Source organism: Triticum urartu, chromosome 5A (assembly GCF_056163025.1).
Source record: "Triticum urartu cultivar PI428250 chromosome 5A, HENAU_Tu73, whole genome shotgun sequence".
NCBI lineage: Eukaryota > Viridiplantae > Streptophyta > Magnoliopsida > Poales > Poaceae > Triticum > Triticum urartu.
This window is the reverse complement of record NC_141877.1, coordinates 63500912-63572321: the sequence shown is the minus strand read 5'-3', so window position 1 is coordinate 63572321 and position 71410 is coordinate 63500912. Positions and strand designations below refer to the sequence as shown.

The 71410-nt window shown below is 46.4% G+C and overlaps 3 protein-coding genes, 1 long non-coding RNA gene and 1 pseudogene across 12 annotated transcripts; 3 read left to right on the top strand and 2 right to left on the bottom strand.

Annotated features, from left to right (window-relative positions):
- The first annotated feature begins 4776 nt into the window (after positions 1-4776).
- Positions 4777-6475, top strand: LOC125529238 (putative protein phosphatase 2C 30; annotated as a pseudogene).
- Positions 6476-8272: 1797 nt separating this feature from the next.
- LOC125529236 (zealexin A1 synthase-like) lies at positions 8273-10649 on the bottom strand. Its single transcript, XM_087525515.1, has 2 exons — positions 9710-10649; positions 8273-9071 (listed from the first exon to the last, which is right to left on the bottom strand). The coding sequence occupies exons 1-2, from the start codon at positions 10598-10600 to the stop codon at positions 8445-8447; spliced, it is 1518 nt and encodes a 505-aa protein (XP_087381641.1). The 5' UTR covers positions 10601-10649; the 3' UTR covers positions 8273-8444.
- A 3369-nt stretch (positions 10650-14018) lies between these two features.
- On the bottom strand, positions 14019-19103 carry LOC125529237 (NAD(P)-linked oxidoreductase superfamily protein). Its single transcript, XM_087525514.1, has 5 exons — positions 18823-19103; positions 18516-18744; positions 18115-18414; positions 15204-15332; positions 14019-14451 (listed from the first exon to the last, which is right to left on the bottom strand). The coding sequence occupies exons 1-5, from the start codon at positions 18981-18983 to the stop codon at positions 14320-14322; spliced, it is 951 nt and encodes a 316-aa protein (XP_087381640.1). The 5' UTR covers positions 18984-19103; the 3' UTR covers positions 14019-14319.
- Positions 19104-49029: 29926 nt separating this feature from the next.
- Positions 49030-53750, top strand: LOC147968056 (protein NRT1/ PTR FAMILY 4.5-like). 2 transcript variants are annotated; one of them, XM_087525512.1, is made up of 7 exons: positions 49030-49602; positions 49706-50210; positions 50288-50722; positions 50853-51070; positions 51887-52327; positions 52402-52526; positions 52644-53750. In XM_087525512.1, exons 3-7 carry the CDS (start codon positions 50635-50637, stop codon positions 53455-53457), a joined length of 1686 nt encoding a protein of 561 aa, XP_087381638.1. In that variant the 5' UTR covers positions 49030-49602; positions 49706-50210; positions 50288-50634; the 3' UTR covers positions 53458-53750. The 2 variants fall into 2 exon arrangements, with proteins under 2 accessions (XP_087381638.1, XP_087381639.1); XM_087525513.1 differs by having other exon boundaries at positions 49030-49521; positions 49706-50722.
- A 2955-nt stretch (positions 53751-56705) lies between these two features.
- LOC147968055 (uncharacterized) lies at positions 56706-65679 on the top strand. 8 transcript variants are annotated; one of them, XR_015603988.1, is made up of 10 exons: positions 56706-57246; positions 57620-57665; positions 57747-57820; positions 58276-58350; positions 58542-58591; positions 58763-58818; positions 58892-58954; positions 64271-64404; positions 64625-64684; positions 65192-65679. It is a non-coding gene; the product is annotated as an uncharacterized LOC147968055 (long non-coding RNA). The 8 variants fall into 8 exon arrangements; XR_015603984.1 differs by having other exon boundaries at positions 56711-57078; positions 57165-57246; positions 64271-64630; XR_015603983.1 differs by having other exon boundaries at positions 56711-57246; positions 64545-64630.
- The last annotated feature ends 5731 nt before the right edge of the window (positions 65680-71410 follow it).

Here is a 71410-nt window from a genome sequence, read left to right as displayed (position 1 = left end):
GAACATATGTTCGTCAAAAAGAGTAATGCAATAATAGACGGAAGCTATGCATTGTTTATTTTAAAAAGCTGCGATCAAAACAGAACGATACAAATAGTGCAATAAGCAAAAGATGGGACTATTTAACATGTCCTTTCCAGGGGCGAGCTGCGGAATGTTATGTGAAACAGGTATACTGCTCGTTATAGAGACCACCTTAGAGTTTCATAGTGCGGCGTAGCTTTCTGCTTCCCTGGTTGTATCGTTTGTGCGGCAATTGTACTGCCGGACAAGCCTTCCGAAGAATGGAGTCCTGAAAATAAGAGAAAATTAAGAAATCGGCAGCCCCTAGTGCGGTTTAAGCCGTGTTTCGGGCGTGCCATGATGGTGCCCCTCCCCCTGTGCCCATGGTATTTCCAGAGTGTAGTTATGTACGCGCAACACTGGTTTCGCAAGTTCGCGAGGGCTGGGGTTGGGGCCGCATTGCTACGCTTGCTCGGAACGTGCCAGGCGGTCTTGTTGTAGGTTACTCCGGGCGCGCTTGACGGTGTCCAGACGTTTAATGGCAGGACTGGAGAATTGTCTTGAGAGGCTGCTTTGTACTTCCGCTGCGATAGTCGCCGTATGCTCCTCTGTTCGGAGAGAGCGTTCGGTGTTTCCATTGACCGTGATGACTCCTCGAGGGCCTGGCATCTTGAGCTTGAGGTATGCGTAGTGCGGCACCGCATTGAACTTGGCAAATGCGGTTCGCCCGAGCAGTGCGTGATAGCCACTGTGGAACGGGACTATGTCGAAGATTAACTCCTCGCTTCGAAAATTATCCGGAGATCCGAAGACCACTTCAAGTGTAACTAAGCCTGTACAGTTGGCCTCTACACCTGGTATGACGCCTTTAAAGGTCGTTTTAGTGGGTTTAATCCTCGAGGGATCGATGCCCATTTTCCGCACTGTATCCTGGTAAAGCAGGTTCAGGCTGCTGCTGCCGTCCATAAGGACTCTAGTAAGGTGAAATCCGTCAATAATTGGGTCTAGAACCAATGCGGCGAATCCGCCATGACGGATGCTAGTGGGGTGGTCCCTTCGATCAAAAGTGATCAGGCAGGAAGACCATGGGTTGAACTTTGGGGCGACTGGCTCCATCGCGTATACGTCCCTTAGCGCACGCTTCCGCTCCCTCTTGGGGACGTGGGTTGCGTATATCATGTTCACCGCCCGCACTTGTGGGGGAAAACCTTTCTATCCATTGTTGTTCGACGGCCGGGGCTCCTCCTCGTCATCGCTATGCAGCCCCTTGTTTTTGCTTTCGGCATTTAACTTGCCTGCCTGCTTGAACACCCAACAATCCCTGTTGGTGTGATTGGCTGGTTTTTTGGGGGTGCCATGTATCTGGCATGAGCGGTCGAGTATTCGGTCCAAACTGGACGGGCCCGGAGTATTTCTTTTGAATGGCTTTTTCCGCTGACCGGGTTTAGAGCCTCTGAATCCGGCATTAACTGTCGTATCCTCAGCATTGTCACCGTTAACGCAGCGCTTTTGCTTGTTGCAACGCGACCTGCCACTGCTGTCCTTGGTATCCGAATTACCAGGGCTCTTGGTCATGTTATTGTTGCGAGCTAGCCAGCTGTCTTCTCCCATGCAAAAGCGTGACATAAGTGTCGTGAGGGCTGCCATAGATTTTGGCTTTTCCTGTCCTAGGTGCCGTGCAAGCCACTCGTCGCGGATGTTATGCTTGAAGGCTGCTAGGGCCTCTGCGTCCGGACAGTCGACGATTTGATTTTTCTTGGTTAGGAACTGTGTCCAGAATTGTCTGGCCGATTCCTCTGGCTGCTGAATTAAGTGGCTAAGGTCATCGGCGTCTGGTGGTCGCACATAAGTGCCCTGGAAATTGTTGAGGAATGCGGTTTCCAGGTCCTCCCAACAACCAATTGATTCTGCTGGCAAGCTGTTAAGCCAATGCCGAGCTGGTCCTTTAAGCTTGAGTGGGAGGTATTTGATGGCGTGTAGGTCATCACCGCGGGCCATGTGGATATGAAGGAGATGGTCCTCGATCCATACCACAGGATCTATTGTGCCATCGTATGATTCGATGTTCACGGGTTTGAAACCCTCGGGGATTTGATGATCCATTACTTCATCTTTGAAGCATAGTGGGTGTGCGGCGCCTCTGTATTGGGCTATATCACGACGCAGCTCAAACAAGCTTTGTCTACTGTGTTCGGCCCGGCCGGATTTACTGTATCCGGAGTGACGATTACCGTCTCGTGCCGTGGGGCGCCCACGCGATCCATAGATCGATCTTGTTTGCCTTGCCTTGTCCTCCAATATATCTCACAGGTCTGGCGCATTTTCCCGTGCCTTGGTATTTTTTGAGCGGCGCCGGGGTGCGGCTTGAGTGAAGGGCCAGGAGGCCTCTCTGCCGCGGCCACGGGGTGACCGGTCGGCCGCATCATGCGCTGGTGATGTAGGTTTAGGTGCTTCCTCCTCTAATCGGGATAGCAACCTGCGCTTTGGGTAGCTCTTGGAGGGGCGTTCGAGTTCATACTCTTCGGCCGCAAGGACTTCAGTCCATCTGTCGGCTAGCAAATCTTGATCAGCTCTAAGCTGTTGCTGTTTTTTCTTGAGGCTGCTCGCCGTGGCCATAAGCCTGCGTTTGAAACGCTCTTGTTCGACGGGATCCTCCGGCACAAAAAATTCGTCGTCGTCGAGGCTTACCTCGTCTTCGGAGGGAGGCATATAATTATCGTCCTCGACCTCTCTGTCTGCCGCTCTCTCATGAGGGCTGGCTTCTCCATCCTCCTGTGCTGAATCTTACTGGAGGTGGTTGTCTTCGGCATTGTCCGGGGTGTTATTATCTCCCGTGCCGGAATCACCATTTTTGCTTTGGCGGGATTTAGAGCGGCGCTGCTGACGCTGGCGCTTAGGCTGCTTCTTGGAGGGGTCATCCTTTGCCGTTCCATCGCCATTGTCTTATTTTGGGGTGTCCACCATGTATATATCATATGACGAGGTGGCTTTCCAGTGCCCTATAGGCGCTGGTTCTTGATCGTCTCCTGCATCGGCGTCCATACCGTCGATGTCTTCGGAGTCGAAGTCGAGCATGTCGGTTAAATCAGCAACAGTGGCTACGAAGTGGGTGGTGGGTGGGCTTTGAATTTCTTCATCATCTGCATCCCAACCTTGCTGACCATAGTCCGGGCAGGGCTCTCCTGATAAAGAGAGAGACTTTAATGAATTCAGAATATCGCCGAAGGGCGAGTGCTGAAAGATGTCCGCGGCGGTGAACTCCATGATCGGCGCCCAATCGGGTTCGATCGGTAGGGGCGCGGAGGGCTCGGAGTCTGGAGAGGGGTCCGGCTCCTTGGAGTCACGGGCTTCGCAGAGAATGGGGCTGGTGTTCGGCTCGATCGCCGTAGAGATTGCAGCCCCCGAGGCGGTGTCCAACCACCCATCCTCGATTGGCACAGTTGGCTCCGAATTAAGGGTCGGAGCTGATGTGGGTGCGGCCTCCAGGGCACTATTCGGCGGTAGAGCTAGATCATGCACATCGTGACAGTGCGGCGCGCTCGGCTGCGGCTCGAATCCGTCGAAGATCAAGTCTCCGCGGAGGTCGGCCGTGTAGCTCAAACTTCCAAATCTGACCTGATGGCCAGGGGCGTAGCTTTCGATCTGCTCCAAATGGCCAAGCGAATTGGCCCGCGGTGCAAAGCCGCCAAATACGAAGATCTGTCCAGTGAGAAAAGTCTCACCCTAGATCGCATTGTCGTTGATGATTGGAGGAGCCATCGGGCCTAAAAATGACGACACAGAGGAACTCTCAATGAAAGCACCAATGTCGGTCAAAACCGACGGATCTCAGGTAGGGGGTCCCGAACTGTGCGTCTAGGTGGATGGTAACAGGAGGCAGGGGACACAATATTTTACCCAGGTTCGGGCCCTCTTGATGGAGGTAAAACCCTACGTCCTGCTTGGTTAATATTGATGATATGGATAGTACAAGAATAGATCTACGACGAGATCAGAGAGACTAAACCCTAGAAGCTAGCCTATGGTATGATTGTATGTTCCGTCCTACGGACTAAAACCCTCCGGTTTATATAGACATCGGAGAGGGTTAGGGTTACACAGAGTCGGTTACAATGGTAGGAGATCTACATATCCGTATCGCCAAGCTTGCCTTCCATGCCAAGGAAAGTCCCTTCCGGACACGGGACGAAGTCTTCAATCTTGTATTTTCATAGTTCAGGAGTCCGGCCGAAGGTATAGTCCGGCTATCCGGACACCCCTAATCCAGGACTCCCTCAGGGAGGATTGGGAAAGCGGCGAGCGAGCTAGTGCGAGCGAGTGGGAGGGCAAAATAGGAAAATGAAAAAAAATATAACATGATGAAATTTACACTCGAGTTGCCCAACGATAATTATTTCGGAACAGAGGGAGTAGCAATCAATGGATGAGGGAAAAGCGGCACGGCAGCGCACACACATGGCTTGGTTGGGTATACGTGGCAGCAGGGCAGGAGCAGGTTTACCACGTGCTGGGTATTGCGTACGGAGAAAACGCGTGCAACAACGTGGACGTGTATGCCCGTGCGGAACGCGGCCGACATCAAGGGATGTTAATTGGTGAGGTAAAAGCATCCCAAATACCCGAACTTGTATAGAATGTGATGATTTAGTCTCAAATTTGTAAAATACAAGTTCATCATACCCCAACTTGCACTAGATGTGATGATTTAGTTCCTGGCTTATCACAGCTCGACAAGTGGCAGCCAGGTGACTTGACCGGTCTTAGTCCGCAATTTTGCAGGAAACACCCTGCCGTCGTCTCTAATTAACCCATAGATGGCAAAACTGGCTGTACTCACCACAACCCAGCCCTTGAGTGCTTATTGAGCTGACCAAATTCACACCAATTTGCATGTACACCCGGCCGCTGACTCGGGCGGTGCTTATGCTGCCACATTGCTGCTCGATCCAAGCTTCCTATCGATGGGCAGGGCGATGCATTCATCCACTCCCATGTCTTCAAATGACACAGCAAGTTGGGCCAATTGCTGAGTTTAAGGTCTTCCTCCACGCACTACGTCGCCAGCTCCGGCAGCAGCTCCACCAGCTGCTGCACCGCACCAATGCTGACAATTATACTCCTCGCCGGCCTGTGCACGACGCAGATGTAATTGAGCAGCTCTAGCCCAACGGCCACACCGTCCTGGTGCCGCTTGTCCCGGACCAGGCGCATGGAGCCGGCCAAGAGGCTCAGGCTCGCCACCGTCTCCGGCCGGCAGCCTTTCTCTTCCATGACAGGCCGGGGACTAAGACAGTTAGATAGTGCGTGGAGGATGGAGAACTGGAGATACGGCGGAGGGGAAGGGCGCCGAGTCCCACGTCGGCAGCCGGGCGGCGCGGCGCCGGAGGATGGAGATACGACGGCATAGACTGGTGGCCGAGCGTGGTGCGGAGGAGGTGTCCAGGAAGAGGCGGAAGCTGGAGGAGGAATCCTCCTCGACGGACGAGGAGGAGATTGAGCCGGCCAAGTACGGCGTGATGTCGGTGTGCGGCCGCCGGAGGGATATGGAGGACGCGGTGTCCGTCCGCCCCGAGTTCCTCCCCGGCCACCACTTCTTCGGGGTCTTCGACGGCCATGGGCCATAGCTGCTCGCATGTGAGTGCCTATATATCCCAGCTTCAAATAATCTATCCTTTTGATCTAGTAGCATATGTCTACGCTGAAAGGAGAGCGCGCATGTGCAGCTCGCACTTTGTTTTGACTCGTGAGTATTTATCGATTGGATTGCATGTGCGTGTAGGTTGCAACGTCGTGCGGGGAGCGGATGCACGAGATCGTGGTCGAGGAGGTCGGCAGCGCCCGCTCGTCGGGGTCGGACGATGCGGAGCGGTGGATGGGTGTCATGGAGCGGAGCTTCGCGCGAATGGACGCCGAGGCCATGAGCTCAAAGGTCAAGGGCCAGTGGAGCGCCCACCTGCCGGTGCGAGCTGCAGCTGCCCAAGTGCGACCACGTCGGCTCCACGGCCGTTGTTGCCGTGGTCGGCCCTCCGCCTCGCCACCTCGTCGTCGCCAACTGCGGTGACAGCCGTGCGGACATCGGCTGCGGGAGCGCCGCCATCCCACTCTCATCCAACCACAAGGTATGCGCTCAGAACCAACCAAGTTCTTATAAGCTCTGCTGATAAAGATTTAATTGCGGGTTGTTCTAACCATAGTTTGATTCATTTTGATCAGCCGGATCGGCCCGACGAGCTGTAGCGGATCCAAGAGGCCGGAGGGTGCGCCATCTTCTGGGACGGCGCCCGCGTCTTCGACGTGCTAGCCATGTCTCGGGCCATCGGAGACAGCTACCTGAAGCCATTTGTGATACCCCGCAGGGCAGAAATTTTAGTCCTGTAACTTTGAAAACAGCATGTCCCCGGCCTATACTCCTTTTTGAGGTAGAAGCACCTGGCTGGGTTAATTAGAGAAGACGGCAGGGTGTTTCCTGCAAAAGTGCGGACGAAGACGGGTCAAGCCACCTGACTGCCACTTGTCGAGCTGTGATAGGCTGCGGACTAAATCATCACATCTAGAGCAAGTTGGGGTATGATGAAGTTGCATTTTACAAATTTGGAACTAAATCATCACATTTCGTGCAAGTTGGGGTACTTGGGGTGCTTTTACCTCTTAATTGATAGGGGTGTCGCATTGCATGCAACAAATATTGGGATTTTCTTCTGATGGAGATCTAGCGTGGCGGCAAATATTATGAGGAAGCTCAAAACGAGATTGATCAAGTAGATGTTTTTACACCTTAACTAATCTAAACCAGCACTAACTCTAGGATGAATGCAACTAAAAACTCAACAAAGCAAATACTAGATGCAAATTGCTAAAGACTAAAAAGATATGTGCAGCGGATGAACTAATCATTTTTTGGCTTTTTGGTGGGTTATTATGGGACTAAAAACAATCTAATCCAATAAAATTGTAAATCTCTCACCGATGATTCTGAAAACTAATAACACTTGATGTGAACTGGGGTCCCGATCTTTTGATGAAAGGCGATAACTATAATTTTTGTAGGGACTTGACCCTCACGATCTGGCTACCAATCGTACATGAAGAACCGTACATGACTAATATCCATGGCGATCGTTGAACCAATTTCACGGTGTTATCGACCGAGTCAACGGCGTGATCGGCCTATCCATGAAGGATATGCAAATTGAAGAACAGGCAAGAAATAAATAGCCAAGCAATTTAAAATTGTGGAGATGCTAGTTGAAATAAAATCTTACGAGACGAAATAATTGGGTTTCGATAAGATGTCTTGACGGTGGCATTAGTCGTTACGAGGGAATGACAAATAAAAGTAGCAATCTTGTCTAAACAGACGCAGGACTCGTACATAAGTAGGATACGCAACGTCTCAGAAAGACCCGACGTTTGATTTGGTTGTTGACAAGATGTGGCCCAACGTGATTTAGGGGCACACTAATTGGTCCTTGTGTCGCTGGCTCCGCCGTATCATGGGCTCGTCTATACGCTTGTGTGATTGACGCAAACAGGTTTGCCTCCTTCCTATTGCATGGCTGTAGGTCCTTGACTGATAGTACGTATCCCGACATGCATGGTACGATACCAATGAAGGGACGCGTGCAGTGGTGGAGCTATGCCAGATTTCCAGGGAGCGAAACACAAAATGTGAACAACTGAGAGGGCAAACAATATTTTTTTTTCTTTCAACTAAGCCCTCCATTAAAAAAATCTTCAATGAATTGTGCATGGCTGCCCGCCCCCGCCCAACACTACATTAAGCTCGTCGACGTGTGCAGTTGCATGGCTTATGTAATCTTCAACATAATCTCTCGTCTATCATATCAATTCTGCAAAATGTGTCATGTAATATTTATAGACGTATATATGATGTCTATGTCCACATCAAGGGAGGTAAGATGATCCAACTCCAAAGAACTGTGAAAGGAAAGTGCATAATTGGAACTAAACGATATGGGCACATTCATTTGAATACATGCACATTCACATAATATATTCTTCCATGACTATTGCTAAAGTAGTTACCGCATATCTACGCTATAAATCATCAACAACAAGATGGAAACTTATGTGGCCAAGAAGCTTTGTAGCTGATGAATACTGTTGCGCGTATGACATAGGGCTTCACGTGCACCCGAACACACGCCCCTCCATCATTGTGCATTTCATAGCAACCTAATTGAATGAAATCGTGGACATTTGGCATCTATCTCGAGTTCACCATAGATGCAATCAAAACTCTTGGACAAAGAAATAAATAAGACATACATATGCAACAGCAACTGAGATTCGGACAGGGTATTCAACTGTACAAGGACGATGATGACACCTTGCAGCTACGCGGATGTATTGGCCAGAAAATACATATAATTCCAAATTAAGGCGCCATCCCTACATGCATTGAGCCATTAACAAACAAATCAATTTCCACATGGGACGTGGGATTTTGCGTGCACCGAGAGCTTGAACTTCCTTCTCGCTGTGATACCGAAAGTCTCTGTCATGTCCATATCTTCGGGCCTCATGCCACAGGGCAGCTCCCAATCAAAGTGGAAAAGGAGACTAGCTAGCGACAACTCCATGTTGGCCATCGCGAGCGACATGCCGGGGCACATCCTCCGGCCAGCTCCGAATGGGAGGAACTCGAAGTCGGCTCCCTTGAAGTCGATGGTGCTGTTTTCGAATCTCTCTGGCCTGAATGCCTCCGCGTCACCCCAGTACATGTGGTCCCTCCCCATCGCCCACACGTTCACAACCACCTTGGTGCCCTTGGGCACGTCGTAGCCCATCACCCGACATGCCTCGCGACACTCCCGTGGGAGCAGGAGCGGCCCCGGCGGGTGCAGCCTTAGAGCCTCCTTGATCACTAGGTGGAGATAGCCCAGCCTCACCTTGACGATGTCTTCCTCGGTGAGCTTATCTTTTCCCTTGAAGGCATCTCTCACCTCCGACTGCACCTTATGTAGCACCCGTGGGTTTCTCATAAGCTCCGACATGGCCCACTCTAAGGTCGTCGACGATGTCTCGCTCCCAGCAGAAAAAATGTCCTGCAGTTGCTTATCATTTGATGTTACACACAAATGGGCGTTGTCAAACTTAATTAAAAAATTACCTCCTCCGTTCCTAAAGAATAAAAGTTATAGGTTGGTCTTAGGTCAAAGTTGCTTGAGATTGACCATCTATATTGAAAATTGTGCTAAGATCTACAACACTAAATACATATCTTATGGAAATATATTTCATAAAACATCTCAATAGACTAATTTGGTGTTGTAGATGTTAATATATTTTTCAAACTTAAACTAGTTTCAAATGAAACTCCGTCTATGTTGTCTCAACATAGCCGGTCCCAAGACCGGGCAAAGGAGGAGGGTTGTGATAGGCTTGGCGAAAAAAACCCAGTCACTCTTATGGAGATGAAATCCAAAAGATTTTCATTGGGGAGTAACCCCCTCATCGACGCGCCACATCGGAAGAGATAGTCACGAGATCCTATGGGTTTCACCTCTAGCCTACCTCAACTTGTTTGGGACTAAAGGCTTTGTTGTTGTTGTTGTTGTTGTTGTTGTAAACTAATTTGAAATGGGACAAATCAAGGACTTTAATTAACACACTGATCATCAGCTGATGTAGTACAGAACCGTGCTAATAAAGGATGGTTGAGGAATGATCATAATATCTTTACCACAATGACGGCTGTGATGATCTCGGTGGTGAGTTCAAACTGCAGGCCGCCGTCCTTCTGCAGCTTGAGGAGGACGCCGAGCAGGTCCTCATCTCTCTCTGGCTCCGGCGCGCCGGCTCGTTCTTTTATGATGCTCTGCACGATGCGGTAGATGTTCCTCTGGCACTTGACCATGTCCCGCGCGGCGACGCTGAGCCGGCGCACGAGCCGCGACGAGGGGTACAGGTCGGCGAGGTTGATGCCGCCGGTGAGCCGCACGGCCACGTCGAGCTCGTGAAGGAACTCGTCGCGGTGGTCGCACCTCTCGCCTATGGCCGCGCGCACCACGGAGTCGGTGGTCATGCGGCACATCTTCTCGCCGAGGTTGACGGCACGGCCGCCGCGGCACCCGTCGGAGACGGCACGCAGGAGGCGCGCGACCTCGTCCTCCCGGGCGGGGCGGAAGGAGAGCACGCGGCGCTGGCTGAAGAGCTCCTGCACGCAGACCCTGCGGAGCTCGCGCCAGCGGTCGTCGTAGGGGGAGAAGAGGACGCCCTTGCCGCCGCAGGTGATGATGTCGAGCGTGGCGCTGAGGTGGCGGCTGGCGAAGGCGGCGTCGTGGGTCCTCATCACCTCCCTGGCGGCCTCGGCGGAGGAGACGACGAGCGTGGGCACGGCGCCGAGGCGGAGGAGCATGAGCGGGCCGTGGGCGCGGGCGAGGTCGCGCATGGCCCGGTGCGGCAGGCCCCCGGAGCGCGACAGCAGGAGGTGGTGCAGGCTGCCGATGAGCGGCAGCTGCCATGGGCCCGGGGGCAGCCGCTGCCCGCGGGTGGGCGATGCGTAGCGGCCGGTGACCAGCTTGAGGATGAGGAGGACGAAGAAGAGGGAGACCAGCGCCGTGAAGTCTATCATTGTGGTCGAGAGAGCTGCAGCTGAGGAAGAAGGCAAGGAGGCCCCATCTAGCACATAAATATAGCAAAAAATTACAGTACACAGTTACTGGTAGAGTGAAGAGATCTTAGCTGAAAAAGTTGCTTTTTTTTTTACCCCGAAAGGTTGCTGTACGCGAATTGGTGGACAGAGCACGTGGCGGATCGTGTACATACAGATGGGCATGGATAGAGTGGAGCTGAAAACAAATGGTGCAGAGCGCGTCGCGCGGCTGCGCACGCTCGCTCGCTCACTCACTGAATTTCTTTTCTTTTTTTTGCGGGGTCACTCACTGAATTTCTTGACAAGGAAAATACTGCAAACAGCCATGGTGGGGCTGTAGTTCGCCTAAGAGCGTCTCTAACAGCAGCTCTATTTTAGGGCATAGCTGTTTTTATACTCCGTCCCATAATGTAAACGTCTCCAACAATTTGCAAACTTTTGCAAAATAAATAAATAAATTGGGCAGCCCATAGAAACGGCAACATCGGGTAGCTGCTACTGGTAGAGTGAGCTGATGAAGACAAGGCCCCAGCTTGTACGCAGATTATAGAAAAATATTGCCACCAGTAGAGTGAAGAGATCTCGAAAAAGGGTTGTGGAAGCCATCTTTCTACTTGTATCTGCTTAAAGCATCTGCAACACAACAGATTGTATGTTCAGTCGATGGTATAAGTGTCCACATCAACAGTCAACAACACATCGTACATGCTTTTTAATAAGGTGTATGTTAATAGTGAAATAAAAGACGCCTCCTTCCGAAGAAAAGGTTAGGGTTTCTTCGCCTCCGTCGGCGCCCCCGTCGGTCTGCCTGTCTCTAGTGGCCTTAAGGCCATGGTGGCGCGGTGGATCCCGGCCTTTGCTGGCGGAAGGACTCCGTTTTTATACGTCTCTTTAAGTTTTGTTAGGGTTTGTGTCCTGCTCAGGAAGACAAGACGACAGCGGTTCCCTGAAGATGAAATAAGGTCTTCCTCGCCTAGCCCCCGTTTCGGTGGTGTTTAGCATCTTCGATGGGCGTGTGGAGGTGTGTCTCCGGCAGATTTATCCTTGGTGGATTTTCTCTGATCTGGTCGTAGTTCGTCTGCGTTTGTGTTTCTTCAGGTTGGATTCTTCCGATCTATGCTACTATTTATCGGCGGCGGTTGATATTCTGTTGCGCTGGTCCTATGGGGCCTTAGGACGACGACTTCCGGACTGTCTACTACAACAAGTTTTGTCCGGCTCCGACGATGGAGGGACGATGACAGCGGCGCGCCTTCGGCTCGTTTCAGTGCTTGTAATCGTCGTTAGGTGGTCTACGTACCTGGATGTAATTTTTATTATTTTTGATGTTCATTGTATTACCATGATTGAAGATGAATAGATCGAAAGTTTTCTCGCAAAAAAAGTAAAATGTATGTTAAGCGTATGTTAAACAACCAGACGGGTCCACTAAATATTGAAGAAATGAACATGGTTGCCTTGGAGCTTGTGCCTGAAGGTTGCTTTATGTTTATACGATTTCATTCTCTCTCTTCTTTTATTATGTGCTATGTCATCAAAATGGTTTAGATGACAATTTTACCAAGGATGATCATATGATTGTTGAAAATGCCCTTATCAACCCCCGGAGCCACCATTGAGATATGTGCCTATCGATGTATCCACATTATTAAGCAACACAACATTCACATATACGGGCCAAGTAAGAGGAAGGGTAGCAAAGAAAGCGCCGTGAAGTCCCATTTTGCTCTCAGTGGTCGAGTCTCGACTCTCGAGTGAGCTATAACAAAGCCCCAGCTTGCACAAAACTACTCCCTCCGTCTAGATGTGTAACTTATCTTATAAAAATTAAATAATCTTAAAACACTTAGGCGCGGTACATTAACTCTCATCGCGTTTCTTGTTTCGTGACATATCAACCAATAAGGCTGCCCGTAATAGGAGTATCATAGGTAGTATCATGCATGCCAACTAAGCACTTTGATGAAGTGGCATAGAATTAAATGAAGAAAGAGAGCCTTGAGTATCATATCATGATACCGTATCATATTAAATGATGTGCTACTTTGTGTCATGCATGGCAATAAATGTAATCCTCTATGATATCAACACATGATACTATGCATTAGGGATGTAGTATCAGAGACTAGTATCATATGCATGATACTCGTATATGATACTTCCCATTACAACCAGCCTAAGAGATGTGGGCCATGCATGCATTAAATGACTTGAAACTATCAAACACGACATGCAGTAGTTAGTTCATTGCATACAATTTTATTAATTAGTAAAAAAAACATTAAGTTATCTCGTTTTCCCTTCCACCTTGGTCACGGTGCGCAATCTAAGATGACTTACACATCTAGACGAAGGGAGTATAGCAATCAAAAATATACCACTCGTAGTTGTAGAGTGAAAAGATGTACACTAAGAATGTTGCTGCACACGAATTGGCCGATAGAGCACATGGTACATTAAATTAGTTGCTAGTACAAGGACATATAAATGTACTCCCAACGTCAGAAAACGCTTATATTTTGAGAGCAAGAGAGTACTGTATATGCCATGTTTATATTTTGAGAGGAAGAGAGTATATACCATGTTTATATGAGACGGCAATAATGCCTGGTGGGGTAGGGTCGCCGTCGGCAAGCCATGGGGTTGAAGCACTCCACTCGTGGTCCTTCTCCGGTGCGACGCACCATTCCTCCGTACAGCTACGCAATCCATGTCACGTTACCGTCCCCGTCAACCACTGCGTGCCGTAGAGGTCGTTCTCTCTGGCGGCATGCCGATGCCACAGATAAATATCGGCAGTGGATGCCACAGATAATATCAGCAGTGGTGGAGGGGGTCGTCGCGCGCGCGGCGGACATGCCGGTGCCACAGATAATATCAGCAGCCATGGGGGCGAACATGCTACATGCTGGTGAAGGATTCCCTGGGTCACCATTGACGGCTGGATTCCCTGGGCCCTGTCTATTCTTGCATCCAGTGCTTCAGTATTTATCCAATTATAGGATCGTAGGTTTAGAGAGGAAACTTCACTTTTGGTAGAGCTCCGAATCTTCATAAACACTCGCTTGCCGTCAAAGGGTTTTTTCTGTTTTTATTGACAACTGGAATGGAATCAATCTAAAGAAGAAGAAACTGTCACTGCATAGTTCATTTACTCTCTTTTTTCAAAACGGAGGCAATTTTTTTGTCTCATCCATCAATTAAGATGAAGAAAGTTACCCAGTTAATTAATGAAAAACTGGACGAGAAACGTCACAAACATGCTTACTCATGCGAATTGGAGCCACAAGACCACCCGACACAGAACCACTGTAACCCCCATACACACAACATCATCACTGAAACCCCAACGGTACACTACAACTTGCAGCTGTATCCATATGATTTTCTAGATATATACGGGCGGCATATGCGAACAATTTATTCAATGATCAATCATCATTCACCTTTTATTGTTAGTGTCGGCTCCCAGGCATATACGTATAAATTACTCAAGACAACAACATTGCCCACAAATTCCAAACGACGGTCTTCCATTTGGTTGCCTAGGATAGTTGGATATTCCTATTTCAATCACAAGACAGGCAGGCAGGCAAGGCTGCAGATGAACACATATGACTCTTATCTATCAACTACTAATAGCACATATATCCATCCCAATGGATCTCATCTGGCCAAGCTAATGTTGGACTCGGACATTATGCTTGCTGAATACCACTGGGCCAGGTCAAGTTTTTAACAGGTTCTAGAATTGCTTCGACTTCGTGCAAAAGTTCTTCATCTATGCCTGAAGTCGACAACTCCACTGCAGCAGCAACATTCTCCTCCACCTTGAATCAGGTAAGCACAAGATGAATAATTCCTTCAGAGTCATCTTTTCAAGCTAGCATGTTTTTAATGATGAAATCTATCAAAGGTACAAATAATGTCATTTTGCTTCCTCCTGTGGTAATACATTATACATTATATTTTTACATTCATCCAATGGCAATAGTTACATTATGTTTGTATTATTATAATTATGGAATACATCATGTTACTATTTGTTTCCTCCTAGTAGAATAAGGACACAATTTTAATGCACCTTTTACTTGCTAATAAGGCCTGGTATTTCAGCAATTGTTCCAACTTGAACAAATACACTATCCGACACCCGTTAATAAAGCAGTAAGTAGTCCAAAAAATATTAGTCTATGTTTACTGGAAAAACAAAGGTCACAATTAACATGGCTCATCTGCATTAAAAATCGAAGCAGCATTGGAAAACAGGCAGAAGCTAGTACATAAACAACGAAGACTGTTTTGTTCAATGTAGTATTACTCCCATGATTATCCTATGAGAACAATATTATTTTCTCTTCTAAAACTAAAAAATTTATTATATATTTTTTCCCTTGGGCATCCACAGGTGAGTAGATCAAGACAAACTTACTTTACACAATGACTAAGCACTCAGCAGGTGGTTCATCAGGTTTAGGCAAATTCAGGCAAGGAAATGGGATATTTAACATATACATACTTTAATGTATGCTTAAAGAATATGTTGCGTAGAAGATCCAACAGAATGGGGCAAAATGAATACCTGTTCTGGAGAGTTCATTCCAACAAGAACTGTAGAAATCTCATTGTTCATCAAGCTATACTTCATGGCTAGCTTTGTAATATGTTTCCCCTTCTTTCTACAGTGATCTGCTGCGGTCCTGCATGCCAGCTGATAACAGATCGTGTTATACATGGCAATTGATGGATTGATTTGACACGTCGGACAAAGAAGTGAGCCTTCTAGAAGCTAATAGCTGAACTTATATTTTATAATCTTCTGTGCAAAAGTAACCACGAAAACAAGAGGTTGGTTAACAAAATGATAAAATAGGTAATAGCTAGTTGGGCAAATGGGATTGCCAGATTATCATAAACAAAGCATCCTTAGTATGGAACAATGGATTAGAAGTGATTAAAATACATCATCCAGCATGATAATTTAGTGTAGCTAGTAAGTGTATAATTAACTATAAAAACACATAACTCAACTTGAAACAATGGAAGATACATGTTGCTTTACAATTGCATTCTTGAGATATTTCTCCACCAGAAACTGAGGTAAAAATACGTCAAAAGGGACCGTTGACCACTCTACCATTCCCTTTCTCTCGCTCTCTCCCTGCTTCACTCAACTAGGGTGAACCAGGATCGACCAAACAAAAATGGTGACAAGGGGCTATTGACCTTTGGATAAAACCAGCAACCATGCTTACGAGTCTCATGAACTTCTCTTCATACATGGCAAACATAGCTACAACAGCATAGGGAATAAATTTATTTTCTACCACTGGCAGAAAGAATCAAGTCGACCACTATCAATTTACCTATGCAACTTGTAACTGCATGGTCACCACTCATCACTTTTGGATAAGGATTTTCGCATAAAATGTTTGTTTTTAGCAAACAAGCTCTTGTGAGCACGAGCTCAAATGCACCCTTTGCTACAATAAAATCCTAAAAATAATCTAATTTTTTTGCCAACAAACATTGATGTGAGTTTCACATGCGTTTCAAATTTTTGGGATGGAATAATTTGTTTTTTTTTTTGCCCAGACCTCCACAAACACCAGCTGCGCCTGGAAGGTCACGGTCCGAACGATCAACAGCAGGCTCACCTAAGGGTTGGGCCCTCTTTGCCATTGCTCACCAGATCAAGATCGGGTACCTCGTCACCTTCAAGCTGGCGACTCCCGACACCTTGAAGGTGACTGTCTTCAACGACGACGACGTTGAGGTGGTGACCAAATGCAAGAGGCACGAGGAGACATTTGCCATGGATCGTTAGGGTGTTATCTCTGCACCAGTTTAAGACTTTTGCGTTGGATGTTTAGTTTAAGAGTTTGCCCGCAACTGTTTGTCAGTTAACTGCCTGTGAGTAAGACTCTTGTTTACGCTATGCCTGTTATTAGTTGCCTATATGATGTGCCTGTGTGTGTGCTGGTAAACTCACCACTTCAACAAGAGGTTAACAGACCATATGTCTTGCCGATAAACAAACAACAACACTTTGCATCTGCCTAGAACAGGCCTGCAACCAAATACCATGCGTGCGTTTCTGCTTAGCCAGGCTGGAGGGGATACAGGCAAGCAAACTATGTGCAGAACATGGTTTTTTGCCTGTTTTCACTCAGCCTGGCCGAGTCAGGCCACAGATGCAAATAACCCAAAAACGATGCAACCTACCAAATGCGTCACTATGCAACCCGTATCGTACCTACACGGTCACCACTCATCAGTGTCAGATGAGGATTCTGGCATAAAAAATGTTTATTTTCAGTTGCTATCTACTTTAAACCTATTGCAAATAAAATTCTTAAAATATGTTCTAGTCAGAAAGTACACCTTTGAAGTTACGTACACCCACATCCATGTGCACACAATGATGATGTAAACAGTTTATTCAATGAAATTTTGAAGTAATAAAATTTTAAGGTGAAATTACTTATTAAAATTCCGTTGTTTTCGAAGAACTGTCAAAACCAAAATACTTAAATTGGTATTTTAGAACTGACAAAAAAAGAAATGAGCACCCAAATTGAGATAACTGAGATTGTAGTCCAGAATGTTTTGGTCCAATTTCGTAAAAATCTACTAATCTTTCTTAACTGCCCCTCATTTTCCATCTCAACAACCCCTACAAACAAGCATTGCTTTATTTGTTACATGGGGAATAGTAGTAGCAGGAGTTTTATTCAGCTTTCAAAGTCAACTAGAGAAAGGAAAGTGCAGGGCTTAATCCTGTTAGGTACCACTATGTGTAAAAGTCCAGCAAGGACACAGAGTCGGCTTAGCCTACAGGATCATATAAAGGATCTTGAGTATACTACAGAATACAAGCAATAATCAATAAAGTATGGTTTCCCTGCTACCCCTGCTACCGGCCTACCGCGCACAACAATTCAGGTCGGAGCTTGTGGTAGATGATTGTGCTCTCCTACGCAGATCCTCTCTACTAGGAAAGAAGTACCAGTAGCTAATCAAGTCAGAGTAGGGTGGTAGGGTGGTTGAGAAGCTTCTTGCTGGTGCCCCCAGGGTGACGGCACCACCTTGCTGGTGACCCGCCAGCTCTCAAGCTCCATTATCTGTGTGAGGTTGCATATTCTAGCAACACAAGTGCATCTTTGGCGCCTTTTTGGGGCATTGAAAAAAGTGAAATATCCAGCGCGAACGTTCATATCGGTGTCTACGGGAGCGACGTGCTCGGTGCCGTCAGATTCCTTCAAGCGCTCGGCTCTGAGCCATGTGGTAACACTTGTGATGCGGGGCTAGGATGACATGGCAGCGGCAGCACACCATAATGTGTTATGCGCTAGTCGTTTTCTTCTAAAAATAGGATAGTACCAGTATCTTATATCTGGTTATTCTACCTACAATAGGTGATTTGTGAAGAAATAGCTTGTCCTGCAAAAAGTCAGATGAAAACGAACACAGATTGTATATTACAGCAATACCTTGAGTTGTTCTGGTGCAGGGTGCCACTCAGGTGGCCCGTTATCCGTGAGAAGCCCCATGGCAAGGGGCGAAGCACTGATCACCCCAACACCTTTGCTCTTCAAGTACGGTAGCAAATCCACCAGCGCAGTATCATTGATTCCGTAGTGGCAGTAGGACAGAACCAAATCTACCGAGCCGGGAGGCACCCGGTCAAGCACGTAGGTGAAGATGCTCAACGGCAATCCGGTAATCCCAATGAACCGCGCCTTCCCACTCTCCTTGATCTTTTGCAGCGCAGGAATCGTCTCATTCACAATCTGCAAACGTCCAAACAGCAATACATAGTGTTACAGGATCAACCATGGGTTAGAGGTGGTAGAGGGAATTCGTCGAACAGGTGGTGGGCGGCGAGACCGACCTGGTCCAGGTTAGTGAACTCGATGTCGTGGCAGTGAAGGATGTCCACGTAGTCGAGCCCGAGGCGGGCGAGGCTCTCGTCGATGCTGCGGGTGACACGGGCGGCGCTGAAGTCGAAGCCTTCCTTGTAGCGGCCGCACTTGGTGGCGACCACGAAGCTGTCGCGCGGGACGCCCGCGAAGCGGAGGCAGTCCCCGAGCACCGACTCCGAGACCGTGCCGCCGTAGTACCTGCGAAGAACAGCGGCAAGCGGCTCAGGCCCGCGGGAGGCGGGGGCGAAGGAAGGGGAGGGAGTGGCGGGGCGTTACGGGGATGTGTCGAAGAAGTTGATGCCGAGGTCGAGGGCGCGGCGGACGGTGGCGCGGGCGACGTTGCGGGGGACGTCGCCGAAGACGTTGCCGAGCGGGGAGGCGCCGAAGCCGACGGGGCTGACGCGGAGGCCCGTGCCGCCGAGGGTGCGGAGCTCCATTGCTCGGGTTGGTGTTGGTTGCGCCGAGTGGAGGTTGCGTTGCCCGGCTGATGGTCCAGCTCGTCGTGCCCTTGTCTTGTTTCAGAGGGGGATTTGCGGGAGGGATGGTGAGGTGGCCTCCACGCGCTCAAGTTTTTTCCTTTAGCATTACTAGTAGAACTCTCAAACCCTCAAACTCTTATAGCAAATTTAAGGGTTAAGAAATGCCAGTTTTTAACACTTTTAAGAGTTGAAAAACAGAGGCAAAGACTAGAACCCTCAAACCCAACCCTTAAAGTAGGTTCTAGTCTTTGCCTCAACCCCAACCTCTAAAACTGTCATTTTATATATCACACATTTCATCATATGACATATCACAAATTCCATCACATTTGACATAAAACAATAATCATTCTAGTTATTATTACAACACCGAATAAAACAATAATCATTCAAATTATTACAACAATGTTTGAGCAAATTACACTAATTGTTCGAATCAAATAGGACATGGAAAAGTAAAGCAAAGATACATCATGGGCCAATGCGGGAGGGCGGCCGGGGCACGACTTGGACGGCGGGAGGGCGGCCGGGGCAGGGCGGGAGGGGCGATCGGCGGGAGGGCAGGGTGGCGGCGCGGCTTGGAATGCCTGGGCGACCGGGGCGCGGCTCCTCGATGCCGGCTCCTAGGCGGCCGGTCAGGGCGGGAGGGGAGGCGGGAGGGCGGTCGGGCCGCGGCGGCGCAGGAGAGGTGGGAGGAGACGCCGGGGTGGGAAGGAGGAGGCGTGGCCGGGCGGGGAGAAGGACGCGCGGCCGAGGCGGGGAGGCGGAGGGGCGGCCGAGGATGGAGCGGCGGGGCGCGGCGCGGCGGGAGGGCGGCCGGAGGCCGGCGACGGCCGGATCTGGGGAGGGGGAGCTGAAAACTCCCTCCCGCGCGTCGTTGGCGAGGGAACCGGGTCGGGGAAGGGTTGGGCGGGCCAACCCCTGTTTCTACAGGCTGGGAAGGAGAATAGGGGTTGAGCCCCTAAACTTTTTTGAAGGTTTAAGAGTTAAGGAGTTCTATTTTTTGGGAATTTTTCGTCTTAATCCATAAAAAGGCGGTTATTTTTTAGGGTTTAAGGGTTTAGGGGTACTACTAGAAATGCACTTAGGCTTTATTTGGTAAAAGAGAATTGGTAAGGTTTGGGAATCTTCTACCACACAAACTACTACTCCCTTTGTTCGAAATCACTTGTCACAAAAATAAATGTATCTACAACTAAAATACATCTAGATACATTCATTTTTTAAATGAATAATTCCGAACAAAGGGAGTACTTACTACTATTTCTACTTGCAGATACGCAGAGTCAACAGCAGAGATACATCAGCCAGCCACAATCGTCACAGCAACCAACCCATCAACACTCCAAGAGGAGGTGAACTTGGTGAATAACATGACAATTAATTCAATCTGAATAACAGCCACTATCAGCACCAATGTTACAAGATGACAGCACACATCTAACTACAGCTCACCTCTTTCGACGAGGAGAGGAAGAGGAACACACACAGCTAGCTACACAACACCCAGCTAGCTACAGAACGATTATTAGCCGAATTCTCGAAAATACTGTGCATATGTTGCTTCCCAAGCTAAATCAAGATCATGGATGAGATTTTAGCACGATTATCATAAAATGAGTTTGGTTTGATCATCCTTAGACGAGCACTATCATCAACAACATTATTCTCTCTTGCGGATTTGGTCTAATCCGACTGAATAAACATTTTCTTACTTTCAAGCTCGACCACATTCATGGGAAAAGGATCGCTATCGAGCTTCATCTTAGAACCTTCTGTGAACGTCAATCGTCCTTCATTAATGAGCGATTGCACCTGTCGACGAAACACATTACAATCATTAGTACCATGAGAAAAAGAATTGTGCCACCACGAGCCAAGGAACAGTCTCAGGTAGACAGTTTCTATGGGGCGTAGGCCTCCCGAAAGGTAACGGAGGCGTGCAAAGGTTTCCTCGGGCCAGACAGACATTGGTCCTCGAGTGCAAAGGCAGAAGGGAGCTTGACTGCAAGACTCACCCGTCGAGCAGAGACGAAAGTCGGCCTTAGTGATCGGACGGTGCTGAGTGGAAGGGTCGTCGCTCAACGGATAAAAGTTACTCTAGGGATAACAGGTTGATCTTCCCCAAGAGTCCACATCGACGAGAAGGTTTGGCACCTCGATGCCGGCTCTTCGCCACCTATTTGTATAAATGTTTCGCCGTATTATTAAGTATTCTCCTTTAGTTTTTTTCTCTATCTAGAAGTGGAATAGAATAACCCGGTTGAAGGGTAATGATCATACGTCTGTAATGCATTGTATGGCCCAGAATAGGTCCTATTCTTCTACCTTTTCCAGGTAGTCGATGGCTATTCACAGCTACCACCTTAACATCAAAGATGAGTTCGTTCCCTATTATCCTTTTTTGATTTTTTTCAAATGAATAAAGCAGTTGGAATTTTGGAAATGACAATGGGTATATTTATTACATTAACTAAAGCTTATTTATTTCTCTTCATTTCTATCACAATAAGATGGACTTTACCCAGGATGAGAATGGATCAATTATTAAATCTTGGATGGAAATTTCTTTTACCTATTTCCCCGGGCAATCTCTTATTAACAACCTCTTCTCAACTCGTTTCACTATAAATAAGATAATACAATAATAGTAAGAATATTTTCAACACAAAAGCTCTCTCAAACAAGAGAAAGAAACATACCTAAAGATACTTGACAATAGTATTATTGGAGTGGATACACAACTCAGAAAAAATACAAGAAGTCGGCTAGGCGGACTGGTCCGAGTGAAGAGAAAAAAAAGTCATACGGAACTCAAAATATTTTCTGAAGATATTCATTTTCCTGAAGAGGCGAATAAGATATTAGGTGGCTGTTTGATACCGCCAGAAAGACAAAAAAAGATTCTAAGCTATTCTGCCTAATTCTTTTGGAGGTGGAATTACATGATCCTCTCTTACTCTAATTAATTTATTTTGCATTGACATGTCAAAAATTCTATCGCACTTGACAACATCAAAAGTGTATTTAATTTTGACTTTTCTAGTAGGTGTAGGTTTCAAAGCGGAACATGCAAAGGGCTTTGACTTTGGCGCTTGAACCCATTCAGCCACACGTATATTAACATCATCCTCACTAGCCGAATCACTATTATAATCTAAGACGTTAACCGCATGGTTATCTTTCTCTTTATTTTCATTATCTTTAAACCGGCTATATTATTTAATTTCCTTAGCCCGGTTTTCCTACGCCAAAGCCTTACGCAAAACTTGATTAACATCTAATTTTTTTTGCCCTTCTAGTTTATCCTTAATATGAGTGAGTAGACCCAAAATGGTAAGATCGGCTAAGTCCTTTTCGGCTATGGTCAAGCTGAAACATCGGTTTTTAACATCCCTAAACCTTCTAATATAATAATGAACATGCCCATTATATTTTTGCCTAACCATAGTTAAATAAGCCGAAGTTCTGTTTCACCGCTATAAAAATACTCATGAAATTTTTGCTCCAATTGTGCCCATGTTGAAATAGAATTACGAGCAAGCAATGTAAACCAAATAATAAATGCAGTACCGGATAAAGATAAAGAAAATAATTTTAATCTAAAAACATCCGATGTGCCGATCTCTCTGCATTGTGCTAAAAATTGTCCTACATGATCAAAAGTAGATCTACCATCTTCCCCCGTAAATTTAACAAAATCTAGTCTTCTAAAACCATATGGTGTCGAGTCAAAGTAATCAGGGTATGGTTTTTGATATGCACGTGTTGTACCCTTAGGTTCTAAACCAAATTCTCAAAGTATACTAGCAAGTTGATCTTTAAAATTATCATTGGGCTATAGAGAACTGGCTTATGGAGCAGATGGAACACAAGAACGTGGCAGAAACTCCGGAAAAGAAATTGAAGCATGCGAAGTTTGCAACGGAAGCCCACTAAAATATGAATCAGGTATCGGCCCACATGGAACCCCGGTACCGACAGACGGCAGTGGTGGTGTACTATATGCCACTGAGCGATAATTAGGCTGTTGCATATTAGAATTAAGCCCAAAAGTTTGGTTATTGCTATTTAGATTTTGTGGAACCGAAGTTAAAACAATAGGAGAAGCAACTAGGAGCCAAAACACCGTGTCCCTAGGAATAAAATTATTAGCCGAACTATCAACATAGTTCTGACCATCCAGATTATTGAGGCTGCATAGCGTTAGCCGATGCACTAGCCGTATGTATATCACTTGGCACATTATTGAATCTCCTACTGTCTGATGGCATCGGTCTTTTTCCAGAATACCCATCATTGACTTGCATCACTAATGGGTGTACATGGCGTAGACAATTTTCAAGATCTTTATTAAACTGCACCTTACAACATAAAATGATTTCCATTGGGTGGTACTTCTCGAGTACCCAATCTAGAGCTCCGGGGTGAAAACTCTGGTCTGGCCTAGTTGGTTATACCTGGCAATGGCGGCGTTCTTTACGTCATTACCCTGATGACGGCATTGCTCGGAGTTTGCTCAGATTTGCTCTTCAGGGTGAAAACTCGTGAGCTGACCCTTGGTGGTTGGATTTGGTGACGGTGGCGCTTGTGCGTCGTTTCCTTGTTGGAGGCGTCGCTTTTGAAGAACCCTTCTCGGAGTCTTTATGATGTCAAGAGATGACTGGGGCCGATGGTCACCGTGGTACATCGTCAATCGTTGTTTTCATTGCTTCGGTTTTTTTCCCTCCGCCTAGGCATAGCTTTGGTCTTTGCATGACTTTGTCTTTGCCGGCGTGATCATTTTTGTGTGTGTGTGTGTTGTGCTGGCTGTGTACATCTTAGTTATGCAGAGGCCGGGTGTACTCATCATGATTGTATCCCTCGATGCTACTATATGAGTCAATAAAAAACACCCTTTTTCGAAAAAATAATTCTTCAAATCTACTGGCTACTGCTCGAGTAATTGTACGTGCCGTATTTTTTATATCAAAACCATATTTACTAGCCACGGACACATTAATTGAATGAGCAATTTCTTTGGTTGAGTTTTTTACCTGAGTGTTGAACGCATCGAAAGGGTTCGGAACTACCTTTTTTATGATGTTGTTCCTCGTCTTCGTGTACCCAGCCAACTTCATCTTCAGCCTCTCAACCTTCTCTTTCTCAAGCTCCTGTTCAAGCTCGTGCCGATCATCTTTCGACAGATCATCGAGTGTGACGGCGATGACGTTTTCCGGGGCGATGTCGCTCCCGTTCCTGGACTCGGTACTCATCGTGTGTCTCTTCTTCTTCTTGTCCCCAGCGGAGTCGCCAATTGTGTTGGCACGCGAAATCGCCGTGCAACATCAGGATACTTATCGTGCTTTCGTGACGACGAACGATTGCTTTACAAGCAAAGCAACAAAGAATCCCTCGCTTTCGTGAAGGAAAACCGACCGTTTTTCAATGCACAACGACAAAGAGCACCAAACCCTCGGGCTGCCAGGGCTCGACAGGAAGTAACAACAGAAAAAAAACGAACGTGAAAAAATAATGTTTGTATTGGTAGACCGACGGTTGTTCTTTCAATCGGCCACAACCTTACATATATATACGGCACGCTGGACTTGGCATATAAGATTACTAGTAAAAATGTACGTGCAATGCACGCCTTCGTGTATACATTTGTACAAATAAAAGATGTAGTAATACTAAAGTGGTGGCTTCTTCGTCCAAAGCATTGATTTTTTTTTTAATTTTTTACGATCAAATTAAGTCATAGTGATACATATAAGAAATAAAAATTAACAGAACAAATGAGCTTGAATTTGCTCACATTTTACACTATTGTGCATTTCATTTTATAGTTGGTAAAATTCAAAGGAAACAACATATGCACACGTATACACGTGCCTTTTTTTAGGGGACCTTTCTTTTTCTTTTAGAAACAAATAGAAAAAACATGTACAATTTTTTTTGAGACAAAATATATACACATTTTTTTAGAAACGACAAAACGTATACAGATAAGTAAGGTTCACTTTTCCTTTATTAATTGTCCGTGTACACTGCCAGCAAAAAGAAAATTGTCCGTGTACACACACCCATGAACCCATTGGCCTAGCCCAACAGGCCTAGCCTGCAACACACGCACCGCATCTACTCGGCTACTCCCCTGTTGCTCAAAAAAAAAAACTCGGTTACTCCCCTGGTTCCCCTGAAAAAAGGCTACTCCCCTGTTCTTCCCCGCCGCTCCTCACCCGATCCCCTTTCCTCTAGCTCTCATTGTCTTCTCTCTTTCTCTCTCAAATCGATGCCCAAAGTCCTCCGCACTTAAATGCGGCCACAGGAATCAGCAATACTCAGCGCCGGCTCCTCGCCCTCCCATCATCGGCTAACCTGCGCCACCCTCCACTACAGCGTCCTACTTCTCAGGTTGTGCTGCTATGTCTGAACCCTATCCTATCGTCGGTATCTACCTCTTAGGGCCTCTTTGATTCATAGGATTTTAAAATGTAGGAATAGGAAAAGTATAGGGTTGGAGTGGCATGCCCACTTGAATCCTATAGGATTAGCAATGAGTGTTTGATGTCACAGAAAAAACAAAGGAATTGTAAAAAAAGATTGGAGTGGATGTTAGGTTTCCTATGAAATGTAGTACAAAATATTTCATAGGAAAAATTCCTATGGAATCTAATCCTATAAATCAAAGGACCAACATAGAAAAAAATCCTAAGAATTTCAATCCTCTAGAAATCCTATAAAATTCCTTTAAATCAAAGAAGCCCTTAGGCTCTTAGCTAGAAGCCGCTGCTCGCCCGTCGGTCGGCAATTGTAGATGCTTGCACTCTCTCCTGAGAACTTCGACGACGACCAAGAGCCATGCGGTACCAGCAGCCGGTCTCGACCCTCTGTGTGAAGCCAGGTATTTTCTGAAATTAAGCCAACATTCTGAAATTTCAGTTTGTCAAAGTGCAGGGTTCGCCTCTCTCACTACTGCGCCACACTCCAACTCGCTTTCCGGCCATCCCGAGCCCGTGACACTGATGCCGAGCACAACATTCTAGAGGAGTGTACCTCTGGCTCCTTCCCAAGCACCTTATGCGTGGAGATCCGGTGGACCCGTGCGTCTGATGATGGACCAAGGGTCTCGAAGATGGCAAAGCATATAGGGGGAACAGGAGAAAAGTAATCCTTGTAGATCAATTTTGTGTGTGCGTGTGTTGCCATGCAAAGAAGTACTGAAGATATGCAATGAAAATGGTAATTCTTTGCAAAGTGTGGTTGTGGGGCTGGTCCGAAGCATATGAATGAAATGCTAGTATTTTGTCAAACTTGTAATATTGAAGTTGTCTTGTGTGCAATGAAAATGAGACCATTTTTTGATTAATGTTTAATTGTTAAATACTATGAGAAGCTATAGCAGTGATTCTGTGCGCGATGTATGGTGCATATATTCAGTGGAACATGACATAAAACAGTTTGGCCAGTTTGCATTTCACTCTCACACACCGTTTGACCAGCTTGGCATTACCACTGTTATGACCGGTTTACAATACAATCGGAGGAGGCCCGTTGGGCAGTAGATTAAGGGCTTGACCCACAAGTTATCTTAGGCTAGTCGTTTTCAGGTTATAAATATTAGATTATAAGATACCTTTTGGAATTAAGCAATAAAGATAGTTCTATCCTATTGCCCGGCTCCAGAGGAGCCGGAAACCCTAGCCGCACCTTGCCCTAGCCGCGCCGCCCTCTTCTTCCTCGTGACGGCGCCCACGCGCCGGAGCCGCCGCCCTCGCCCCCAACCCTCGTTGTTCTGCCCGTATAACCTACGGAGTAGAGTTGGTAGGAACCCTAGCCCTACCAATTTGGTATCAGGTAACCGGGTTTCGACCATGTCTCCGCCAATTCCACCGCCACCACCACCGCTGCCCACCAACTCCTCCACCACCGCCGCCTCTGCGCCGGGCGTCACGGCCTCGCTCTCGGCGGGCACCACGGCGTCGCTCTCAGCGCCGGCCCTAACAACACCCGGCACCACGCCGGGCCAAGGGCAGCCACCGGCCCCCGTCCAACACTCGCCGCCGCCATCACCTCCCTTGCAGCCGCAACAGTTCACGCCGGAGGCCATGGCGGGCATCCTCACCGACCTCGTCACCGCGGTTCAAGGGATCTGCCTCTACCTGGCAGGTCCCTATGGGCCGCCCCCACCACTCCATCCAGCCATGGCCGCGGGTCAGCAGGCGCTTCCGTGGTACTCGGCACCGGGGGCCATCACCGGAGGCTACCCGGCGCTTCCCGCCCCAGCGGCCGCACCGCCGCCTTGGCCGCAGTGGCCGCCGCAGATCGCGCCGGCAGCCCCGCCACTCGTCGCCACTACGGGGCCGCAGTGGCCCACCTGGACCGCGCCGGCCGCGCCGTCCTCCGTCGCGCCCTACCTTCCAGCGGCCTCGGAGCAGGGTCCTCCACCGGCCCCGCCCAGCCCAAACCTGGGCAGGTCTTCGCCGAGCGGGCTCCCAATACAGGAGGTCCGCTTTCCGCCGTCCCCATCGCCACTCCCCGGCTGGCTCAACGGGCAGCCATCGGCCTACCCGGAGGCCCGTCCACCGTCCGGTTTTCCGCTGCAGCCCGCAGTGTCGGGCGCCGCTGGGAACTACGCCGGGCCTTCCACCATGGCCTGTGCGCCATCATCCGCCCTCCGCACGGCCGAGGCAGTGGGCCAGGGCGCGCCACACCAGCAGCCGCCCCGGTTCGCCAAGATTGACTTCGCCACGTACGACGGCTCCGACGACCCGCTTAACTGGCTCAACCAGTGTGACCAGTTCTTTCGCGGCCAGCGCACGCCCGCGTCGGAACGGACCTGGCTGGCATCCTACCATCTCCGCGGGGCTGCCCAGACATGGTACTACACCCTCGAACAGGACGAGGGCGGCATGCCCCCGTGGGATCGTTTCCGAGAGCTGTGCCTTCTTCGTTTTGGGCCACCGGTACGCGGGAGCCGCTTGGCCGAGTTGGGCCGTCTGCCGTTCACCTCCACAGTGCAGGACTTCGCCGATCGCTTCCAGGCCCTGGCGTGCCACGCACCCGGTGTGACGGCCTTACAGCGGGCGAAACTTTTCATCGGCGGTCTCCCCGACCACATCCGCGTGGACGTCGAGATGAAGGGGCCCCAAGACCTTCAGACAGCCATGTACTATGCCCGGGCGTTCGAGAAGCGCGCCCAGGCTGTGACGCGTCCATCTGCGCCACGTGGGGGCCGACAGCTTCCCCGGCCATCTCCGGCGGCACCTGCAGCCGTTCCGGCAGCCGCCCCGGCATCGACGCGGCCATTCAGGCGCCTCACCCAGGCGGAACAGTTGGAACACCAACGACTGGGCTTGTGCTTCAACTGTGATGCGCCCTATGCACCAGGTCATGTCTGTCCCCGCCTCTTCTACTTGGAGACGACAGAAGGGTCTGAGGAGGAGCCACTGGAGGATGGCCTCGGCGCCCCAGCCCTTGTGGAGCCCGCAGCGGCACCCGCGCCCGCCCCGGCCACCGCCCTTGTGGTGTCCCTACACGCGCTGGCTGGCATCCGTGATGAACGGACGATGCTCTTACCGGTCATGATCCAGGGTGAGCGCCTGGTGGCCCTAGTGGACACAGGGTCCACACATAACTTCCTGCCGGAGACCACCATGCGGCGCCTGGCATTACAGCCGACCAGCGGTGAACAGTTGCGAGTCACCGTCGCTAATGGTGACTGTCTCCGCTGCCACGGGCTCGCCCGTGACGTGCCCATCACTATTGGCGACGAGCAATTCTCCATCACCTGCGCCGGCATCGACTTGGGATGCTTTGACTTCATCCTCGGCGTCGACTTTTTGCGCACTCTTGGTCCTATTCTCTGGGATTTCGACGCGCTGACGATGACCTTCTGGCGGTTAGGCCGCCGCATTCGGTGGGCCGGCATTGGGGGTGCCGCACCCACCCCTCCACTCCAGCTCGCCGCGACCACGGCCACGGCCGAGCACCCACTATTGGAGAGCCTCCTACAGCAGCACGGCGACATCTTCATCGAGCCACAGGGGCTGCCGCCCGCCCGCGCGTACGATCACCGTATACATCTTCTGCCAGGCTCTGCACCGGTGGCGGTACGGCCTTACCGCTATCCGCAGTTGCAGAAGGATGAGTTGGAGCGGTAGTGTGCACTCATGCTCGCGGCGGGCATCATCCAGCTATCCACTTCGCCGTTTACCGCACCGGTGCTTCTCGTCCGCAAGTCAGGCGGCACATGGCGTTTTTGCATCGACTACCGTGCCCTTAATGCTGTCACACTCAAGGATAAGTTCCCTATTCCGGTGGTTGACGAGCTCTTTGATGAGCTCCACGGGGCGCGCTTCTTCACCAAACTCGCCCTCCGGTCGGGGTGAAGGAAATATGCCCTAGAGGCAATAATAAAGTTATTATTTTTTTCCTTATTTCATGATAAATGTTTATTATTCATGCTAGAATTGTATTAACCGAAAACATAATACATGTGTGAATACATAGACAAACAGAGTGTCACTAGTATGCCTCTACTTGACTAGCTCGTTAATCAAAGATGGTTATGTTTCCTAACCATAGACAAAGAGTTGTTATTTGATTAACGAGGTCACATCATTAGTTGAATGATCTGATTGACATGACCCATTCCATTAGCTTAGCACCCGATCGTTTAGTATGTTGCTATTACTTTCTTCATGACTTATACATGTTCCTATGACTATGAGATTATGCAACTCCCGTTTGCCGGAGGAACACTTTGGGTGCTACCAAACGTCACAACGTAACTGGGTGATTATAAAGGAGCATTACAGGTGTCTCCAAAGGTAGATGTTGGGTTGGCGTATTTCGAGATTAGGATTTGTCACTCCGATTGTCGGAGAGGTATCTCTGGGCCCTCTCGGTAATGCACATCACATAAGCCTTGCAAGCATTGCAACTAATGAGTTAGTTGCGAGATGATGTATTACGGAACGAGTAAAGAGACTTGCCGGTAACGAGATTGAACTAGGTATTGGATACCGACGATCGAATCTCGGGCAAGTAACATACCGATGACAAAGGGAACAACGTATGTTGTTATGCGGTCTGACCGATAAAGATCTTTGTAGAATATGTAGGAGCCAATATGGGCATCCAGGTCCCGCTATTGGTTATTGACCGGAGACGTGTCTCGGTCATGTCTACATTGTTCTCGAACCCGTAGGGTCCGCACGCTTAAGGTTACGATGACAGTTATATTATGAGTTTATGCATTTTGATGTACCGAAGGTTGTTCGGAGTCCCGGATGTGATCACGGACATGACGAGGAGTCTCAAAATGGTCGAGACGTAAAGATTGATATATTGGAAGCCTATGTTTGGATATCGGAAGTGTTCCGGGTGAAATCGGGATTTTACCGGAGTACCGGGAAGGTTACCGGAACCCCCCGGGAGCTAAATGGGCCATGATGGGCCTTAGTGGAAAAGAGAAGAGGCAGCCCTACATGGGCTGCGCGCCTCCCCCTTCCCCTAGTCCTATTAGGACTAGGAGAGGTGGCCGGCCCCCTCTCTCTCTTTTCCCCCTTCGCGAATCCTATTCCAACTAGGATTGGGGGGGGGGGAATCCTACTCCCAGAGGGAGTAGGACTCTCCTGGCGCGCCACACCTTGGCCGGCCAGCCTCCCCCCTCTAGTCCTTTATATACTGAGGCAGAGGCACCCTAGAACACACAAGTTGATCCACGTGATCTATTCCTTAGCCGTGTGCGGTGCCCCCAGCCACCATATTCCTCGATAATACTGTAGCGGAGTTTAGGCGAAGCCCTGCTGCTGTAGTACATCAAGATCGTCACCACACCGTCGTGCTGACGGAACTCTTCCCCGACACTTTGCTGGATCGGAGTCCGGGGATCGTCATCGAGCTGAACGTGTGCTCGAACTCGGAGGTGCCGTAGTTTCGGTGCTTGATCGGTTGGATCGTGAAGACGTACGACTACTTCCTCTACGTTGTGTCAACGCTTCCGCAGTCGGTCTGCGTGGGTACGTAGAAAACACTCTCCCCTCTCGTTGCTATGCATCACCATGATCTTGCGTGTGCGTAGGAAATTTTTTGAAATTACTACGAAACCCAACAGTGGTATCCGAGCCAGGTTATTTATGTTGATGTTATATGCACGAGTAGAACACAAGTGAGTTGTGGGCGATATAAGTCATACTGCCTACCAGCATGTCATACTTTGGTTCGGCGGTATTGTTGGACGAGACGACCCGGACCAACATTACGCGTATGCTTACGCAAGACCGGTTTCCTCGACGTGCTTTGCACACAGGTGGCTTGCGGGCGACTGCCTCTCCAACTTTAGTTGAATCAAGTGTGGCTACGCCCGGTCCTTGCGAAGGTTGAAACGGAGTCTATTTGACAAACTATCGTTGTGGTTTTGATGCGTAGGTGAGATTGGTTCTTGCTTAAGCCCGTAGCAGCCACGTAAAACTTGCAACAACAAAGTAGAGGATGTCTAACTTGTTTTTGCAGGGCATGTTGTGATGTGATATGGTCAAGGCATGATGCTAAATTTTATTGTATGAGATGATCATGTTTTTGTAACCAAGTTATCGGCAACTGGCAGGAGCCATATGGTTGTCGCTTTATTGTATGCAATGCAATCGCGATGTAATGCTTTACTTTATTACTAAGCGGTAGTGATAGTCGTGGAAGCATAAGATTGGCAAGACGACAACGATGCTACGATGGAGATCAAGGTGTCGTGCCGGTGACGATGGTGATCACGATGGTGCTTCGAAGATGGAGATCACAAGCACAAGATGATGATGGCCATATCATATCACTTATATTGATTGCATGTGATGTTTATCTTTTATGCATCTTATCTTGCTTTGATTGACGGTAGCATTATAAGATGATCTCTCACTAAATTATCAAGAAGTGTTCTCCCTGAGTATGCACCGTTGCCAAAGTTCGTCGTGCCCAGACACCACGTGATGATCGGGTGTGATAAGCTCTACGTCCATCTACAACGGGTGCAAGCCAGTTTTTGCACACGCAGAATACTCAGGTTAAACTTGACGAGCCTAGCATATGCAGATATGGCCTCGGAACACGGAGACCGAAAGGTCGAGCGTGAATCATATAGTAGATATGATCAACATAACGATGTTCACCATTGAAAACTAATCCATCTCACGTGATGATCGGACATGGTTTAGTTGATTTGGATCACGTAATCACTTAGAGGATTAGAGGGATGTCTATCTAAGTGGGAGTTCTTAAGTAATATGATTAATTGAATTTTAATTTATCATGAACTTAGTCCTGGTAGTATTAGCATATCTATGTTGTAGATCAATAGCTCGCGTTGTTGCTTTCATATGTTTATTTTGATATGTTCCTAGAGAAAATTGTGTTGAAAGATGTTAGTAGCAATGATGCGGATTGGATCCGTGATCTGAGGTTTATCCTCATTGCTGCACAGAAGAATTATGTCCTTGATGCACCGCTAGGTGACAGACCTATTGCAGGAGCAGATGCAGACATTATGAATGTTTGGCTAGCTCAATATGATGACTACTTAATAGTTTAGTGCACCATGCTTAACGGCTTAGAATCGGGACTTCAAAGACGTTTTGAACGTCATGGACCATATGAGATGTTCCAGGAGTTGAAGTTAATATTTCAAGCAAATACCCGAATTGAGAAATATGAAGTCTCCAACAAGTTCTATAGCTAAAAGATGGAGGAGAATCGCTCAACTAGTGAGCATGTGCTCAGATTGTCTGGGTACTACAATCGCTTGAATCAAGTGGGAGTTAATTTTCCAGATAAGATAGTAATTGACAGAATTCTCTAGTCACCATCACCAAGTTAGTAGAACTTCGTGATGAACTATGATATGCAAGGGATAACAGAAACGATTCCCAAGCTCTTCGTAATGCGGAAATTGACGAAGGTAGAAATCAAGGAAAACATCAAGTGTTGATGGTAGACAAGACCACTAGTTTCAAGAAAAGGGCAGAGGGAAGAATGGGAACTTCAAGAAGAACAGCAAGCAAGTTGCTGCTCAAGTGAAGAAGCCCAAGTCTGATCCTAAGCCTGAGACTAAGTGCTTCTACTGCAAAGGGACTGGTCACTGGAAGCGGAATTACCCCAAGTGATTGGCGGATAAGAAGGATGGCAAAGTGAACATAAGTATATTTGATATACATGTTATTGATGTGTACTTTGCTAGTGTTTATAGCAACCCCTCAGTATTTGATACTAGTTCAGTTGCTAAGATTAGTAACTCGAAACGGGAGTTGCAGAATGAACAGAGACTAGTTAAGGGTGAAGTGACGATGTGTGTTGGAAGTGGTTCCAAGATTGATATGATCATCATCGCACACTCCCTATACTTTCGGGATTAGTGTTGAACCTGAATAAGTGTTATTTGGTGTTTGCGTTGAGCATGAATATGACCTGATCATGTTTATTGTAATATGGTTATTCATTTAAGTAAGAGAATAAATTGTTGTTCTGTTTACATGAATAAAACTTTATATGGTTACACACCCAATGAAAATAGTTCGTTGGATCTCGATCGTAGTAATACACATAATCATAATATTGAAACCAAAAGATGCAAAGTTAATAATGATAGTGCAACTTATTTATGGCACTGCTGTTTAGGTCATATTGGTGTAAAGCGCATGAAGAAACTCCATGCTGATGGGCTTTTGGAATCACTTGATTATGAATCAGTTGATGCTTGCGAACCATGCCTCATGGGCAAGATGACTAAAACTCTGTTCTTCGGAACAATGAAGCGAGCAACAGATTTGTTGGAAATCATACATACTGATGTATGTGGTCCGATGAATATTGAGGCTCGCGACAGGTATCATTATTTTCTGATCTTCACAGATGATTTGAGCAGATATGAGTATATCTACTTGATGAAACACAAGTCTGAAACATTTGAAAAGTTCAAAGAATTTCAGAGTGAAGTGGAGAATCATCGTAACAAGAAAATAAAAGTTTCTACGATATGATCGCAGAGGTAAAATATTTGAGTTACGAGTTTGGCCTTCAGTTAAAACAATGTGAAATAGTTTCACTACTCACGCCACCTGAAACACCACAGTGTAATGGTGTGTCCGAACACCGTAACCGTACTTTATTAGATATGGTGCAATCTATGATGTCTCTTGCCGATTTACCACTATCGTTTTGGGGTTATGCATTAGAGACAGCTGCATTCACGTTAAATAGGGCACCATCAAAATCCGTTGAGACGACGCCTTATGAACTGTGGTTTGGCTAGAAACCAAAATTGTCGTTTCTGAAAGTTTGGGGCTGCGATGCTTATGTGAAAAAGCTTCAACATGATAAGCTCGAACCCAAATCGGAGAAATGTGTCTTCATAGGATATCCAAAAGAAACTATTGGATACACCTTCTATCACAAGACCGAAGGCAAGACTTTTGTTGCTAAATTCGGAAACTTTCTAGAGAAGGAGTTTCTCTCGAAAGAAGTGAGTGGTAGGAAAGTAGAACTTGATGAGGTAACTGTACCTCCTCCCTTATTGGAAATTAGTACATCACAGAAACCGGTTTCTGTGACACCTACACCAATTAGTGAGGAAGCTAATGATGATGATCATGAAACTTTAGATCAAGTTACTACTGAATCTCGTAGGTAAACCAGAGTGAGATCCGCACCAGAGTGGTACGATAATCCTGTTCTGGAAGTCATGTTACTAGACCATGACGAACTTGCGAACTATGAGGAAGCGATGATGAGCCCAGATTCCGCAAAATGGTTTGAGGCCATGAAATCTGAGATATGATCCATGTATGAGAACAAAGTATGGACTTTGATGGATTTGCCCGATGATCGGCAAACCATAGAAAATAAATGGATCTTCAAGAGGAAGACGGACGCTGATAGTAGTGTTACTGTCTACAAAGCTCGACTTGTCGCAAAAGGTTTTCGGCAAGTTCAAGGGATTGACTACGATGAGACCTTCTCACCCGTAGCGATGCTTAAGTCTGTCCGAATCATATTAGTAATTGCCGCATTTTATGAAATCTGGCAAATGGATAAACAAAACTGCATTCCTTAATGGATTTATTAAAGAAGAGTTGTATATGATGCAACCAGAAGGTTTTGTCAATCCGAAAGGTGCTAACAAAATGTGCAAACTCCAGCGATCCATCTGTGGACTGGTGCAAGCATCTCGGAGTTGGAATATACGCTTTGATGAGTTGATCAAAGCATATAGTTTTATACAGACTTGCGATGAAGCCTGTATTTACGAGAAAGTGAGTGGGAGCACTACAACTTTTCTGATAAGTATATGTGAATGACATATTGTTGATCGGAAATAATGTAGAATTATTCTGTAAAGCATAAAAGGAGTGTTTGAAAGGAGTTTTTCAAAGAAAGACTTCGGTGAAGCTGCTTACATATTGAGCTTCAAGATCTATAGAGATAGATCAAGACGCTTGATAAGTTTTTTCAATGAGTACATACCTTGACAAGATTTTGAAGTAGTTCAAAATGGAACAGTCAAAGAAAGAGTTCTTGCCTGTATTACAAGGTGTGAAGTTGAGTAAGACTCAAAGCCCGACCACGGCAGAAGATAGAAAGAGAATGAAAGTCATTCCCTATGCCTTGGCCATAGGTTCTATAAAGTATGTCATGCTGTATACCAGATCTATTGTATACCCTGCACTGATTTGGCAAGGGAGTACAATAGTGATCTAGGAGTAGATCACTGGACAGCGGTCAGAATTATCCTTAGTAAAATAAGGATATGTTTCTCGATTATGGACGTGACAAAAGGGTTCATCATAAAGGGTTACGTCGATGCAAGTTTTTGACACTGATCCAGATGATTCTAAGTCTCAATCTGGATACATATTGAAAGTGGGAGCAATTAGCTAGAGTAGCTCCGTGCAGAGCATTGTAGACATAGAATTTTGCAAAATACATACGGATCTGAATTTGGCAGGCCCGTTGACTAAATTTCTCTCACAAGCAAAACATGATCACTCTTTGGGTATTAATCACATAGCGATGTGAACTAGATTATTGAATCTAGTAAACCCTTTGGGTGTTAGTCACATGAAGATGTGAACCAATCACATAAAGATGTGAACTATTGGTGTTAATTACATAGCGATGTGAACTAGATTATTGACTCTAGTGCAAGTGGGAGACTAAAGGAAATATGCCCTAGAGGCAATAATAAAGTTATTATTTATTTCCTTATTTCATGATAAATGTTTATTATTCATGCTAGAATTGTATTAACCGGAAACATAATACATGTGTGAATACATAGACAAACAGAGTGTCACTAGTATGCCTCTACTTGACTAGCTCGTTAATCAAAGATGGTTATGTTTCCTAACCATAGACAAAGAGTTGTTATTTGATTAACGAGGTCACATCATTAGTTGAATGATCTGATTGACATGGCCCATTCCATTAGCTTAGCACCCGATCGTTTAGTATGTTGCTATTGCTTTCTTCATGACTTATACATGTTCCTATGACTATGAGATTATGCAACTCCCGTTTGCCGGAGGAACACTTTGGGTGCTACCAAACGTCACAACGTAACTGGGTGATTATAAAGGAGCATTACAGGTGTCTCCAAAGGTAGATGTTGGGTTGGCGTATTTCGAGATTAGGATTTGTCACTCCGATTGTCGGAGAGGTATCTCTGGGCCCTCTCGGTAATGCACATCACATAAGCCTTGCAAGCATTGCAACTAATGAGTTAGTTGCGAGATGATGTATTACGGAACGAGTAAAGAGACTTGCCGGTAACGAGATTGAACTAGGTATTGGATACCGACGATCGAATCTCGGGCAAGTAACATACCGATGACAAAGGGAACAACGTATGTTGTTATGCGGTCTGACCGATAAAGATCTTCGTAGAATATGTAGGAGCTAATATGGGCATCCAGGTCCCGCTATTGGTTATTGACCGGAGACGTGTCTCGGTCATGTCTACATTGTTCTCGAACCCGTAGGGTCCGCACGCTTAAGGTTACGATGACAGTTATATTATGAGTTTATGCATTTTGATGTACCGAAGGTTGTTCGGAGTCCCGGATGTGATCACGGACATGACGAGGAGTCTCGAAATGGTCGAGACGTAAAGATTTATATATTGGAAGCCTATGTTTGGATATCGGAAGTGTTCCGGGTGAAATCGGGATTTTACCGGAGTACCGGGAAGGTTACTGGAACCCCCCGTGAGCTAAATGGGCCATGATGGGCCTTAGTGGAAAAGAGAAGAGGCAGCCCTACATGGGCTGCGCGCCTCCCCCTTCCCCAAGTCCTATTAGGACTAGGAGAGGTGGCCGGCCCCCTCTCTCTCTTTTCCCCCTCCGCGAATCCTATTCCAACTAGGATTGGGGGGGGGGGGGAATCCTACTCCCAGAGGGAGTAGGACTCTCCTGGCGCGCCACACCTTGGCCAGCCAGCCTCCCCCCTCTAGTCCTTTATATACTGAGGCAGAGGCACCCTAGAACACACAAGTTGATCCACGTGATCTATTCCTTAGCCGTGTGCGGTGCCCCCAGCCACCATATTCCTCGATAATACTGTAGCGGAGTTTAGGCGAAGCCCTGCTGCTGTAGTACATCAAGATCGTCACCACACCGTCGTGCTGACGGAACTCTTCCCTGACACTTTGCTGGATCGGAGTCCGGGGATCGTCATCGAGCTGAATGTGTGCTCGAACTCGGAGGTGCCGTAGTTTCGGTGCTTGATCGGTTGGATCGTGAAGACGTACGACTACTTCCTCTACGTTGTGTCAACGCTTCCGCAGTCGGTCTGCGTGGGTACGTAGACAGCACTCTCCCCTCTCGTTGCTATGCATCACCATGATCTTGCGTGTGCGTAGGAAATTTTTTGAAATTACTACGAAACCCAACACGGGGTACCACCAGGTGCGCATGCACCCTGATGACATCGCCAAGACGGCGTTCCGGACTCATCACGGCCACTTCGAGTTCTTAGTGATGCCCTTTGGCCTCACCAACGCCCCGGCAACTTTCCAGGCTCTGATGAACGACGTCCTCCGACCCTACTTACGCCGGTTTGTGCTCGTTTTCTTTGATGATATTCTGATCTACAGTGCATCTTGGGCAGAGCACCTACAGCACGTCGCCATCGTCTTCAACGAGCTTCGGGCGCACCATCTCCATCTTAAGCGCTCGAAGTGCTCGTTCGGGACGCCTTTGGTGGCCTACTTGGGCCACGTCATCTCGGCCGACGGGGTCGCTATGGACGCCGACAAGGTGGCCGCCATCGCTGCCTGGCCGACGCCCCAGTCTCCGCGGGCTCTTCGCAGGTTTCTCGGCCTTGCGGGCTACTACCGGAAGTTCATCCGGGAGTTTGGTGTCATCGCTTCTCCACTCACGCGGTTGTTGCGCCGCGACGCGTTCGCCTGGGATGCGAAGGCGACGACAGCCTTCGAGGCCCTCAAGGGGGCCCTCACGACGGGGCCCGTTCTTCAGATGCTGGGCTTCGACCAGCCGTTCATTGTGGACTGTGACGCCTCAGGTGTGGGGTTCGACGCTGTGCTTCATCAGGGCGACGGGCCTCTTGCTTTCTTCAGCCGGCCCTTCACCCCACGCCATCTCAAGCTCGCGGCGTACGAGCGGGAGCTCATTGGCTTGGTGCAGGCGGTGCGCCATTGGCGGCCTTATCTGTGGGGCGGTCTTTTCAGATTCACACGGACCACTACAGCCTCAAGTTCTTGCTGGATCAAAGGCTCTCCACCGTGCCCCAGCATCAGTGGATTAGCAAGCTCTTCGGCTTCGATTTCTCCGTCGAGTATCGCCCGGGTTGTCTTAACACCGTGGCCGATGCCTTATTCCGCCGCGATGCTGACCTCGACTCCGTCCCCGGCGACTCCGAGGGGCAGGCACTCTGCATCCGCTCAGGGCCGACTTTCGGCCTCTTCGGCGATATTCGTCGGGCCACCGCGACCGCCGCCAATGCGGTTCTCCTGCAGCAGCAGATGGCGGCCGGTGACCTGGAGGAGCCATGGCGCCTCTCCGACGGCCTGCTGGTCCATGGGCGCCGTGTCTTCGTTCCCGCTCATGATGATCTCTGTCACCAGGTCTTGCTGCTAGCCCACTCGGCTGGCCATGAGGGTGTGCAGAAAACCCTCCATCGTCTCCGTGCCGACTTCTACATTCCTGGTGATCGTGCCCTCGTTCGCGATTGGGTGCGCTCTTGTGCGACGTGTCAGCGCAACAAGACGGAGACGCTACGGCCAGCTGGTCTTCTTCAACCCCTGGATGTGCCTTCTCAGGTTTGGGCCGATATCTCCATGGACTTCATCGAGGGGCTTCCCAAGGTGGGAGGCAAGTCGGTCATTCTCACGGTGGTCGACCGCTTTTCTAAATATGCTCACTTCATCGCGCTGGGGCATCCTTACACCGCCGCGTCCGTGGCTCGTGCCTTCTTCGACGGTATTGTCCGTCTGCACGGATTTCCTGCTTCGATCGTCAGTGATCGCGACACGGTGTTCACAGGCCATGTCTGGCACGATCTCTTCAGGATGGCGGGCGTTAAGCTCCGCTTCAGCACGGCCTTCCACCCCCAGACGGACGGCCAATCAGAGGTGGTTAACAAGGTGATCGCCATGTATTTACGCTGTGTTACAGGTGATCGGCCTCGTGCTTGGGTGGATTGGCTCGCATGGGCGGAGTACTGCTACAACACCTCCTACCACTCTGCCCTGCGTGCGACACCATTTGAGGTGGTCTACGGGCGGCCACCTCCGCCGATCTTGTCGGTGGACCCGGCTACGGCGAGGACGGAGGCCGCGGGCAACCTTATTTGCACCCGTGACGAGATGCTTGCGGAGGTCCGTCAGCGTCTCCTTCAGGCTCAGCAGCTGGCGCAACATTACTACAACAACCACCATCGCGAGGCGGAGTTCGCGGTGGGTGATTGGGTGTGGCTGCGTCTTCTTCACCGCTCTACGCAGTCACTCGACCCGCGTGCGAAGCGCAAGCTCGGGCCTCGCTACACGGGACCCTTCGCCATCTTGGAGCGCATTGGGCAGGTGGCCTATCGTCTTCAGCTGCCGGCCGGCGCTCGCATCCACGATGTGTTTCATGTGGGGCTGCTCAAGCCTTTTCATGGAGAGCCACCGGCGGCTCCACCAGCGCTTCCCCCGACCGTCAATGGACGTCTTCTTCCGGAGCCAGAGAAGGTGTTGAAGGCGCAACTTCGTCGCGGGGTATGGTTCATCTTGATCCAGTGGGCGGGTCTTCCTGTGGAGGAAGCTACTTGGGAGCCACGTGAGGATTTCCGCCAACACTATCCAGACTTTCAGCTCGAGGACGAGCTGTTTGTGCAGGCGGGGAGAGATGTTATGACCGGTTTACAATACAACCGGAGGAGGCCCGCTGGGCAGTAGATTAAGGGCTTGGCCCACAAGTTATCTTAGGCTAGTCGTTTTCAGGTTATAAATATTAGATTGTAAGATACCTTTTGGAATTAAGCAATAAAGATAGTTCTATCCTATTACCTGGCTCCAGAGGAGCCGGAAACCCTAGCCGCACCTTGCCCTAGCCGCGCCGCCCTCTTCTTCCTCGTGACGGCGCCCACGCGCCGGAGCCGCCGCCCTCGCCCCCAACCCTCGTTGTTCTGCCCGTATAACCTACGGAGTAGAGCTGGTAGGAACCCTAGCCCTACCAACCACGCACATCATAAGAGCACACAGCTGACATTTTCTTTTACATGAAAAAGATAAAGCTTTATTGCAACATACTGTTAAAACATATTACAATATATTCCAAGACAAGCTGCTTCGTGTCATTAGAGATGTCATCTAACCAGAAATGAATGACACTTGCATAGCTAAACTATGGACTACAGGATTACACCATACATATACCCTTGACAGAAATCTTGAAACTACGTAGAGAAGCAAGTTTCTTGTTTACTTTGTAGAACAGGAAACACAAGGAGGAGAGATCCCTCCTATTCCTGGAGATTGCCAGAATGAGGGCGCTTGAATCCACAGACGAAAATAGTGCAGCTCTGGAAACTCCCTGTAGAAAACATGCCGGGATACATATTATAAGTATCAAATGAACTACTCGCTGGAAAGTATTGACTAATATCTAAATGAATTACAGGGCATCAACATAATCATAGTTTCAAACAAAATATTATAAATAATATATGCGAGATAGGAAGATTCTGTTCATGGCAAGGTTAAGGAAAACATATTCGACTTTGTCAAAGAAAAGGTAAATCAAAGCATGGACAAAACCTTGTGTATGTGGTCACTCCAACTCATATTTCTCTGCCAGTAGTACTATTTGCATGGTTTTCTCTCTTAGCCCGTTTGTACTCGCGATTCCTCTGTAAATAAGTTTCTCTTTGAACTGGAGTCATTTGCAAGTATCTATTCCGATCACAAAAACGCTTACAATGTACATGATTTTTGATACATCTCTTTGTTCAACAAAATAATTATCTAGTGCTGAAAAATTAGTAACCAAAAGATATGTCATATACAAAGTAAATATAAATCTTAATCAATCTTCAGGAACATGATTTGAGTCCAAAGATGTAGAACCTTGTTTCGCTTCTGATGTCGTCGTTGAATTAACCACCGGGACATTCGTAATATTTTTAAAAGGAGTCCGTGCTTCCAACTGTATGCATCGTTATCTATAGTTATCTGCATTCATATGATGAGCATACATAATTGTTTGCATCCTTCATGGGATTAACCCTGTTTATACTCTTCTTTTTTTATACATCTGAGGAGACCACAAAGGTATTTATATTGTCTGCTCAGAACAGGAAACCACATGATTACAGATTGTGTACCTCTATGTTATGGGAAAACTTATGTACCTGGGACTGATGAAGGAGAAGCAAATGGGCTGGTATTTGCAACAGAATGCCGACACAGAGTCATGCGGGCCGGCGACGTCGATCGTTCGAAGTTGCCAACTCAAATCCGCAGGACAAGTTTGAACAACACATTAGGTTATTAGATAAATTAAATCTAAGAGCATGAATTTCGCAAATTTAATGCTTTGACTGACAATATGTACTCTCGTGTAGACATACAAAGTCATGGGACATGTAGTGACTGAACTGTAGTTCAGTTCAGCTCTGATGAAATTATGGAGCTGCAGTTTTTTAGTCTCTAATATCATCAATAACTAAAGAGAATATACCCCACAAAAGAAAAAGATAACAGTTACGACATTATTATTCCATATAACATTTCATTTATCACCTGTGGGGATCATATGTAAATTTATCAAATGAGTATAACTTCTGAACATATCAAAACATTATATAAGGAATCAAGAACCAGCTAACAAGAATACAAAAGTATGACTATGACCATTCCAATCATACATCCGATTATGGTATGCAGCTTCACAACCGCACATTAATCCTTTGCCTTCCACATGTCTCTATCTCTTCATAACAGTTTGGGCAAATACACAAACACCTTGTGTGCACAAAAATGCATATCCTCCATGATGAGGACATGAATACCTTGGATACGACCAAAAATATTGCATACATGCATATTTGTCAGGTGATTTCTAATGCAAACTATTCAATAATCTATTTATGTTATCCAGAACAAAAATACTTCACACACTTTTGTGTTTTGTCTAATTGCAGGTGTATGGAACATTTGTACAATCCACATATGAAGATAAGGGAAAAGGAGAAGTTTAGGTTGTGTTCAAAAAGTCCTCTCACGTCACTTTTGGGCCAAGAGAAGATAGAGTCCAAGTCTCTCACGTTCTGGATTCAGATTCGGACTGCACAAACATACCTGACTCAAAACGCCAACAACTTTTTCATACGGACTCCGAATTGGGTGATTCTTTTTTTGTTGGAAACTAGATTTCGTGCTCTTTCCAACCCAATTGGATTCACATTCAAATTCGTCCGGAGCGTTGAGTTACGGACGAAACAATCTGACGTTGCAGCAGAATCCGAGTCAAACTACAAGCCCAAAGGTGTTGCATCACCTCCACTTGGGCCCATGAGCCTTGTACGACCTAGCGTTAGTTTTAGACTGCCTTGGGACGTCCTCCCACCTCCTTGGCCGCCACCCCTTGCTCCTATATAAGTAGATTCATCTAGTAGCTTTTTCCTTGGGATTTGTTTAGTTAAAAGTTAGCCATTGCAACTTCGTGTATTTCGTTTGTGTCAAACGACCAGACCAAGACAGCTTCCGGATCCCCACCATTATCAATACTTCATATTTATTTGCAATATTCAGATTGCTTTATCATATTCTTGCTCCTTCTTCGATTGCTTGCAGGAATAGACCTTCGTGGTCAGGCTGATCGTGCTTCCAGCATCGTCAGTAACCTCAGGAGATTGGTTTAGCGATTGCTAAGGCGCAACGTCGTGCACATTTGTAGTCGAATCGTCAAAGTCGTCTCCACCAAATCGATAGTTATCATCTCATCGAAAGATCGGGACACCCTCGCCTCTATCAAGTGGTATCAGTTTTCAGGTTGCTCGGTGAGAATTTCCAGTTTTCCTAGATTAGATTTATTTTCTTACCTATTGTCCAAGAAAAAGCCACAAAAAAGAGTTAGATCTATTCATTCTTGGTCCAAGCCAGTCTGAGCTTTTGCAATTTTCTTTTCATTGCTTGCATAGTTGAATTATCGGTTGCATCGTCGTGTCGAGTTGCTGGTCTTAGTGTCTAGTTCATTTAGAGTTTCGAGTTCTGTTCACATTAGTCACGCCACCGCTGCATCATTATCTCTTCCGCTGTCCACCACCCATCCATCAATTTCCACCACGTGCTACCCACCATTCATTGTCATAATAATAGTTGAGATCGTTCACATCTTCACTTGATCCAATCTGCATCTTATCTAGTTTGTTTTGGAAAGAGGGAGAAAAAAAGAGAGAAAAAAAAGGAGAGAAAAAAAAGGAGAAAAAAAAGTCATAGAAAAAAAAGGAGAGAAAGAAAAAAAAAGTGTGAGGAAAAAAAGAGAGAAGAAAAAAAACAAAAAAATCGGCACAAACTTTTTCAGAGGAAAGTTGGAGACAGTTGTTGATATATCCTGCTTGGCTGTTGTTTCACCTCATTATCTTTACTGCCGTTGTGATCTTCACTTATATCTTGCTGTCCAGAACTACTTAGTATCCTTCATTGATGCTAGTTGTGCTACGACGTGACCTCATTAGTGTTTTAGGCTCGCGTCTCTAGTTTGGTCTAGCCTAGGACCAGCACAGTACCGTCGTTGAGCGTTTATTCAACATCGCATCTCTGAATTGATTATTGCTAATCTTTTGCTACCATATATAGCCAACCCAGCTCCATATTTTTCTACACTGTGTATACGTACGTTCCCCTGGCAATCGCTTTACACAATCTTCAGAGTTATTTGACACCTCTGGTTGCCTGTCACTACCTGCTGCTTGGTAAGAACTTGTAAGATATTGATTTTTGCTTTACTGTGAGCGCTTTACCACCACACCCTAGTAGTTCATAGGAACATTATTCTTGAATTTTGTTTCTTGTTTCTACTAATCATGACAGGTTTCGAAGATAGAAGTTCTTGAACGACGGACACATCTTCACCATCACGAGAGTTGGTACAACACACACAAGCACATGGTCAGGTTATCTTTTTACCGTCATTTGAGGGTAGATTTAATCCTACTACTTATCTAGCTTGGGAGCTTGAAGTAGAACAAGTTTTTAGTCACCATGACTTTTCTGAACTTGAGCGAGTGCGAGCAGCCACTAGAGCATTTACTGATTTTGCTTCTGTTTGGTGGAGTGTACATTGTAAGAAAAACATTGATAACCAACCCACAACTTGGAAAGTTTTGAAAGCTGTAATGAGACAACAATTTTTCCCTCCTTATTATCGTCGTGAATTGCTTCGCAAATTTGAACAATTTAAACAAGGCAACAACACTGTTCATGCTTACTACCAAGAGTTCAAATCTTATATGCATCATTGTGACATAGAAGAATCTGAAAATGATACAATGAATAGATTTTTTGGTGGTTTGAACCATGATATTCAGGCAAGATTTCAGTATATTCCTCGTTGCATTACTGGTATGTATGTCCGTGCTTGTACCTTTGAGAGACAGATACAGGAGGATGCATTAGGTGACTACAACAACTACTATTCCAGTTCATGCTCACCACCGCCGGTGGGTTCCTCCATCATTGCACCTCGGATTATGAGCGCGACATCATCTCAAGGGTATGGTACATTGTCAACGTCCGTACCTACATCAGCTACATCTTTGCCACAAGGTAACAGTAAAGATATTGATGATATAACTTCACATGAGAAAGATGCATGCCTAGTTAACTTGAATGCGTCATGTATTGAGTTACCTGTTGATTTGACCACCTATTTTAGTAAAGGTCTTGATGATATAACTTCACATGAGAATGAAGCATGCCTAGTTAACTTGAATGCATCATGTGTTGAGTTACCTGTTGATTTGAGCACACCACCTATTTTAGAGACTCTTTTTACTGTCATGAATGCGTCATGTGATCAAACAACTGAAATATCAACAATTTTGAGTGCACCCATTGAATTAACTGTTGATGCAAAAGAACCAATGTTTAATCATTTTGATATGACCTCTAATCTTGATGATGATTCTGTGTCCAATGACTTATTGCATGTTTGCTTATTTAAGCATGTTGTAGCATGTAAATTTGATGCAAGTAAGGTTTATTCATCGAAGTTAGGATGGTTTAATGATGAACATTGCCAATCTTTTGAAGAGAATAAGAGCTTCACTTATATGTGCAAACCGAGTTCCAATATTTTCATGCCTTCTACTTCTTGTGATAATTTTTTGGCTTTAGATTTTATGAACTATGAAAGTTACTCATGTATACATGTGACATATGTGCAAAAATCAAGGGAAGTTAAAATGGATGACATATACATATACAACATGTACACCTTGTCTCTTTTGTTAGCCACATTTCAGATTAAGCAATGCCGAGGACGGCTTTGTTTTCAAAAAGGGGAGGATGATGAGGACATGAATACCTTGGATACGACCAAAAATATTGCATACATGCATATTTGTCAGGTGATTTCTAATGCAAACTATTCAATAATCTATTTATGTTATCCAGAACAAAAATACTTCACACACTTTTGTGTTTTGTCTAATTGCAGGTGTATGGGACATTTGTACAATCCACATATGAAGATAAGGGAAAAGGAGAAGTTTAGGTTGTGTTCAAAAAGTCCTCTCACGTCACTTTTGGACCAAGAGAAGATAGAGTCCAAGTCTCTCACGTTTTGGATTCAGATTCGGACTACACAGACATACCTGACTCAAAACGCCAACAACTTTTTCATACGGACTCCGAATTGGGTGATTCTTTTTTTGTTGGAAACTAGATTTCGTGCTCTTTCCAACCCAATTGGATTCACATTCAAATTCATCAGGAGCGTTGAGTTACGGACGAAACAATCTGACGTTGCAGCAGAATCCGAGTCAAACTACAAGCCCAAAGGTGTTGCATCACCTCCACTTGGGCCCATGAGCCTTGTACGACCTAGGGTTAGTTTTAGGCTGCCTTAGGACGTCCTCCCACCTCCTTGGCCGCCACCCCTTGCTCCTATATAAGTAGATCCATCTAGTAGCTTTTTCCTTGGGATTTGTTTAGTTAAAAGTTAGCCATTGCAACTTCGTGTACTTCGTTTGTGTCCAACGACCAGACCAAGACCGTTTCCGGATCCCCACCATTATCAATACTTCATATTTATTTGCAATATTCAGATTGCTTTATCATATTCTTGCTCGTTCTTCGATTGCTTGCAGGAATAGACCTTCGTGGTCAGGCTGACCGTGCTTCCAGCATCGTCAGTAACCTCAGGAGATTGGTTTAGCGATTGCTAAGGCGCAACGTCGTGCACGTTTGTAGTCGGATCGTCAAAGTCGTCTCCACCAAATCGATAGTTATCATCTCATCGAAAGATCGGGACACCCTCGCCTCTATCACTCCACAATGGACAGAAAATGACATCATTTCGTGTTGATTTGCAACATGGAGAGAATAGATAGTTCTTTGCAAGGAACATCAACTTGCACTTCCGCTCAAGAAAATCGGAAAATCAGAATCAAGGGGAAAAGATAAATAGTATACAGCAGACTCACCTGTAGGTTACGGCACTTCCGCTCCTCCCAACCTAGATCCAACGGGTTGCAAGCACACAAAAGTACTCCAAGAAGATGGAACAAAATCGCAGTAGACAGCAGGTGGAGGTGGCGGTGGGGTGTGGAGGGGGATGGAGAAGTTGATGTTTGGCGCGCTGGCTCGTGTTGTTTCCCAAGATGGGTTTCGCGCGCGAGCTGGCTTTGATTTTTCCAAACAGATGGAGTCACGTGAGGAGCATCACGAACATCCGAGAAAACTCCACACAAGTGGGAAGAGGTGGGTGAATCCAGCAAACATGGACCGTCATATTTGGTATATTTGCGTGTGATGGAGGGTGGATGTTGATACAAAGGAAGAAATCGACGGCTGTAATTGATTTCATCTCCCTTTGGCGGGAAAGACTTAGCCGAGGGGGTAAATCCAAATTTAAAACTGGTACACTATAAGGGTAGAGAAAAACTCTGAAACCGACTAGGACACACCCTCATTCGGTTATTTACAATTTGCACTAGTGGCCCAAATTAACACGTACAAATCCTCCTAGACCTAAAGGAAAATTATAAAATATTCCAACCATGTCACTAATCATACAAGATAATGCACAAGCTCAAGTTCTAACCATGTCACGTAGATATACTCTTGTATCTACAAGGAAATAATAAAATGCTCCGGCCACGTCACTATCACTTTGAATAATAACCCTCAGATACTAAGTACACTTTTTTTTAGCATCAGTACAAACACAAGCGCTTATATACACGCGCATACACTCATCCCTATGAATGCACACACGCACACCCTACCCCTATGAGCATCTCGAGCATCTCCAAAAGACTGAACCGGCGTATCATCTTGAGATTTACGAAGTCACCGTAGGCGCCTCGTCGTCGACGGGAACATCTCCTCCCACTAAAAGCGCATCGCCGGAAATCCTGAAATAAATCCAAGAATAATGCGAGCATCAGGATTTGAACCCTGGTGGGTTGGGGATACCACTGTCCATCTAACCAACTCAACCACAGGTTGATTCGCACTAAGCACACTTCTTCATCTAGTCCATGCAAACTCCATACTTCACCTTAGCATACGAGATTGGTAGACGTCCATGGCAGCAGTATGCTAGTTCAATGCATCCCTGAAATCTGATCAACCTTATGTACATAGCTGCAATATTGAAACTATGCATCAACTGATTAGTTGGATCAATGATAAAATTAATTTGGCCCATACTAACTAGCCAAATTACATCGTCAACAGTGGCATGCATGCTTTCATGTTCTTTTTGCCGTGTTACTTTATAAAACTGCCATTCTCTAGATAAAAAGTTTTACATGGATAAGCCCCAAAAAACTAAAATTGTCATGCCATTAAAAATGGCATCCTATTTATAGTAAAAAAATGCCATCCCATTATTGATAAAAATGCCATCCTCTCAATAATTGAAATGCCATCCTATTATTGATAAAACCGTCATGCGATTGTAACAAAACTGCCATGCCATTTGAAAGAATGACATGTCTCATTAATCAAAAAATGACATCCTCTTAAAGAAATGCCATGCTACAGAAAATAAAATCGCCATGTTCTTTTTGAGACAAAATAAAACTGCCATCTGAGAAATGAAAAAAATTCAGGATTGAAAATATATATGTGGCATTTTAAACACAGAAGAGTCATGAAGGCTCTCTCAGCCACTAGTGAGCGCCCGAGCACACACATTTTGGAGAGAGAAAAATCAGGCGTTCGTTAGAAGGCTCTGCCCTGAGATTCGTGCTACGGCGGGGACAACGTTCGCTAGGGTTAGGGTTAGCCCCCGGCGAACGGTCGCTCAATAACATGTTCAAAAAAAAAAACTATCTCTTCCCCTTTGGAGACGGCGCCAACTGCCGCCTCCCGCCACCGCGCTGCCGCCTCCGCATCACAGGATCGTTCTTCCTCCGATTTTTTCTCAGATCGAGCAAGACAGAGAAACCTGGGGTAGGGAGAGATGGCGCCGCGGGGCTGCACACGGGGAAGGCGCTCGAAGGGATGAGATCCTGCGCTGGGGAGAGAGCGGAGCAGGGAGGGGGCATGCGTTCGTCGCCGCCGTGGGCATGCTGGCCGCTGCTGCTGGAGGGGATGACGGCGGGCGTCAATTCGTGGCAGAGCAGAGAGGGAGAAGCAGGGTTCGACGCCGGCGTGGGCTTGTTGGCGGCCGCTGCTCGAGGGGAAGACCGTGGTCGGGTCGTGTGGAGGAAGAGAGAGAGCCGACAGGCTTCAGCTGAGATGAGTGAGATTACTATTTCCTTCTGTTGGAGATAGATTGAGAGAGGGAGACTTCAGGTGAGAGAGAAGGGTGCTGATTAGTGTAGTCTGTGATTGAGAGAATGCTTGCTGCTGCTGCTCTGCTTAATGCACATTTAGGTACAGAACAGAGAGCATGCTTGCTAGAATTTTGTTGTTTGTTATTGCAGACTGCTGTGATGGAAAATCATTGTTATTTTAATCTTTTGCAAAATGATCTCAGATTGAAGATTTGCGCTGGACTGAAGAACAATGCAGAAATCTCGAAGGTCCTGAAGAAACTACCCCTCCTGTGATGTTGGGGACGTAGCTGTTTGGTTTCAAATGGTAGTTATAGGATGTTGTCAAAATATAGAACAAGGGAGATGTTTTAGGGGAACTGCTGGAGCTTGATAACTTTTAGGGGGGGTGGTTCTTTTTAGGAGAGTCCCCTGTTTTGAGATATAGGGAAAAAATTAAGGGAACTGCTGGACTTTCCCTAACCTAGCTTATTTTCTGTTCTCCCTTTTGGCCTCGTTTTATTTTCGCCTTTGCTTTTCATTTATAGGTCTAGTTAGCCGCCTAGTTATTTGTTTTTGCTATCTGCCTGCAGTTTTGTTTGTTTTGTTTGTCATTGTAGGTTTGGCGTCTTCTTCTAATAATTTGTTTTGTTCTAGTTCTAAGTTCTGATATACGTAGTTATCATGTTTGTCCCAGATGCGGGCTTCCCACTTCATGAATCAATCAAGGTGCACTACCATAAAAAAGAACTCTGCTCGAAACAAAATATTGGATTATGAGCTAACTTGCAAAATGTTGCTCTCAGGATGATGGCATACCATTGATAGCAATCTGTGCTAGTGGTTGGTACTTGTGGACTTTTAGTCACATGTACCTGCTTTTCTACTTCGATGTTAGTGTATGTGTTTTGTACAGTCGAAATTTTACTTCGTAAAAAATAGCAAGTAGAAGCAATGTAATTCAAATAAATGCCGGTAGTGGGTAATGATGGGATAAAATAGGCCAGAATCTTTGATTGATCCTGCTGATGCTATCAGGCCTCTGAGGCTCTGAATATGAATATCCACCTTCTATTTATACCCCTCTTATTCTGAGGCATGCAAGAGGCAGGCAGACAAGCAGTAGTGATCAGAAGGGGGAAGAAGAAGCGCCATGGCACTTGGAGTCTTTGTGAATTGGAGGGGAAACACCATCAACAAAGAGGTGCATGGCGGAGTCAGAGCAGCATGGTTTTTGTATGGTAATTAAGTCACTACCCTCCGAGTCGTTATTTACAGACACATTTACATATGTGCGGCCATGCAATATCTCACTATAAGCTTGTGAGGTCACAACATTGAATCATTTTTGTATGTTGTTTCCCCTTGCAGTCCTGACTGTGGTAACAAACGTGGTTATTGTCCCAAACTTGTTGAATATGGTTACTTATCTCCACGGAACAATGCATATGGGGGTTTCGGGCTCGGTGACTACAGCTGCTAATTTTTTTGGCGCCACATCCGGGTTTGCAATGATTGGAGCTTTCCTCTCTGACTCCTACATCACTCGGGCCCGAACCATGCTCCTCATTGGTCCATTTATGTTTCTGGTAATATGCATCTTCATCTGTCCAATTATCTACATGATTTCTATTTTTCTAATGATCCAAAGTAGTTAATTTTTTAAAACTAGAACCAGCCAATAATAGAGACGGCAACAAAACATGCGTGTCTTTATGAATTATTTTAAAACATATGTGCCTTTATGAGTAAAAAGGTGAATATGAAATCCTAGTATCTTAAAATTATAGTCTGATAAGTGCTAAAAATGACTAACATAGTATCATAGATTTGATTTGTTTTATTATTGTATTTTTCTTCATTTCGATGTGGCCTCACCAAATTTGAAGGTAGTGTTGTCTGCAATTCTGATGTACATTTCCAAAGCTGAAATTTAGTTGGGAACTTGCTATACATTTACTTTTTGAAAAAGGGAAACAGAGACCCGATTTCGTTAACAAAATCAGTGACAACAATTATTTGAAAAGAAGAAGGTGAAATGTCATCCAACCATTTAGCCTGGCATCTAACAGACACAAACCATAAGCAACAATCAATTTTGGGTGCACAAATTTGAAAGAGGCGTGGTGAGAATGGACTACTAATATACCTTAATAAAACAGCGATGCGATACCGGTGATATGCTGAAACATAAAACTGCCTTATATCTTGTCATGTTTTCATATAACTCAATTCGTGCAAAAGATACAGTACATACTTCGGCATATCCTTGACCATGAAACCCACTTATTAACGCTGATAATGAGGAATTCCTTCATGCCAACATTTATCCGTATTCAAGTAGGGAACTAAGATATGTGATGTTATTGTAGCATGATCGGTCGAACATGCATTAATTTGTGCAGGGATACGGATTGCTCGCACTGCAAGCCTACCTACCCTCCCTCCATCCACCCCCTTGCAATACTGAAGCAGAGCTAAACAATTGCAAACAAGTCCATGGCAAGAACGCTGCCTTATTGTACGTAGGCTTGTATCTGAGTGCAGTTGGTGATGGTTGTATACGGGCTTGCTTGCCGTCCCTTGGAGCAGACCAATTTGACCATGAGGATCCCAAAGAGTCCCACCAGCAGTCCAGCTTCTTTAACTGGTATACCTTCGGAATCTCTTTTGGAGGCTTCGTAGGGCTGATTCTCATAGTGTGGCTCCAAGACTACAAAGGGTGGGATGTCGCACTAGGGTTGTGTGCCGTCATAGTTCTGCTCGGATTGCTCGTAGTTGCTGCTGGTCTTCCTTTCTACCGCAATCAAGTACCACAAGGAAGTCCTCTGACTCGAATACTGCAGGTGGTACAAGCTACTTCCTAGCTCAAAACATAATAGTATGTTGCTTGTGTTGACTTCAATTTTGCTTCTCCCAGGTTCTTGTGGTTGCCTTCCGAAACAGGAAGATTGAAGTTGGTGAGGGGCTAGAAGAAGCGCATGAAATGAGTATTGAGGTGGGGACAGGTTACATTGGCTCACTCTCTCAAACAAATAGTCTGAAGTAAGGCTCAGTTAATCGAACCATTTTCCCTTGCTTGTACTTATCAAGTTGCCATATAGAGTACACCATATGGTTTTGAGAATCCCTTTTCCCTAACTCTGTGATGCATCATGCCAGATTTCTCGATAAAGCTTGCATCAACCGTGGCAAAAAGGGAGACTGGTCAGTCTGCAGTGTGACCAAGGTGGAGGAGACCAAGATTGTACTCCGCTTTCTTCCCATCTTCATCAGCTCCGTGATTGGATACATATCCAACATCATCCTATTCACATTCACCGTGCAGCAAGGCGGCTTGACCAACACAAGGCTCGGCAAGATCCACGTTTCCCCGGCGACACTCTTCGTCATCCCCATCACATTCCAGATGGTGATGCTTGCAATCTATGATCAGTTCATCGTGCCATTCTTGCGAAGGCGCACGGGCTACAGCGGCGGCATCACTCACTTGCAGCGCATCGGCATAGGCTTTGCCTCCATGATACTTGCCTGCGTCATCGCCGCGGTCGTCGAGAAAAAGAGAAAGGAATCTGCGGTGCAGATGTCCCTTTTCTGGCTAGCACCTCAGTTCTTCCTGCTCGGCGTCTCGGACGTGACATCGTTCACTGGCCTCCTTGAGTTCTTCAACAGTGAAGCGCCACGGGGTATGAAGTCGATCGGCACGGCGTTGTTCTGGTGTGATCTCGGGCTGGCGTCGTTGATGGCCACGTTCCTGGTGGATGCAGTGAACGGGGCGACAAGGCATGGTCACCGGGTAGGCTGGCTCGAGGGCACAAGCTTGAACACTAGTCATCTTGACTGGTTCTACTGGGTTGTGGCTGTTGTCGGATTGCTCGGCTTCTTCAACTACCTGTACTGGGCCAACAAGTATGTGTACCAGAACAATCAACGCGTTGCTAACGTTGCGCCAACGGTTGATCAGGATTCGCCTTGACATTCACATACGCATGGTATATTAGTCCCTAGTTTTAAATAGGGCGCTAAGCCACTTAGTGGTGAACCTCTTTTAAATGCTACATCATTGCTATAGCGTGTTATTTAAAATGTTTGTTTATGTGTTTGAATCAAAATTCCTTAGTGCAGGACCTCTTGTAAACGTTATAGCATGCTATTTAAAACCATGATATTAGTACTTCGGAAAATAGAAGGATGTGTGATTCACTATGTCTTGGATTTGTAAGTCTGCAAAGGAGTAATGTACAAGCTTGTACTAGTATTCTGCTGTCATATACAGTATGTGCCTGATTGTTTCCAGTTGATTTGTTGCACTCATCCTTGCTACTCTTTGCCGGAAGAAATGGCTTCTTAGAGCATCTTCAATAGCCATCGAACGCGTCGTGAGCTAAAAACTACCTTGCCGCGCGTCCATCATCTGGTTTTGTGCGGCGGGCAGCGCTGTCTCCAGTAGCCGTGCTAAAATATAGCGCGCGCAGCTCCAGCAGCGTGCAAAAATACAGCACGCGCGACTCTCGCACAAACATATGCATTTCAAAACAGAAGCAAAAAGATCAAACACAAACAAAATAAATCAAAATAAATAGTCCAATTTCGTTATTACAACTCAAACAAACAATTTATCGTTCAATACAACAAATAGTGCAAGAAACACAACAAATAGTTCAACAATACAATATCGAACGCACAAATCATGATGCTCTTTGTCGTTCATTCCATGTCCACCACTCCTTAATGAGATCCTTCTGAAGATCATAATGCGCTGCGGGACGTCGAATGGCATGATAGGAGGCAACAAAACGGGCCACCCTTTCAACCCTCCGTCACACTCGCACGGGATGTCCCAAGAGCTCATACACTGAGTAGACTATATCTTGGCCACACTCATTCTCGATGATCATGTTATGCATGATCACACAAGCGTGCATGATGTACCAAAGCATTTTTTGATCCCAAAATCTAGCCGGTCCTCTCACAATAGCAAATTGGACTTGTAAAATTCCAAAAGCTCTCTCCAAATCTTTTCTAGCCGCCGCCTGAGCATTGTGAAAATCAAGATTTTTCTTACCTTTCGGTTTTTTCAACGGCTTCACAAAGGTTTGCCACTTTGGATAAATGCCATCCGCTAGATAATAGCCATAGTTGTATGTATGGCCATTTGCTACAAACTGCACCGGTGGCAAATCACCATTTGCAATCTTATTCATCAATGGTGACCGGTTGACAATATTGATGTCATTCAAAGATCCAGGCATTCCAAAGAATGCATCCCAAATCCAAGTCTCTTGATCGGCCACTGCTTCAAGAATTATAGTGGAACCTTTTTTTTGGCCGTGGAATTGCCCATGCCATGCCTTTGGACAATTTTTCCAACTCCAATGCATGCAATCTATTGAGCCAAACATACTAGGAAAGTCGCGAGCTTTGTTCATCTCCAATAGACTTACGGCGTCTTCAGTATTAAGAGATCTCAAATACTCCTGGCCAAACACTTGCACAATTCTGACTGCGAAGCGCTTGACACACATGATGGCTTGGCTCTCACCCATAGCCAAGTGATCATCAACTAAATCAGCCGGGATACTGTATGCCAACATACGCAAAGCGGCTGTCACCTTCTGAAAGGTGCTATGCCCGAGCTCTCCGGCGGCATTCCTCCTTTATTGAAAAATCGGTCATGGCTCGCTAGTTTCTCTGCAATGCGCCTGAACAACTCGGTGCTCATCCTAAACAGACGACGAAAATACGACTTGGGGTATGTGGGATTCTCCGCAAAATAATGCCTGATCAATCTGTTGTGGGCATCGATCCTATCCTTTCAAATTTTCTGCCGACCCATAACCGAACCACCGTGCTTTCGGTTTTTTATTGATGTGCATAGCTAGGATCATTGCAAGATCCTCCTCCTCTTCCATATCAAATTCTTCTTCGGAAGAATCATACGACGAACTCATCTATAATGTTCAATACTATGCTATAAAAACTACAATCAACATGCACCAAAATCATGAAGTTTGAGCAATATATACCTTGCAGGCGTTTTGTCGAACACCTTGCCGGCGCCGAGCGGTAGCGAGCGCCCGGGCGCTGTTCGGCGGAGGATGGACGCGCGCGAGGGGCGGCGGGAACTAGAGGGGGGCGGAGGAAGCCGCCGCGACGCGTGGATAGGCCGGGGAGCGCCGGAACGGTCGCCGGATGTCACTGGAGGGGGGGGGGTTGAGTTGCGAGCAAGCGCGCGAGAGCGGGCGCAGCAAATAAGCGGCGCGCGATGGAGTTTCGGCCCGCGCGCCGAACTAGATATGCCATGGCGCGGTTTTTGCGCGCTCGCTGAAGCCATTATACCAGTTGCGCGCGCGGTTTTTACGCGCTCGCTGAAACCACTATACCGGTTGCGCGCGCTAAAATGGGCAATGTTACGACGCGGCGCTTGTTTGGCGCGGTTGTTGAAGATGCTCTTAGGATATCCAGTCCAGGTCGCGCTCCTGGTTGTTTACCTCGGTCGGGATGGGTCGTCGTTGTGTGGTGAGAGGACCGCTCCTCCTCACACCTGCAGGGGAAGGTGGGATTGCTGTGGAGGTAGGGCAACCCCACCGCTCGAGGTCCGCCAAGCTCATCGTCACGCCATGAACTGTCTCGGTCTCCTGCATATCACCATCCGCCGCCGCGGCCGATAGGGTTCGCGCTGTGAGAGAGGGGTGGAATCGTGGAAAAGGTGTTCGCCCGCCGTCTCTATTGCCATCGCCTTTCTGTCTCTCTCTCTCTCATTCTCGTTCGTGGCGGCAGCGAGCCCTGAATCGTCCGCCTCGGCCGAGTCCCCTCTGTCTCTCGCGACCAATTGAACATATAAATCACGCTAGCCAACCCGCCATTCCAACGCCATCACCGGTTGAAACTGGTCCTATACGCTCGATCTGCACTGCTGGCCATGGTCAGCGTACCTTCTGTCGACCTGGTGAAAATCCCGTCGCTCGTTCTTATGTACGTGGCATAATCGGGCTACAGCCACTGACGCATGGGCCAGACTTTTGCGCGGGCCAGCCTTGCAGCGACACAGTGTGTGTGTCTGTGTCCAGATAAAAGCAGGGGCGATTGATCGTGGGTTGCGAGCGTCGTTCGTGGGTTGGCAGGGCATTTTTTCACCGTCCTCGTTTGCACCCAGCGGCGACCCCTCCGCTTCAGCCGCAGCGGGCCCATCTATCGGTCTCGTGGTTGCGGGGCGCTTGTGGTCTTCTGGCCTCATAGGGTTGCGGGGCGCTTGTTGCGGGATTGACCGAGCCGATCGTGGGCGTCTTATCCACCAATCCCGCGTCCTTCTCGAGCCCCACATCCCTCCTCCCCATCAATCCCCCGTCCTACTCCAGCCATGCCTCGCCGCCACCTCTCCTTCCCCATTCATCCTCTCGATCCGCTGCCGCCGCCATATCTCTCCCCCCCACACATCCTCTCTCCTCGTCACATCTGGCCGGAGGAGAACATTGCGGCGGCATCTCCTGGCGATGGCAGTGAGGGCGGGTGAGGCTGCAAGGCGACGAGCCAAGGCGGCGGAGGATCCGGTTCGTATGCTGCTGTTGTTGCCGATGGACGGATGAGGCGCTCTCAGGTCACTCCCCACGGGCCTCCTTCGTCTCCCAAGTCTCAACCATGGCCGGCTCCAACCCCTCCTCTGTTGTTGTTGTGCTCCTGTAGGAGGAGAAGAAGAAGAGTAGGCATGATCTCTGTATACATCCAGTGTATTTGGTTGGATTACTTTCGTTCTCTGAGAAATTTGGTGAGTCCAAGATTTAGTTTCCTTGTTGAATAGACAACATATAGGATGAGAATGTGTATGTTTGCTGATTTTGGTGGTTTGGACATGGATTTGAGGGTAGAGAAGGGACACAGGAAGAGTATTTGGTAGAGGGATGTGTCCAACACTATTGTATGAATTAAATACACACTACCTGTTTGATAAAATGCAAGTAGTATAATTCTCGTTGTACTTTGGTTTCACAATCTTTCTGTTGTTTTTCTTCATGTAGCATCATTTTTTATTGCAGGCATTGATATATTTCCATTTGTGCTCATGCTAGGCAATATAAAGTCTTTAGTCTGCACATTATTTGATTTCCAGCTGCTCATTATCCCATCATTTTTTATTGCAGGCATTGAAAAATAAAAGAAATAAGAGACCCACGGTCTGTACTTAAGGTATGTTCTTCTTGCTCCTCCTCATGTGGTTTCATTCGTCGCCTAGGTTGCTGCTTACTATGGCTGCCCTTGTTCTGCCAGGTCTAGGATCTGCTAGGTTGGTGGATCTGCGAGCTTGCGGTTCCTGTTGTTGATCAACCGCTGCTTCGGTGGAGGTGTGTTCTGCTTGATTCTCCCCTTCTTTGTGTTTACCATGGTTGTTTGTGCTTTAAACTAGGGGAATGCTTGTATTACTTTATCTTGGCTACTTCTCCTTCAGAATCTATATATCTTGATTATTTTCTCCTCCCCGTTATATTACTTATGTGCAATTCTTCTCCTTGTATTCGTTGAGAGGGAGTGTCATAAGTAAAATAGGAGTCAGCTTATTGTCCTTTTTGGCCTCAGTTACATGAAGTAATGAACAAATGTGTGATGTCCCATGCCTGCAAGAAAGAGCTTCAGTCAGTTGCTTCGGTCTGTGCCTGTTCCTTTATGGCCAGTAGACTAAACTCTTTCGGCTCATAGATTCTTTGTGCTGGTACAGAATTTGGAGTTAACTAAAGTCGGATAATAATCGCATTATTCATGTATAGCATGACTAATCCAGGTTATTGCAAAAAACTTTCAGGTTTAATCAACCAAGTGAGTGCAGTAGCAAACCAGCTGTGCGGCTTATAGGAGCACTTGCGCCATCTTTGTAATGGTAAACACCATTCCCTTGATTGTTGATTAGTCATCTTCTCCTCATGATATGATACTGGAAGGATGTCATGATGGAACGGTATCTTTTTTGCATGTACAAAATTATTTTCTTAATTTAAATCCGATAACTGCCCAGTTTTGTTAGAACATGCCATACTGAGAATTTTCATGGTTGGATTTTGATGTTTCCAGGTTGCTTTATGGAGGTCTCCACAGGCTTGCCGTTAGAAGACATTTTAATGGTTTGTTATCTCCCTTTCCATTGTTTTCTATCACTTGTGCCATTCAGATGACGTGTCTGACTCAGGAACTGCTTACTTTCACATGCTAAAGAGCAAACAATTGGATTTGTTGTACTGCATATCTCTTATTTTTTCGTTTGTGTGTTATATTAACTAGCTGTTCTGGTTAAGGTACTGCTGAATCTGTTCCCACCAGAGCCCTCTCGTGGGCACGATATATATGTAAGGTACTAAGTTGTGTTATACTTCTATTCCCTTCCAAAGGGTAAACACTGAGTCTGACCCATATCATTTTGACAGTGAGGAAAACACAAACACCCTTGTCACTACTGGAGAGGATGGCCTAAAATTCTGGGATTTAAGGTAGCATAAACTCTACTAGGAATTGTGCAATCAATAGTTCAAATCTTTGTTGTCGACAAAACTACTCTTTGTCAGGCCATTTCTGATAGCATATATGGAGCTGTGTCGAGGCTTATGCTTTGTAACAGATCCATCCAAATTAAACAACTTAGTAAAGATCCAAATGGCAGTAAGATAAAGATGCATGGACTAATATCACCAGATACCTCGTTAGGCATGTTCTCATTTTGATATTTAAGATATAAAAGAACAATGCTTTGTAACAGATCCAAATTAAACAACTTAGTAAAGATCCAAATGGCAGTAAGATAAATATGCATGGACTAATATCACCAGATGCCTTGTTAGGCATGTTCTCATTTTGATATTTAAGATATAAAAGAATAACTGTCATAGTGTTTTATTTATATTTGAACTTTACTAAAGATATGTTCAAATTCGTACCTGCAGTCAAATATCTATTGCCTGACATCTGCTTTCTACCTCTGGTTATTAAGTACATATGCATATAAAGTGTTCTCTCTATTGCTTCATTAAATTCCGGACTTTATGCCTGTTACTTAATGATGGACTCTATGTTGATAAAATTAATATTTTGGTGCACCACATACTGATAAGAAAAATATACTGAACAAATGTTTCTTCTACATTATCAATACTACATATATCTGCCATTGATTCTCATGTTGTGATGCCTTTTCTTTTACATGAAGTGAATTTGCACCTTGGGTGGGGTGACGAGGTTGCTGCGGCTAGGCTGCCGATTGGCCAAGCAAACTGTCACACCCTCAATGCGACTATAGCTCCCACGTGTTGAGGCACGACTTAGAGACATAATCGCATTGAAGGCATATGTCGCAAGTTAGGCAATCTTCACAACATCCCATGTAATATGAATAATAAAGGGGAGAACATAGTTGGCTTACACTCACCACGTCAATCAAGAACATAAATAACATTACATCATCCAAACACTCATGGCCCGACTATGGCGCCAAAATAAAAGAGAACCCAACATGCGACACGGTTCCAATCACCCCCAACTGGGCACCACTACTGATCTTCAGGAAAAGAGACATAGTAACGCTGAGAGTCCTCGTCGAACTTCCACTTGAGCTCGTACTCGTCACCTGGAGCGGAATCACCTGGACCTGCATCTGAAGTTATAGTATCTGTGAGTCACAGGGACTCAGCAATCTCGCACCCTCGCGATCAAGACTATTTAAGCTTATAGGAAGGGTAAGGCAAATATATGTGGAGCTGCAGCAAGCGACTAGCAAGTATGGTGGCTAACTTATTCGCAAAGGAGAGCGAGAAGAGAAGGCAAAGCGCGAGCGAGAAACTAGAGAGCTATCTGCGCAAACATTACTCCAACACCGTGTCCACTTCCCGGACTCCGCCGAGAAGAGGCCATCACGGTAACACACTCGGTTGATTTATTTTAATTAATTAAGGTTCAAGTTATCTACAACCGGACATTAACAAATTCCCATCTGCCCATAACCGCGGGCACGGCTTTCGAAAGTTCAAACCCTGCAGGGGAGTCCCAACTTAGCCCATGACAAGCTCTCACGGTCAACGAAGGAATAGACCTCCACCCGAGACACACCGATCAGACTCGGTACAACAAGACAATTCGACAGGTTAAAACAAGACCAGCAACACCGCCCGAATGTGCTGACAAATCCCGATAGGAGCTGCACATATCTCTTTCTTAGGGCACACTTAGATAGGTCAAGCTACGAGTAAAACCAACCCTCAAGTTTCCCCGAGGTGGCCCCGTAGGCTGCCCAGTTCGGACCAACACTCAGAGGGAGCACTGGCCGGGGGGGGGGGGGGTTAAACAAGATGACCCTTGGGCTCCGGTAACCCAAGGGAAAAAGAGGCTAGGTGGCGAATGGTAAAACTAAGGTTGGGCATTGCTGGAAAAGCTTTAATCAAGGCGAAATATCAAGGGGTTCCATTATAACCCAACCGCATAAGGAACGCAAAATCCGGGAACATAACACCGATATGACGGAAACTAGGGCGGCAAGAGTGGAACAAAACACTAGGCGAGAGGTCGAGCCTTCCACCCTTTACCAAGTATATAGATGCATTAAGATAACATAGCAATATAATGATATCCCAACAAGTAAATAAAAGATGTTCCAACGAGGAACGGCCTCCAATCTTCACCTGCAACTAGCAACGCTATAAGAGGGGCTGAGCAAAGCGGTAACATAGCCAATCAACGGTTTGCTAGGACATGGTGGGTTAGAGGCTGAACATGGCAATTTGGGAGGCATGATAAGCAAGTGGTAGGCATCGTAGCATAGGCATAGCAAAAGAGCGAGCATCTAGCAAAGCAAAGATAGTAGTGATTTCGAGGGTATGATCATCTTGCCTGCAAAGTTACTGGATCCTCGAAAGCAAACTCAACGGGCTCCTCGTTAGCGAACTCGTCTCCCGGCTCTACCCAAACAAGACAAACAAGCAACAAGGATACAATCAACCACGTGCAAACTCAAACAACACAATGCAAAGATGACATGCTATGCGGGATGCGATGTGTGATGCCAAATGCAAGATATGACAGGAAAAGCATGAACCTGGCCTCAACTTGGAATTTCAAAGGTGCCACTGGAAAGATGAGATGAAATCGCTTGAAAACGATATAAAGATCATCGGAATCGGAGTTACGGTTTGGAAATGGCAAGCGTTTTAAGAATGACATCGGTCTGCAATTTACAGCAAGTAGGCATCTAAATGCAATGAAATGAACATGCTACAGCCACCAAACATGACAACAAAATACATGGCAGGGATGCACACAAGATGCTTAACAAAAGACTAGCACTGAGCCACGGCCAATTCATCCATTATGAGGTTCAAACAAGCATGGCAAAAACGCAAATGCAAAACAGATTCCAGACTTAGTGAAATTAACACTTGTCTGAAATTTCAGATCACGAAGCCCTCTTCGGAGCAGCAAAACAACATGATACATGACCTGATTAAGGCAAGTAAGAACATGGCATGGAGCTACTCAACAAGCTTAACAAAAGACCCAAAGTGACCTGGGGACAAAAGGGTTCACAAATTATACTAACGGGCACACGAACATAGCTAAAACACAATCAGTTTTCAGACTTAGTGAAAACTGAGACATGCTGAAATATAACTCACGAAGGCACGTAAACGAGCTCAATGCACTCACTACGGTGCAAGTCATGGCAAGGCAAACATACATCCATTAAGAAGACACAAAATGCTAGCTAGACATGGCAAGAACAATGGCATAGCATGCACGGATCAACTACAATAACATCGGCAAAATCGCAAACAAGTTGACGATCTGCCTAGATTCACAACGAAGCAAAAGTAGAGCTCGATTGACTCAAGCTAGGATGCTTCATAATTGCAAACAAAGACATGGATGGATCGAGCATAACATGATTAGCAAAACTCCTTTATTGATCATCCTCAAAAGAGGCACGGATCACTAGGAAACAAGCTGAGCATATGGCATCATGAACTAAATAATTCCAGATTTAGTGAAAACTACTAAGTCTCTGAAAACAGATTTACCGGGTGCCTCACTTTGCAAGCTTGCACAAGTCACCACACACATCCTAAAAATGCATGGGTTGCACCTCTGGAAAGAAGACAAAATCCTTAACAAAACATATGAAGGACTCACAGGCATATCATGCACACAACAATTATGGCAAAAATGACAAAAGTCTAAGATGAACTAGCAGATCTGACAATTAACTCACGAAGCCTCCTTCTAACAGCATTTCGGACATCAAGATGAGCTTAAATGAAAATGATGCAATGGAATGAAATGATGTACTCGTCGAGACGAACATTTTGATATACTATATGCCCAAATCGGAGCTACGGATGCGGAGATACGGCCGGTCAAAGTATGCACAAAAAATTAGGGGGAGAGGGGAAGTTAAACGAGGAGTCCAGATCTGGATCTGGCGCGCGGATCGAGGAGATCGCCGGAATTCGCACTGTAGCTGGCCGGAGTCGATGGAGGGGGCCGGAGCAGCGGGGAGAGGCCGGGGCGGCGTGGTACTTGGAGGGAGAGGCCGGGGCGTGGTGCGGCGGCGCCGGCGGGCGCGGACGGCGGCGGTGGCCCGCCGGAGCGGCGCGGGCGGCGATGGTGCGGCGAGGGGGCGAGGCGGCGGCCGATCACCGGAGTTGGCACGGCGGCGGGGCGGCCGGGCTCGAAGACGGAGGCGGCGGGGCGCGGGTGCTGGGCGGCGGCGGCTCCGGGCCGGGAGGGCCCCGCACGGGCCGGCGGCGCGATCGGCGAAGTGGGGCGCGGGGCGGCGAATCGGCGACTGCCACGTGGCGGCGGTGGCGGATCCGGACGCGTCCGGCTCCGTCCGGACGTGTCCGGCGGCGGCGGAGGAGATTTTAGGGTTTCGTGGGGGAGGAGAGATCCGAAAAACGGGGGGCTATTTATAGGCATAAGTGGAGCTAGGAGAGTCCAAATGAGGTGCGGTTTTCGGCCACGCGATCGTGATCAAACGCTCTAGGACATGTAGCAGAGTTTGGTGGGTTTTGGGCCAAATTGGAGGGGTGTTGGGCTGCAACACACACGAGGCCTTTTCGGTCCCTCGGTTAACCGTTGGAGTATCAAACGAAGTCCAAATGGTACGAAACTTGACAGGCGGTCTACAGGTAGTAAACCAAGGCCGCTTGGCAAGTCTCGGTTCAATCCGGAAATGTTTAATCCCCACACACGAAAGAAAGCTATAAATGACCACCGGAGGAGAACGAAGCGCCGGAATGCAAATCGGACAACAGGGAAAATGCTCGGATGCATGAGACGAATACGTATGCAAATGCAATGCATATGATGACATGATATGAGATGCATGACAATGACAACAACACACGGAGACAAAGACCCGAACCCGAGAAATAAATATAACTTAACGCCGGAAACGACAAGAGTTGGAGTACAAATTGGGAAAGTTACATCCGGGGTGTTACACAAACCCTACTGTGTCTACACCTCTGCATGGGTACTTGCCGCTTTTGTAAACCTCACTGTCATAACTGGAATGAATTGCAAATAAAATTGTAAGTTTCCTCGCGTATTCTCACTTCATTTGAAGCACTTTCCACATCTGATAGCCCGGGTGGGATATAAATGGAACTTTTACTTAGATAGTTGCATTCTAAAATATGTCTATATACATCCATATGTAGTCCAAATAGTAATCTCTAAAAACACTTATATTTAGGAACGGAGGGAGTAATTCTCTGACAAGTTCCTATTGATTACATGTACGCATGGTTTATTTTCTACAGTTGGAAAAGGTCCTAAAATATCGTCGACATGGTTTATGTATGGTCAGCAAAGGCCTTAAGCATATCTTCTGCAAGTTTTTGTTAGTTATCACTTCATAGCTTGGTCAAACTTTTTGGCCGGTGACAAGTTATAGGTAAGGTCTCCATCCTCTCCTTTATTTCTTTGGATCACTACAGTTCTTATAGCTTTCCGAATCATGCATGCCATGGTGCAAACTCAAATATGTAAATAATGCGTTTCCTTTTTTTTGCTTGTCACTCTTGCTCTTATCAGGCAAAGGAACATATAAAGAACTAATTATTGTGGTGGATCTTGCATTTCTGATTATCCATTATCCATTACTTCTAAAACAGCAGCAGGTGGGTGAATGATTGGCTACCAACAGTTCCATATACTTCATCAGCTTTGTGATAGTAAGCATAGTAACATGTTCAAATATATGTCCCAGGCGAACCAGCTGCTTAAGTACCATTCTTATATTTAGCTTCGTGCTTATAATTCTTTTGTGCCATCTATGATGAACTCCACACAGCCTTATGTTTAGATGTGGCATGCTCCATGCTATGAACATTGTAATCCTCTATCATTAGCTTTCTTTCCTTATACTACATATGTATAATGATCATCAATATATACCCACATAATACTTGGTTATAGTTAGCATCTTGCGCCATGGGCGCAACGGGTCATCTAGACACAACAAAAGCGCCAAACCATCAACCTAGACAACAATATTAATGTTCGTAGACTGCGAAAGATCATCCAGAACACCACCACACCTAATCACTAGTATGTCTGCCACATGATAGAAACATTTGCTACAGACGGCAAAAGGATGGTAATCCTTTGCAATTACTTTGTTTTGTTTCATACAATGACATCGTATAAAATGATATACTAACCTTTACTTTCATTTTCAGTATTTTGGGGTTCCCTTTTCTAAGAGCTCCCTTTTCCCACACATGGATGCTGACCATGGTGAACTGCCAATCACTACTGGAGACGGAACTACCGCTGTCACAGCCCGCTTTATCATGGGTGTTGACAAAAGGGCCACCATCACTAGAGGCTGGAGTGACTTCTTCCGTCAGGCGCACATGGAGAAAGGTCAAGCATATGCTTTCGACTTCAAATGCACTTCCAAGGGACTGCGCCTGATCGTCTACTCAATATAAGCAAGTTGCAAGAGCCCCTTGTTATATAACTTAGCATTAGTATAGATGCCTACTAAGACTTTTATGTTTATCATTTGTCTATTGCATGTTCTCTGCTCATTGCAGGTATGCAAGCTCTGCCTTTTGAAACTCTTGGTGTAAAGAAAAATATTGTTGTTTGCCCTATCAAGAATATTAGCTCGAATAAGTCCAGATGTATGCTAACTGAAAAGGCTATTATGCGTTTATTTTCATATGTTTCGTTTTGTACCTACATATTTTAATGCACACTCTTTCAATACTTGGCTGCCGCTCGGCCTTTGCGCCATGGGCGCAACGGGTCATCTAGTTTGATAAAATGACACATCTTTCCTTGGAGTTTGATCTAGCGACACACTTTTCCTTTTATTTTTTTTCACAATTTATACCATGATATATTTATAGTTGCCAGTTGTACATGGTAGTACATGAGCTGACTACACAAATTACATAATAAAGTCTAAAAAACTAGCAAATCTTTGAGATTTTCAAACTCTTTCTTCTTTCTTGTACTTATCTCAAGGCAGCCGCAGAAAATAATAAAAGTATCAAGCCACAGGCATGTAAATACCAACGAGGGTTCTCCCATAATTTTAATTTGGGCCGGCTACAATACACGCACGTAGCTATTAACGTAATCAACCAACATCGGAAAGAGTACCAACATCGGTATTCTAGGACAAAAAACCGAACAGCTAGGTCGACGTCGCTGGGAGTCGAGAGTATGAATCATCATTGTCGAGGGCATAGCAGCTGAGATAGATATTGTGAGGACAATCCTCCTCGTGGTGACCAAGAGGAAAAAAGTCCAAAATCGATCCGACGAAACAAGATCTGAAGGATCATACCTAGATAAAATAAATCTTCCAACACTACCATTAAGGTCGAGAAGGGGATCACGTCGTCGAACGAAGGCCCAAAGATTATTTATTGTAGACGATACCATCTCCAATGAAGAAGAAGATGGCTACTAAAACCCTAAACTAATCTAAATGAAAATACTACTATTATTAAGAACTCCACTCATAGATCCCCCCCCCCCCCCCCGCCCGCACGTTCGAACCCCGGCGAGGCCGGCCAGAGGAGGGGGAACCGATCTATGGTGGAGACGGAGGTGGCGGCGGGCCGCTGGGTTTAGAGGAGGACATGTTGAGTGAGGGGAGGAAGATGACGTATCTGGTGCACCGGCACTTCTTGTGCTACCGGTGCACCAAACGTGTAAACATGTTCAAAAGAATCCAAGAAAAAATGGGTGTATTGACAAAACATCAATCTATGTTGTCACAAAAATTCAAACTAAAATTTAAAACATTGCTTGAGATATAAATATGAAAAATGTGACATCAATGTAATAATGGGCCAAATCTAAAGCCCAACTTGTGTTGTGTACTATTCAATGTTGAATTTGTCATTTTTGTATCTTGAGCTATGTTCCAAATTTTGTTTTGAAATTTTGTGGCAACGTACACTAATGTTATGTGAATGTGCTATATTTTTTCCTGTTTTTTTGGACAATTGAAAGTGTGCTAAGCGAATCTGGTGCACCGGTAGCACAAGAAGCTCTGGTGCACCAGATATGTTCTCGGGGAGGAAACTTTCACCTTTTGTTTAAAAATATATTGACCATGTATTAAAAAACGTTGACCTTATATATGAAAAATGTTTAAAAAAGCATTTGAATTTTGTAAAAAATGTGTGTACAAAATGTTGACCATGTATTAAAAAGGTTAAACTTGTATTTAAAAAATGGGGGCTGCTAGGCGTCCGCCGGTGGATGAATTGGAAACATCCGCCGCCCGGCTGGTCGTTGGATGGACGCGCTGCTGGCCGTCCAATGTACAACCCACGTTTCCCACCTCCGTTCCGCAACAAGCGCGATGTTGCAGAAACAAGCCCACGTCCCATCTTTGCAACAAATGTGTTGCTGCAGTCCGCCCTATGAAACAGCTTGCTTGTTGCAATCACTTAAATATGTTTTACTTGCAGCAAAGATCATGTTGTGATTTCTTTGCAACTGAGATCTTATTGCAGAAAATTAGCCGAAAATTTCCGCAATAATTGTCTTGCTACGGAATTTTTCCGCAATAGAGGCCTTGTTGCAGAAAATAAAATTAGCCGAAAATCGCAACCATTGTCTTGCTACATAATTTTTCCACAATAGAGGTCTTGTTGCAGAAAATAAAATTAGCCGAAAATTTCGGCAACAATTGTCTTGCTACAGAATTTTTCCGCAACAAGGTCTTGTTGCAGAAAACAAAATTAGCCGAAAATTTCCGCAACAATTGTCTTGCTACAGATTTTTTTCCGCAACAGAGGCCTTGTTGCAGAAATTTTACAAAATTTTTTTTAGGATGTAACAGACCTTTTGCAACAAGGGTCTTGTTGAAAAAACAAAATCTCAAATCGCGGTCGTATCCACCATCAGGCTCGCCTTCTCCGACGACGACGCCCTTTGCCACCTCGCCGCAACCAGATTTGGCAAGCGCCGCTAACAGGTCATCTCCTCCTCCCACCTCGTCGCTCCCACAGATGCGGTGGCCATTACAACAGCAAACCTCTTCCTCACATAGAAAAGGGCGACAACCTCCTCTGTCGGGGTGGGAGATGTCAGGTAGAGAGGCGGTGGCATGGGCTTGCAGCGCAACAGCGGGGTGCTTGCACCAGCGAGGTGGTCCTGTCTACGACAGCTTTGACGGTAGCGACGTGCTTCACCGATGATGGAACGGAGAAGAGACAGAGGCGATAGGAGGGGATTGGAGACATCTTTCTAGACGATGTGATGCTTCTGGTTCTACCGTAGAAGGAGATAAGGTAACGGCGTGGGGCACGTGGCAAGCGGAGCGGGCGACGGACGCGCGTCCTAAAGTCAGCCGGTTGATGTAAAGCTTTTCCCTTAAAAAATGCTAAACATGTAACAGAAAAATATTCCTGACATGTATGAAAAATTATATAACCAAAACCAAAAGAAACAAAGAAACAAAAAAAATGAAAACCAAAAAATAAATAAAAGAAACCAAAGGAAAAATAGAACACCAAAGAAACAAGTGCAAAAAGAATGGAAAATAGTGAAAACCGATAAAGAAACAAAGGAAAAAACTATTGATACTAAGAAAGAATAAACAAAGAAAAAATATGGAAAACAAGAAAGAAAATAAAAATCAATGAAAACCATGAAAGAAACAAAAGAGAGAAATCAAAGAGAAAGAAACAAAAAATATAAAAAGAAGTATAAAAAAGGAAACCAAAGAATGCCAAAAGACATAGGAAGACCAGACAAAAATAAAATAAAAGAAAAAACAAAAAATCTAAGTATAACGAAGGAAATAATAAAACTAGGCAAGAAACAAAAGACAACCGAAGGATAAAGTAAAAGAAAAAGAAAACAGAAGAAAAACCGGTGCAAAAATGAACAGAAATGTTAACGCCCACACGTGTGGGCGTTCACCATCCCGACCACACGCAAGCATCTCCGTTGGCAACTGTTTGCACGAATCTTGGAACAAACCGGCCGGTTTTCTATGCCACGTAGGACGAGGCGCGTGTGCGGTGTGCGAGACAGTTCGCCCGCACGTTGGTTGCCATCCCGCGGTCAGCGGTTGCCACTCGGAGGCGTGCGGTGGAACTGCAATGCGCCCGCACGCCATGCTCCGATCGCGGTTGACGTCAAACACGTCGCACACCTCTGCCCCCTCTCCGTCACGGTTCCATGTACTCACCCGCACCGTAGTTACTGGCACAACCCACTCGCATTTCAAACCATTGGAGGAGAAGGCGAGGGGAGAAGGCGACGGCGGAGGCGGAAGAATCGACGGTGTTCGCGGCTGTCGGTGGGGCTCGCCGGAACGGAGCGGCTTTGCTGGAGCGCCTGCGGGTTGAAGGTAATGCTCGATACAACTCTCGCAATCCCTTCCTGCATTTTCCCCCTTCCCTCCCTGTTCGATTCCTCGATCGAGATTCATAGAGATTCAGGCGATTCGGCGATGCGTCGGCGTTCCCGCCGGCGCCGGAGTCGTCTGCTAGCCGTTTTTGGTGGCACTGGGCAGTTTCGTCGCGGCCGCGGCATCGTCGGTGTGGTTATGCTTGTTCGGAGGCACGCAATAGTATTGCCTATGGATTGGGCAGGTGTCTCCCGGTTTGTTTGATGCGCATTTGGTTCGAATTTGTGTTTACAGTCAGTTTGTGGGAGAATTTTGAGGGTGAATTTGAAGTCGCGGTAGTTGCCATTGAACCCTAGATCTAGTTAGTTGGGTTTTGAAACTGTAGTATGAGGCGAATTTGATAGTTTCATTAACTATCATGATTGTGTGGCAACTAACTCCTTGAACAAATGTGATAGTTGCCACAAATGTGTTTCCCCTTTGTGGCAACAAATTACTGAAATGACTGTGCTAGTTGCCACATATAAGCTTTCGCATGGGGCAACTATTTTTATTGAATGACTGTGATAGTTGCCACACACACGCTCTTCCATATGGCAACTAAATTTGCTGAATTACTATGATAGTAGCCACAAACATGCTTTTTATTGTGGCATCTAATTTTTCTGAATGATTTGTGATAGTTACCACACTGTGATAGTTGCCAAAATCGGTAATCAATGTAGTTTCAGGAGCCAACTGCACTGGACGGCAACTAATGTGCACATCAAGTGTGCCTGTTGCCACTTGGATAGTATATTCATGTGGCGAATAGAATGTGAACACACTGTCTGTTGCCATTCTGCAGATAAGACAGTGTGGCAAATTGGCTGCATAATGTGGCAACCAAATTTGCATATCAATTCTGTCAGATGCTATACATATGCTTTGCATGTGGCAAGTTTTTCGCTGACCACCATGACAATTTGGTCTGTTCCTATCTCAGCAGAATGGCTCGTGGCGATCATCAAAACGATGATGATGATTTCATGGATCCACCACAGCGTAATCGGGCAGCTGGATGGAGAAAAGAGGGTGATGAGGTAAATGTTCGCACATCCCCCCTTCCTCCTGATTTGTGTTACTGGTTGACACCTCGAGCTTGCAGTCGTCTGACACGAACTAAAATTTCATGACAACATGGCAACAACTAATCACTGTTTGCAAAAACATGGCAACAACTGATCACTTTTTGTCTGTTTTTTGCAGAAGAAGAAACGTATTCGCAACAGAGACTCCCAAGAACGACTGACTGCGTTGACTGACAAATTCACCGACGATCAGAAGGGGGCTGCTGCTGAGATGGGTATGCAGTCTATGATGGATGTCCGGTGCACGAACCTTGTCAACCCTGTATGCGACTGGCTTGGTGAGATCTACGACCCTGCCTCCAGGGAATTCGTGATTCCGGGACGCGGAAGACTACCGTTGAATGAGGAATCCGTGTTCTGCACTTTGGGTGTGCCTCGTGGACATATGAAAGTCCCGTACGAGGTCAACAATGAGATCGAGGAAGCGCTGTTTCCCCGTTTGTTTCCTGGGTCTGAATCCATGCCGAACACGTCCGCAGTGGCAGATTCGCTGCAGGCCATGACGACGCATGGAGATGTTTTCAAGATGAAGCTACTCATGTACCTCATCTCAGCTGTTTTCGCGCCGACCACCTCTCTTCGCCCAAGCAACAAATGCTTCCCCATCCTGATGAATGATCCATCTTTACTACTTTATTTTTCTTTGGTCTTTTTGGCTCCGATGTCATGTGTAAAGCTAGTGACTGCCAACGTTTTCCGATGTTTTTTCCATTTGATTTCTGATGAGGCAACCCTTTTTTTGTCCTGAAATTTTGTGTGGTGCAGGCGGATCTGGGAAATGTGAAGAACATGAATTGGTGTAAGTTTATTGCCGACTTCCTGCACGATGCATTCTCAAGCAAGATGTACCAAAAGGGTCGTCGACTGCATTTAATGGTATTTTTTACCAGTTCTTTCTGTGAACACTGTTTTTTAACACACTTTTATTCATGCATGGC

Excerpts from the sequence above, each read along its gene's own strand:
- LOC125529236 (XM_087525515.1), bottom strand. The coding sequence starts at position 10,600 with ATGATAGACTTCACGGCGCTGGTCTCCCTCTTCTTCGTCCTCCTCATC. Across the intron at positions 9,072-9,709 it reads TCATCACAGCCGTCATTGTG|GACATTTTTTCTGCTGGGAG; the intron begins GTAAAGATATTA and ends AAGCAACTGCAG.
- LOC125529237 (XM_087525514.1), bottom strand. The coding sequence starts at position 18,983 with ATGGAGCTCCGCACCCTCGGCGGCACGGGCCTCCGCGTCAGCCCCGTC. Across the intron at positions 15,333-18,114 it reads CTGCACCAGAACAACTCAAG|CTGGCATGCAGGACCGCAGC; the intron begins GTATTGCTGTAA and ends ATCTGTTATCAG. Across the intron at positions 14,452-15,203 it reads GAATGAACTCTCCAGAACAG|GTGGAGGAGAATGTTGCTGC; the intron begins GTATTCATTTTG and ends ACCTGATTCAAG.
- LOC147968056 (XM_087525513.1), top strand. The coding sequence starts at position 50,635 with ATGGCACTTGGAGTCTTTGTGAATTGGAGGGGAAACACCATCAACAAA. Across the intron at positions 51,071-51,886 it reads TTGGTCCATTTATGTTTCTG|GGATACGGATTGCTCGCACT; the intron begins GTAATATGCATC and ends TAATTTGTGCAG. Across the intron at positions 52,328-52,401 it reads CTCTGACTCGAATACTGCAG|GTTCTTGTGGTTGCCTTCCG; the intron begins GTGGTACAAGCT and ends TGCTTCTCCCAG.